Consider the following 71,768-nt stretch of genomic DNA (forward strand, 5'->3'; position numbering starts at 1 on the left):
GGGGTGGTGGCAGAGAAGGACATGATTAATGCAGGGAGGGTGTGGTCAGCTCTGGGCAATGATACTGTGTGTCTCTATCCCTATTACCTCAACTAGTCCTTTCGGAGGATGAATATAGCTGTAATAGCCATGTTTTCTAATTTCCGTGACACTTGACAATTTACAAATTAGTCCACGGATATTATCTGATTTTTTTTGAATTCTCAAACACCCTGTAAGGCAGGTATTGCTATTCTCATTTCCAGATAGGAGATTGTGGCTCAGATAGCAAATTTCCTGAGGATGGTAAACTGGTAGAATCAGGCTCAAACCTGCGTCTTTATCTGCGACTCCAGATAAACTATTGGTTTTGTTTTGGTCACATGAAGGGTGACTGAGGCCATCACATAACCAGAAACTCTTAAGGTAGAAGCAAGTGTTCAGATAGTGCTGGGGGCAAGGCACATAACAGGCATGAGTGAAAGTGGTTAGATACAGGACAATAGGAAGGGGTGGGGACTGTGGTTCAGGACTGGTGAGTGGGGAGGGGAGGGGGTGGTAATTACTATTTGCTCCAGGTGATTATTACCAGAAAGAAATGCCAGCCTGACTTTTTTGAGGGATGCTGGAAATTCAATTAGATATTTGAGTGCTTACTATGTATCAAGTACTAGGGATAAAGCAGTGGATAAAGGGATATAAATCTCCGGATTTTTATGTGAAATTGTTCAATTTTTAAGTGTTGGGAACTAATAGAAAATTTAGAAAACATTGTTCAGGCCAAACAAAACACATCTGTGGGCTACATTTGGCCTGTAGGCTGCCGGTTTGTGACTTCAGTTCAAAGACTTCAATGGACCAAATGTTCCCCAAAAAGGGGCCTGTGCCGATGGGCCCACTGGCTCCAGGGAAGAAACCCCTTGCACATTAATTCATATTGTTTTGTTATCTTGTCCTTTAAAAATTTCTATTTTTGTGAATGCTGTAGTGTATACATAGTGAACTCATATAGCACATCTATATTTTTATAAAATATTTAAATGTATATTATTTGTGTATATTAGGGATTTGTGATCATAGTACATTATTGATAGGAATGTGGATCAGAAAAGATTCAAGACCACTGGGATAGTCCTTAAAAGTAGATATTCATACTCTCCCTGCTTGAAATAAGGCCAAAGCTATAGTCTTTAGCTTAGTGCTCAGAGGGCTTCAGGGAATGAAGGGGTGGGCAGACTGAGTCAACCCAAACCTTCTGTTCCTTCTGCCAGAGCACATCCTGTGAGTGACAACTGCAGGCCCCACTGAATGATAGAAGAAACAAGTGCATGATGGGGCCAGTTCAGGCTAGAGCAGCATTTCAGCCACCTGAGCCAAGGGTATGGCTGTTGTGGTCATGATTGTTTTTATTTAGGAAAGAAGACATATTTGGAGGACTATAGCTGTGCTAGAAAAGTGGAGACTGAATGGTAGTCCAATACTCATCCTTCAGTGTCGGGAAGCTTATTATAGGAAGGCAGGTGATCAGGCACTCATCAGCTTCCCTGAGGACAGAACATAAACAGGGGGACAGAAACTGCTAAAAGGGAGATTCAGGTTACAAGTGCAGAAGACATTTCTGACAGTGAACTTTGTCTGAGTCCTGTTCTAAAGCCTGTCTTGGACACTGTACTTGACATCTGTCAGTCCGAGTGGTCAAGTGGCAACCTTGTGTCCTGAAAAGGAGCCAGGAAATGAATGCTCTAGTCCTGCAGAGCGCTTTTGGTCTCCATGACCTTAAACAATGCTGGATTTGTTCTTCTCCGGATCTCCTTTCCTCTCTTGGATTAAGAAGGGCACAGTCCATGATCTCTGAGCTTCTCCCTTCGACTATTAGTCTCATACTAAGAGCCTAAGTGTTGGAAAGTGTTTTCCTGGGTCAGAGCAAGTTGTCTCTAACCCAGGTCAATAGACTAGCTGCTGTAGCAAACAAATCCCCAAATGTATAATGGCTCATACATGGTAGAAGTCTGTTGTTCATAAAAAGTATAAAATGTGTTTTCCTGATTGGCAGGCCACTTTCCACTGCCTAGTGATCAGGGATCCAGTCATCTTGAGGCTGTCATCTTGAGTACATGCTCCAAGGCTGTCATGATCATTCACACCAAAGTGATAGAAGGGAAAAAGCATGGACAATGGAGCTTGGGATATTTTTATGGGCTGGACTTGGAAGGTGTGCATTAATTCTGCTCAAATTCTATTGACTAGAAATCAGTCACACGGCAATGCTTAACTACAAGGAAGACTGGGAAAAGTATTTTAGCTGTGTGTCTAGGAAAAAGAGGAAGTAGATGTGGTGAGTAGGAACCAGTCTGTGCCACAGAAAGGACAGCTAAAAAGAGAAAGCTTTGTGTGGAGTGGAAAAGAGTCAGGTGGGAGTGATGCCAATTAGCCTCCTATTTCTAAAGAACTTGGAACGGTCTGATGAAAAATGGCAGAGCCTAGGCTTAAAACAATTTCCTGGTCCACAGAGAAGAGCTCTGAGTAAGACTCAAGACACCCCAGGTTCCAGTTTTGGGAGTATCTTCACCTGAATAGAATTTACTTGACTATTATGCTTCAGTTTCTTCACATGTAAATGGCAACCAAAGTACTTAAACTAGTTACTGGACACGATGGTCTTAAGAGTCAGGTATAGCAACACCATGTACATTTTGAGAAAAAAAAAATACAAGAATGATAACAATAAAGAATGAGTCAGTAAAATGGCAGTTGTTCTGGGAGAGTTCTTGACCCCTTACTTTCAGTCACAACCCACATCCCACTGGCCAGCAGGTCCTATCACTCTACCTTCAAAGTCCACTCCATATCTCACCCTACCTGTCAACGCTTTAGTGAGCCACTATGACATCTCCCCTGACCAGGCCAGCTGCACTCCCTGCTCCCACTCATGCTTTCTTCCATATGGTTTTCACACAATAGGCAGGACAGTTTGTTTTTCTTCTCTCCACTGGAAATCTTCCAATGACTTCTCATCACCTTTGGGGAAAAAAAAAAATCAAACTTTTTGTTTTGGTCTGCTGAGATTTCTGACCTCATCTCCACCCTTTTCTTGCCCTCCTATCCACTTCCCAATTAGGCTGCCCCCATTTTAGCCCTTCTTCAAAAACCTGGGCTCATTTCTGTTCCAAGGCCATGGTGCTTGCTGTCCCTTCTGCGGGCACTCTCCTTCCACACCTTCTCTGGTTTCTTCCTAGGCTCCATGGAGGTCTTAGCTCAAACATCTCTTCTTTGAGGGGACCCGAGTATCCACCTTCTCCAACCTTTTTTAGCTCCCAGTCACTGAGTTCCCCTCACCCTATCATTTCTCCTTAAAGTACTTCATCCTCCCTGAAATTATTTTCTTACTAGCTTACTTGCGTATTTTCTGTCTCTCTCCACGAAAATGTTGACTCCATAAGTGCAGGGACTTTTACTGTCTTTCACACAACTCTGTGACCATTGGCAAATATAATCAGCCTTCAGTAAGTGTCAACTGAATGAACCAGTGAATGAAGAGAAACTGACCATAAGACCTCTGCAGATACCACAGTTGCCAGCGGCCAACATTCTTCAGCAAAGCAGATAGAGCTGGGCATTTGGGTTTGATGGCCTGGGGTAAACCCTGGCCAAACTCCCACAGCCCAGGATGGTGGCACTTGAGTAGGGCAGAAGTCTCTGACATTGGAGGCCAGCTGTCTCTGCCTCGTGGCCCTGATCAGATCTTGGTGCCTGGAGTTCTGCACTGCCCCTCCTTTTCTCTGTTTAGGAGGTACTTGGCTGGCCTCCCAAGGGGCATATTTGGCTTTCTCTTCAAGCCACTTGCTCTTGCTGTTGAGAAATGACTAAGCAGATTCTCCATCTCCCAGTGGCCAGTTGCCAGCCTGTGAGTTGACACTGCCAGCTCAGACCGGTTTGAGAGGACATGCCCTCCTTCTGACAGGGCCCCCTTCCTTCGCCTGTATTCAGAAAAAGCACAAAGCAGACACCACCATCACCATCTCCTTTAAAATGGCCTCACTTATCCCCTCTTGATGGGGTTGTTGGCTGACCCCCACATAGGAGAGGAAGGCAGAGATTAGTGTGATTCCTACTCCCAGGGCTCAACGTCCAAGTCATGCTGGGTGTTGCAAAATGACTGGTAGAGAATGTTCAGATGGTGGCATAATAATGACACCCTTTTCTGTGTCCTGAGTGCTTGTTCTGTGCCCAGCATGATGCTACATCTTTGGGTACATTAGTTCATCTGAGTCTCAATGACTTCAGAAGGCAAGTGCTGCAACTTTATAGACAAGGAGTTAGAGGGAAAGAGCTAAGGGACCTACCCAAGGCAACATGGCTGACAAGTGGAGGGATGCATTTAAGCATGGGTTTCTCTGTTTCCAAACATGGGTGCTTGGTCCTTAGGATGGTGCTCCTCCACACGACCACACAGATCATCCCTCGAGCTGTGCACAGTGGAAACACAAAGGAAAACCAAAGACAACGAAAAACACTTTTTCTAATTTTCTTAGCCACCATCCACTTCGTTCACACTGGAAACACCCTTGTCAAGTTCAGTGGGAGGCTAACAGGCTTAATGTGGAAAATTGGTTTAGAAGTAAACTAGATTTGGGAACTACTGGGTGTAAAGTTAGAAAAGACTTTGTAAAATCATTAATGTGTTGACATGAAATTGCAAATCTTTAAGAAAGGAATAGATAATGCTGCCATTTTAAAATTTAATTGATCAGGGAACACCCCCTCACCCCCTGGAATGTCTTGAGATTCTAGTGTTCCATGAATGCTTTGGAAATTGCTGAGCTCTACTAATATGCTCACTGACCTATAAAGGTGCTTGGGCATTCTTTTTTCCATCTATCCATCCATCCATGCATCCATCCACCCATCCATCCACCCATCCACCCATCCACCCATCCAATACCTACTATATTTCGGACACCATACAAGGTGTTTTCTCCTATGTCATCTTATCTTATCCATTCTCACCACAACTCCATTTTATAGATGAAGAAGCAGAGAGTCAACAAGACAACAAACCTGAGCAGTGTGAGGCAGTGAGAGGGCCGACATTAAAATCCAAATTTACTGATCTTCCTTCTATACTTCACGGTTTCTTCCTTCAGTTGCTTATTCAAATTCTGGGCATTTGTCAAAATCCCACCTCAAACCTTGCTTTCCTCAGAAGGTCATATATCCCTTCCTCCCTACTCACTGTGTGTGTAGAGATCTGTCTCTCTCAACTCCCGTCAAACTCACTGGAATATGGCACCCACTCTGTCAGATTATTGGTTAAGGTGTGAGAATGTGTGTGCGCATGTGTGTGTATGTGTTTCTGTCTTGGATCTCAAGAGAAGTTGAAGTCAAGCACTTGGCACATATTATCTCCTTAAATCGGCGCATCAACATTTTGAAGGAAGTATTATTCAAGGAAGACACAGTCTACAGGTAAAGAAATTGGTGCACAGTGAGGTTCAATCACTTGCCCAAAGTTTCAGAACAATTTCATGAGGGAGTCTGGCCACAAAACCCACATTCCTTCCACTACTCCATTCTGCCTCTACCTAGTTCAACTCCTTGTTTCACAGCTGGGGGAACTGAGATCTAGAGAAGGAAGTGACTAGCCCCAAATCACACTGCTTGTGAATATCAGTGCTGACATCACCTGTTAAGATTCAGCACAGGAGTCTTTTCTCCCCAGCGGGCTGTGTCTCCAGGTTTAAAACTGGTCCCAGCCATTGCTGCCAGTCAGCTCCACTTACCTGGATGCCGTGGAAATGGTGCCTTGTAGCTGCAGAGACAGCAGGAGCCTGCTAGCCTGCTCCCTGGAGAATAGCCAAGGAAGGTCAGCCTACTAGTCTGCAGATCCAGCACCCAAAATAAACCAGGCGGCAAGCCCAAAAGAAACCACACAACCTTGCAAGAGCCCAGGGCCAGATGCAGCTTCGAGCTCCCAGGTTCCCTTGGCATAGAGCCAAGCAGGGCACATAGTGGCTGCAGCTGCTTCTTTTCATGTTAAAGAAAATGAATTCTTGTCCCTCTAGAAATTCAGGCTGGCATCCACCTAGGGAACTAAGATCTAGGAGACCTTTGGGAATGTGGTGGGGAGGCAGAAAGGAATATTCTTCAGATTCTTGGCTCCCAAATATGAATGTTTATCGGAATCATTGGGAAGCTTTTAAAAATGATCCAGGTTTCATTCCAGACCGGGAGTATCAGAATCTTGAGGTGAGGGGAGAGAAAGAGAGGGGACAGGGCTGGAGACTCTTTATTGGTGCGCATGCCCCAGGTGAGTCTGTTCTGGTCTGGATTTGTAAACCATCATCCCCAACATGCTCCTTCCATTTGCTGGCCCACTTGATTTCCAGCTCCCGTTCTCAATTCTCACTTGGTCAGAACTTTTTTGACTTGTGAAACTTAAATTCTAAATGATCTATGTCCAGAACATTGAGGGTTGTGACATAAAACCACCTAGCGGGGTTTCTGTTCTTTTTGCCAATGGGGATTTCAAGTTTTCTCTTCTGGTAGAAGTTTAGGAGGGTTCTGCTCTGCAAGAGTTGTATAAATCCTTGGTGGAGTCAGTTCTGAGGAATTTGGTTGCTTAAGAAGTCTGTCACCAAGATTCCTTGGTATCCAAGGCCATCCGTTGAACTCAGAGGTTGCCAGGGTAATGGCAGCTGCCAGGAGACAAGCCATTGTATTTAAATTTCTTGAGATCCCCTTGCTGGGCACTGAAAGACCCGCTGAAAGAGGAGGGTTTCTTTTCTTAGTTGGGAAGAGGTTAGAAGTTACATTCTTCTGGCTTGGAAAGAGTCGGGACTTTGAGCGGTGTGTAGACGTGACCGTTACTTTCTCTTGTTGCCCAAGGTGAAGAAAGAGGGTTCAGATAGGTTGGGAGACCTTCCTAGCTCATCAGAATCAGAGAGGAAATATAAGCAAAGGCTCTTCCATCAGCAAGTTGAGCCCTGGGGACACACTCCAAGGTGACAAAAACCATACTAGCTGTGATTGACCCTGGATGGTTGTTGATATCAGGCTGATCTGAACTCCTGGGCTGAGGTTCTAGATGTGTGTTCTCACCTGGGAAGGACTTGCTTCCCTTACAGGGATTCTGGGGAGATGGGAGCAGCACTACAGAGGCAAGAGCATTGGTTTCCTTCCTGTGCCTTTTTGTGGTATAACAGGGCAGCAGAATGACAGGGGGAGAAGACTCATGTCAGTGGCACACCTCCCTTAACATCAACATTGTGTTAGTTGTGAGGAAATAAAAAAATCAGTAAGACAAAGTTTATACATGCAAGGAGTTGGTTGTCTAGAGGATCATGTTGTTGTGGGAAACAAGGGTAAGAGAAAAATTAAATTTCTTTACTACTTGCAGCCCATTGACAAGTCCCTGAAACTTCCTCTAGGGATTCAACTGCCTCAAAGTTAATACTTTGCTAAGGGCAAAAGGCAATCTTAGCCCAACCCCCAGGATCCTGTAAGCCTACTTCAACATACAAAAATTCCTTTGGAAACTTCCTTTATCTCCCCTAAAATACATGTTGGCAATCATCCCCCAAGCATATGACCCACTGATATACATCTGAAGGGTCTCATGACTCAGGTTTTATTAGATGGTAATAAACACATTTTCCCAACAGTAGCTAGTCCCCTCAAGGTCCTGGAAAGCTTGCTTCCAAAATTCCTTAGAGACTTACGCTATTCCTACCCCTCTCTCAACCTGAACATATATAATGGGCCTCTCCTCATGACCCCAGTGCAGCTCTTTCTGCCCATAGGTCCTGTCCTGTGCTTTGATAAAGCCACCTTTTTGCACCAAAGTTATCTTAAGAATTCTTTCTTGGCCATCAGCCCTGAACCCTAACATCTTTCCTACATCAATGTGACCAGAGATGGCAAGAAATTATAGTTTTATTTGCTGACTAGATTGTTGTGACTGACTGTGCCTTCCATGGCTTTGTGTGTCTGCGGGGAGGGAGGGACAGATGCCATTTGCTATGTCTGAATCAAGATAAACCATACCCATGATCCTGTTGCTCAAGGGAGCCATGTGTGCACTGTGGCCTGGCTTAGAGAAGACCTCCACAGGTAGGGCCATTCATGCTACCTCAAGATGGATGAAGAGTCCAGGGAGGCAAGATGGGTAAAGTAAGATCCGATAGAGGGCATGGCTGTTTCAGAGTAAGCCAATGGATCCTTATGTGAAATCAAAGAAGTTTCGCTTCTGTATCTTTCATGAGAGCACAGGGGGAAGTGCTGGCCCTGACAATACATAAAATGGACCAAGTTTTTCTTGGTTAGTCCCTGTTTTGAGCCTTCTAGGTCTCTTAGAAATTCCTTCCCTAGGGTGCTTTGTCTTTGAATAGCTCCCCTCATTTTTTTTCAAGAGAAAACCCTTCAGACAAATAAATTATACCACTAAAGGTAACTAAAAACACTTCTAGAATGATTTCTATTTAAAAAGAAGGGCAGAGAGAGAGAGAGATTGAGAGAGAGAGAGAGAGAGAGAGAGAGAGAGATGCTTAATCCAAACCATGAATGTTTGCTTTTTTAAACAACATTTATCTAATTGGGGAGACTCTTTAGGTCAGGGGTCAGCAAACTTCTTCTGTAAAGGTCCAGTTAGCACATCTTTTCAGCTCTGTGGGTCCTGTGGTCTCTGTCATATTTCCTCAGCTTCATTGTTTGTTGCTCTGTTAAAGCAGCCATGGAGAATATCAGTAAGTGAATGAGTGTGGCTATGCTCCAACAAGACTTTCCTTACAGACACTAAAATGTGGATTTTACATACATTTTGTGAGTAACAAAATATGTTTCTTTGCATTTTTTTCAAGCTTTTGGAAATGTAAAAGAAATTCTTGGCTCATGGATGGAACACAAATTAAATTTGGCCAACCAGCTATGGTTGGCTGACCCATCACTTCTATCACAACCTAAGAGGAGAGGCGCTGAGGTTGGAGGAAGTTACTTTCCTTGGAGATTCTCCCTGTATTCCTGCAAATTGTCCATTTATTCAGTCAAATGCTCATTGAGGACCTATGACGTGCTCAGGGATGTTGTGGGTACTAGGCTTTTAGAAGTGAATAAGGCAAAGTGACTGCTCTAGGTAGCTTACATTTCCCTAGCCATCAGGAGAAGAGTTACAGCCTGGAGACAAGGGTTTGAGTTTTGGACTCAGTTCTTACTTCCTGGCCTTGGATATCTCAGTCACAGTCTTGGGGACAAGGTACATTTGCAGTTCTGAGCTGAATAGCCTGACTATAGGTCCCCAAGTGATCGGCTTGGAACTAATGCCCTGGGAGAGCTTTAGTGTTCCAAATTTCCAACTAAAAAGTCCAGCCCCAAAATAAAAATGAATAAAATAGCTTAAAACCCAAGACCTTTCAGGCTCAGTGGACTCTGGCAAAGCATTCCAGTGGGATTCTGGGATGGTTTTCAAGAGCCGTGGCTTCTCATGGACTTTCCCATGGCCTATTCCAAGAGAACCACTGCTCTGCAGATGTTCCCTCAGGACTGGGTCATGCTGAAGGCTCATCATGACGGCAGCTACCTCTGCTGCCAGGGCTGCAAGGACAGTGCTCACGTGGGTTCGGGCAATGGCCCTTGTCCTATGGCTGCCATCTCAATCCCAGACAGGTGATTGAGAAACTCTACAAATTCCTTCTCTGAGATCAAGGGTCCCCTCTATGTTGTGGGGGAAATGATATGGCTGCTTTAAGACAGAGAGGGGCCATAGAGTGAGTAGAAACTTGCTCCCAGGCCATGGGCCCTCATGATTTACAAGCCATCTGCTCCACATCCAGGTGCTCTTGCTTCATGCTTTGAAGAAGGGACAGGGAATAGAGCCTGGAGAGAAGACAACAGAGAGATAGGGGAGGTGGTATGGTCCCTGCTTCCAAGGTCAATACAATCTGGCTAGGTGGGAACTCACAGGAGACAGTTAGAGAATCCCAGGCAGCACCACCTTTGTTCCCTCCTGAAACCCAAGCCGGCCTTGTCACCAATAAGCCATGTGACCTTGATGTCTTTCAGTTGCCTGGAGTAGTCAGTGAGTGACCTCATTATATGATTACATAATTGCAAAAGAGGTTTTCATGTTGTCAGAATTTAAAGTTTGAAATCTCCTGCCTTCTTCTCAGGGGTTCTCCATCTCCTGTCCATCCACCCGTCTGTCTTTTAATCTCCCTGCCTCTTCTACTCTAATCTGGTTTAGAGACATTCAGTTTTTGACCAAAGCTCATCTGTGAGTGCCACCCCAGGCCAGGTTCCCAAGAAACCAGGGCAGAGGATGTGGAGAGGAGGAGGGAGAAGAAGGATGTAGTCTCTGGCCCCTGGTTCCATTAGGGTCTTCCTTTATCTACTGCCCTGGCCCCCTTTTTCTTTTAGCATTCTGAATGGAGATGGATGACTATTTTCAAGGCTTGAAAATATGTACATATCACATATCACACATTCACCCATTCACCCATTCATCAATTATGTTAAAATTATGTAAAATGCCTGTGTAAACATGTAAAATTATGTTAAAAATGCCTATTACACACCACACACAATGCTGGAGATAGAAGATTGGGTGAAGTAGATGCATTATACAGGTCCCAGATGGTGCCTTCTATTCTAGAAGATCATCTACTCTGACTACCTCATTTTATGGTTGAGGATTTTGACACTTAAAGTGGTACCATAACTTATCTAAGATGACACAATGAATTAAGGGCAGAGCCAGGATGAGAACACAGAAATGCTTGGCCTAAGTGAGACCAGTCCTCCTTACAACCAGACAATAGAAACTATATTTTTATGCATTTGTTTAGCATTAGAAATGTACAGAGTATGTCCAATTTCCATCTCCATGTGGGAGGGGGCAGGCATAATAATTTTTATTTATATAATTATAAATAGACTCCACATGTTTATTCATTTTTTTTTCAGATGAATAAACTGAAGCTCTGGAGATTAAGTATTTGAATAAGTGTCATCTGGCTAGAGCTGGTAGGGTTGGGGGAAGAACTTGGGTCTTCTGACTTGCAGTCACTCACCCACAACACAGAAATTTCCACCTGTACCAGCCACCCATTCTTCTCTCTCCTCTGTGGCTCCCTGGTCACCACTGGTCCTGGAGGACTGACGAAACCCGAAGCCATCTCAGCAGTATGCCCAGTCCTATCAGAATGCAGGGAAGAGGCAAGAACTTGGAGACCATGAGGGGAGGGGCAAAGAAAATTTACGAAAGACCTGGAGCACTGAGAGAGGTGTGGGGTACTGGTGAGACTAGAGAAGGAAGAGACATGATATAGGGAGAATCAGATCAGGGAGAATGGCTCTTGACAATAATTGTGACAACCTTCAACATAAAAATTGAAATATGAATCCAAACAAGTCCTGTGGTAAGGAGGAGATGGGCACATACAATGTAGCTTGGATCACTAATAATCATGAGTGTTATAAACTCTGCCCAGGACTTTGTTCCCTAGGGTCCAGTGATCTGAAGTGCAAAACTACCTAACTTAACCCTTGAGTTCTGATCAGATTCCTTCTCACCAGCCCCTCTCCCTCTGGGAACTGGGAACTTCAAGCATGTGACAGACATACTTCTGGAATTCTGTTTGTGCAGGTGAAGTTCTACATCAAGGAGAGTTGGCAAAAGATGACAAAATCTTGAGCTTTCTTCATTGACCTCTCTCTCCCAGGCTTTTAGGGATCCTTGTGTCAGGAGTCATTTCCAGAACGACTCTACTAGTTACCCGTCCATTAAATCATCAATTTTAAAATCCAATTTCCTATCAACTAATCAGCAAACGTGAAATGACAGCTTCTCTGCAGCCATTCTTCAATCAGCTGATTTGGTGGATAAGGAAAAAACATGCTTCCAAGACTTTCAGCAAGAGTATGATCCCCTTGGATCAAGATTAATGCCAACACTATAGGTAATTATTCACTTATTTGCTTGATAGACAATGGAGGTTCTGGAAATATGTCCCCAACCCATTATTACCCTCCCAGTGGCTCTGTGTATGGACAGGTTATGACTTACCCATCCATTTGGTAAATATTTATTGAGCACCTACTATTTCCTAGATGTAGGGATGAAATAGTGGTCAAAGTATTCATGGCCTCTAACTTCTGAGAGCCCATGTTCAGTGAAAGGAGAGAGGCTACGACTAAGAACAGAATAACTCTATTATGAGAAATGCTGGAGAGGGAGCAAAGATAACTGTGACAATGAAACAATGTTCAGAGTGGTGCAGGACCCAGGATAATTGGATGGGGTGGGGAAGGAAGGCCCTGTAATGAGGGTGGGGCCTGAAGTTTGACAATGATCAACCATGAAGAACAAGAGGTAGGGTGGAGGAGAAAGAAGGAGGGTCTGAGAAAGACAATTAAAAACAATTATTTCTATTTTTTAAAAACATATAATGTATTATTAGCCCCAGGGGTACAGGTTTGTGAATCGCCAGGTTTACACACTTCACAGCACTCACCATAGCATGTACCCTCCCTAATGTCCATAACCCCACCACCCTCTCCCTACCCCCACCCCCTAGCAACCCTCAGTTTGTTTTGTGAGATTAAGAGTCTCTTATGGTTTGTCTCCCTCCCAATCCCATCTTGTTTCATTTGTTCTTTTCTTACCCCCCAACTCCCACCCCATTGCATCTCCACTTCCTCATATCAGAGACATCATATGATAGTTGTCTTTCTCCGATTGACTTATTTCGCTAAGCATAATACCCTCTAGTTCTATCCACGTCGTTGCAAATGGCAAGATTTCATTTCTTTTGATGGCTGCAAAGTATTCCATGTGTATATATATATATCATCTCTTCTTTATCCATTCATCTGTTGATGGACATCTAGGTTCTTTCCATAGTTTGGCTATTGTGAACATTGCTGCTATAAACATTTGGGAGCACATGCGCCTTCGGATCACTACGTTTGTATCTTTAGGGTAGATACCCAGTAGTGCAATTGCTGGGTCATAGGGTAGCTCTATTTTCAACTTTTTGAGGAAGCTCCATGCTGTTCTCCAGAGTGGTTGTACCAGCTTGCATTCCTACCAACAGTGTAGGAGGATTCCCCTTTCTCTGCATCCTCGCCAGCATTTGTCATTTCCTGACTTGTTAATTTTAGCTATGCTGACTGGTGTGAGGTGGTATCTCATTGTGGTTTTGATTTATATTTCCCTGATGCTGAGTGATGTGGAGCACTTTTTCATGTGTCTGTTGGCCATCTGGATGTCTTCTTTGCAGAAATGTCTGTTCAAGGACAATGAATCCTTCAGGTATCTATTGCTACATGACAAACTACTCCAAAACTTAGTGGCTTAAAAGGTATTATCTGTCACAGCTCTGTGGGTTGATTGGGCTTTGCTGGGTGTCAGTTCTCACTGGGGGTCTTCCTTGCAGTTGTAGTCAGATGGCAGTTGGGATTGGAGTCATTTGAAGTCTCAAATGGGCTGGCTACTCAATGTAGTTTCTTCACCTGTGTATCTGGTGCATGAGTTGAGCTGGCTAGAATAGTTGGAGGTTGGTCATCAATGCTCTCTCTTTATGTGACTTCTCCAATATGTCTAGGTCGGGCCTCCTCATCGCATGGAGGGATTAGGATAGTTGGACTTCTTATAAGGAAGCTGGCTTTCTCATGTAAGTGGGAAGGAGGAAACTGCTCATCTTGTTTAAGACTAGACTTGGATCTAGTCTAGAGTCACGTCTGTAATAACCCGTTGATCAAAGCTGTTATAGACCAGCCTAGAATCTAAGATGTGGAGGATTAGGCTCCATCAGTCAAAAGGAGAATGGCTGGCTTATTCAAAGAGGAAAGGGATTGATGGTGGCCATTTTGGAGAGTAGGTAAGGGTTTGAGACATAAAAAGCTTAGTGAGTTAGTGGACCAGAAAGACAGCCAATACTGCTAGAGTGTAGAGAGGAGTCATTCAAAATGAGGCAGGAATGAGAGGAAGAGCAGGATTCTTATAGCTAAACTATGTTGAAGAATTTAGATTAAAAAAAAAAGATTTTATCTATCATCTATCTATCATCTATCTATCTATCTATCTATCATCTATCTATCTATCTATCTATCATCTATCTATCTATCTGAGAGAGAGCAGGGGAGACAGAGAGCAGGGGCAAGGAGCAGAGGGAGAGGGAGAAGCAGGCTCCACACTGAGCAGGGAGTCTGACATGGGGTTTGACCCCAGAACATTGAATCATGACCTGATCTGAAGGCTGACACTTAACCAACTGAACCACCCAGGCATGCCAGAATTTAGATTTTTTTAAAAAAAATTTCACAATAGTCTTAATATCCTGCTTTCTAAGGGATAATGATCTCAAGGAGCCTCTTTTTTTTTTTTTTTCCTCTTGCCAATCCATCTCTACTCTTTACCATTAGGTTTTCCAAAAGCCAACTACTGGGTCATATGCTCCCACAGATCCCAAACTTTCAGGGAGTCCTTAGTACCTCTTGAAACAGGCACTGGTTTTCCATCCTGGCTTTTAAGGTCCTCTGCCAAGTTGGGCACTTATACATTTTTCTCACATATTTGCCCAGCCTGTCATATGGGACCCCTTCTTTCTTCTGAGAGGTGAATTTTGTCTCCTTGCTTCCAAGCCTGGTCGCATCAGTCACTTTGCCCATGATACTCTCCCATGACCCCATCTCCATCAAAATCCTACCTTTCCTTTAAAAATAACCTCCAATATCACTTCCACAAACTGAGTGGGACCCCTTGCCCTTGGAAACCTCCTAGTTCTTGATGTTTGGAAGGTGTAGTTACAACTGTATGTGTCTAGCCCTCATATTCGTGAGCCCATCCCCATTGACTGCAGGTCTCTGTCTATATGACTCCCTTGCTTCTTCTGCCCCATAGCCCTGTGCCTTGAGCACAGCATTGATCCAGCTGATGCCTGCTGAACAAACAGTGGTTTCTCTGGGACACCAACCTCCAATTGTCTCTTCCTTTCCCATGCAAATTTCAGCATTCATCTCCTGGCAACCTCTGGTCCATGGCCCCAAGGTTCCTGGCAGGCCTTTCCCGCAGGACCCTGGAACTTCTGTTTCCCAGACAGCCCGGCCTGCACTGACCAATGCTGGCTCCCAAGGAGATGGAGAACTTCTGATTCTGCAGGCCCCCTGGCTCCTCTCTTCCAGCTGCCTTGCACTTGTTTTCCTTGGCAAGAGGAAACCTTCAGTCACCACTTCATCTTCCATTTATAGGCATATATGAGTCTTTGTTGTTCTTTTCACAAAATGACAGTGTTCTCCGCTTAAAAAGAAGGAGAGAAAAAGAGTTAAGGGCTGTGAAAAGCAAAGAGACCATCTGATATAAAGCCTACAGGGCTTTCTGCAATATTTCTGTCCATATTGGAGAACAGAGGACACTCTTCCTGCCTCTACTGCTCTCTTGTCTATCTCAGCCAGTACCATTAGTTCCTCAGATATTGTTGGCAGGATATCATGGGTGAAAGGAGGACCAGGGCATGGGCAGTGGATATGGCAAAAACTAGTCAATGGAACAAGAAAATGGGCATGGCTTCCTGACTTGAGTTCATGTCTACAGGTCCTTGAGTCCTTCTGACACCGAAGTGCCACGTGGCCAAGAGTCAATCTCTGTGGGTTCCCGGTTTGTCAATCAGGCAGTCTAAACCTGCATGTGAAAAGGAGAAACGATAACAGAAACATTTATATAGTGCTTCTTCTAGGCCAGACACTGCTTTAGGCAGTCTTAAAATAGTAACTCCTGTAAACCTCTCAACAACCCTATAAAGTAGTGCTACTATTATTCCCATTTTACAGATGAGGGAACCAAGGCAGAGAGAAGTAAAGACACCTAACCTAAAGTTCTACTAATGATGAGTGGCACAGCTGGGATCTGATCCAGGAAGGCTGGTTCCAGACTGCATTTAACCATTCACAATGCTGCTTTCTTTTTTTTTTTTTAAGATTTTATTTATTTATGTGACAGAGAGAGAGATCACAAGTGGGCAGAGAGGCAGGCAGAAAGAGAGAGGGGGAAGCAGACTCCCCACTGAGCAGAGAGCCCGATGTGGGGCTCTATCCCAGGACCCTGAGATCATGACCTGAGCTGAAGGCAGAAGCTTAACCCACTGAGCCACCCAGGTGCCCCTAACTAGTAGTTTCTTAAGATTTAAGAGACTTCATTAATCAAAACTGAAATTATTTTTTTTTTGTTCTAAGTACAACTTTGCTTACCAATATTTATGTTTTTACATTACTTTTCAAGTTATCCAGGCTTGCAATGCTGCTTTAACAGCTCATCAAATGAGGATGTTTAAATAACCTAATAGAATTGCTTAGTCCTTATGTACCCAAATACACTGGAAACAAGTGTGTCCAAGGGTTGTGGGCAAGAACTTGGACAGGTCTGAATCAGTTCTCAGCACAGGCAATTCAATTTGGTCTAAATACTGACTTTCGCACAGATTTATGATTCTCAGGCTAGTGTTTTGCACCTATTTGGAAGGGTAGATTAGCAAAGGGATTTCTTGATATATCCAAGAACAGCCTGTTTCTTTTGGCTCAAACTCATGGCCTAGAAATTCATTAAATAACCAATTGATTCATTTCTTCTTTCCTTCATTCATTCATCAAACTTTGATATGTCTTGTGTTTAAGACACCATAGGGGCATAAGAAACACAAGTGGAAAAGAGAGAAAAGGAATGAAACAGAAGTAGTCTCTATTTTCAAGCTTTGGGTTTGTGTGCATATGTGGACCCTTACACGTGGACACCTAAGAGGCCAACTGTATCTGTCTACAGTCTTTTGGGTCATTTAGTACTCTATAAAGTGCTAAATGTGGCATATTTCTCTGGTTCCCTGGAGTCTATAATGCCTTGCATTATAGACTACCTAACTTCAAGACATATTATAAAACTACAATAATCAACAGTTGCATTGGTGAAAGTATAGAAAAATAGATCAATGGAACAAAATAGAGAGCCCAGAAATAGATCCACACAGGTATAGATGACTGCTTTTTGACAAAGGAGCAAAAGCAGTACTGGAGAGCAAAGATTTTTTTCCAACAAATTGTGCTGGAACAACTGGACATCCACATGGAAAAAAATGAATCTAGACAAAGACCTTACACCTTTCATAAAAATTGACTCAAAATAGATCATAGACCTAAATGTAAAACTCAAAACTATAAAACTCCTGTAAGATAGCATAGGAAAAAACTTACATGATCTTGGGTATGGTGATGACTTTTTAGGTATAACACCAAAGACATGGTCCATTAAAAATAATAATTAGGGGCACCTGGGTGGCTCAGTGGGTTAAAGCCTCTGCCTTCTGCTCAGGTCATAATCCCAGGGTCTTGGGATCGAGCCCCGCATCGGGCTCTCTGCTCAGCAGGGAGCCTGCTTCCTCCTCTCTCTCTCTGTCTGCCTCTCTGCCTACTTGTGATCTGTCAAATAAATAAATAAAATCTTAAAAAAATAATAATTATAATAATTATAATAATAATCTGGATTATAATCTGATTTCATTAAAATTAAAAACTTCTACTCTATAAAAAACAATGAAGATAAGCCATAGACTTGGAGAAAATGTTTGCAAAGGGTGCATCTGGTTAAAGACTATTATAAAATATGCAAAGAACACTTAAAGCTCAACAATAGGAAAACAGACAACTTGATTAAAAAAATGGGTCAACAGGGGCACCTGAGTGGCTCAGTGGGTTAAGCCGCTGCCTTCGGCTCAGGTCATGATCTCAGGGTCCTGGGATCGAGTCCTGCATCAGGCTCTCTGCTCAGCAGGGAGTCTCCTTCCCTCTCTCTCTCTCTGCCTGCCTCTCTGTCTACTTGTGATCTCTCTCTCTGTCAAATAAGTAAATAAATAAATCTTTAAAAAAAAATGGGTCAACAACCTTAACAGACACCTTGCCAAAGAAGATACACAGATGGCAAGTAAACATATGAAAAGGTGCTCTACATCACATGTTATCAGGTAAATGCAAAAACAGTGGTGTAATACCACTCCACCCTATTACAATGGCCAAAATCCAGAACACTGACAACACCAAGTGCTGACAAGGATGTGGAGCAACAGTAACTTCCATTCATTGCTGGTGGGAAAGCAAAAATGCTACAGTCACTTTGGAAGACAGTTTGACAGTTTCTTACAAAACTAAACCTACTTTACCATACAATCCAGCAAACATGCTTCTTGGTATTTTATTCAAAGAAGCTGAAAACTTAGTTTTATAAAAAACTTGCACATTTGTAGCAGCTTTATTTATAATTGCCACATGTTGAATGAAACCAAGATGACCTTCAGTAGGTGAATGGGTAAATAAATTGTGGTTCATTCAAACAATGGGATATTATTCAGTGCTAAAAAGAAATGAGCTATTAACAGACACCTGGTTGGCTCAGTCAGGTAAGTGTCTGACTCTTGATTTTGGCTCAAGTCATGACTTCAGGGTCACGAGATGGAGCCTTATGTCAGGCTCCACATGAGGGTGGAGGCTGCTTGAGATTCTGTATCTACCTCTCTCTCTGCCCCTCACCCTACTCTCTCTCTCTTTAGAAAGAAAGAAAGAGAGAACAAGAGAGAGAAAGAGAAAAAGAGAGAAAGAGAGAGAGAAAGCAAGCAAGCAAGCAAGCAAGCTATTAAGCCATAAGAAGATATGGAGGAACCTGAAATGTATGTTACAAAGTCAAAAAAGCCAACCTGAAAAGACTATACAAATGTTATTCCAATTATATGACTTTCTGGAAAAGGCAAGATTATGGAGACGGTAAAGAGATCAGCAGTTTCCAGTGTTTGGGGGATGGGGAAAGGGATTAATAGGCAGAACACAGAGGACTTAAAATTCAGTGAACATATTCTGTATAATACTACAATAAGGGGTATGAGTCATTATACATTTGTCCAAACCCACAAGATGTACAACACCAAGAGTGAATTGTAATATAAACTGTGGACTTGGGTTGTTACAATGTGTCAATGTAGGTTCATCAAGTGTAACAAATGTACCACCCTGGTGGGGGATATTGGTAAAGGGGGGAGGGCATTCAAGTGGAAGCAGGGGGTATATGAGAAATTTCTATATCTTCTTCTTAATTTTGCTGTTAACCTTTAAGTGTTCTTAAAAAAAAAATCAAAGCCTTGAAACCAACCAACCAACCAACTAATCCACCCTCTCTGGGGATTTGAACTTGAAAAAAACACTTTTTATCTATAACAGATACTAATTGATTATCTTCCTAGCATCCATTTTCCCTTCCTCTTTCACTAATCCTCCAATTTTATCTGGGAATTCAAGTGGTTCAGAGGATGTTACTTCTGCTATTGGCTCAGTGGGAGCTTAGTCAAATAGGCTATCCTACTTGCTGCCAATAATGATTTTTTTAAAAGATTTATTTATTTTTGAGAGAGAGAATGGAAGGGGAGCAGAGGGAGAGGGAGAGAGAGAGACTCTCAAGCAGACTCCCCACTGAGCATGGAGCCCAATGCAGGGCTTGATTTCATGACCCTGAGATCATGACTTGAGCCAAAATCAAGAGTCGGATGCTTAACTGACTGAGCCACTCCAGCACCCCAGTAATGATTATTTCTGAAGTGGCATGTGTCTTCAAGTAGTCAAGTCTGAGTGAGTTTCAGGACTTTTGTTGTGAATGCTGGGACAAAGATTTTCCTGCATTTCTTCTAGATGTGAATGAGAAAGCTCATGACTTTGGGAGCTCCTGGCAGCCACCTTATGAACAGTAGGGGAGCCAGCGTTAAGATGAAGTTGAGTGAAGTCAGAGAGATAGAAAGAGAATAGGTTCTAAGTGAAACTACTGAAACCAGTATACCTGTCATCTTTTTAGTTAGATGAGCAAATAAGTTCCCTTTAAAGTTTAAGCTATTTGAGTCAGGTTTTCTTTTACATGAAGTCAAAAGAGTCAGCAGATAGGTGCATTGGTTCTTCTGTACACACTGTTCTAAACATGAGCAAACAACTTAACCTCTTTAATTACTTTCATGGATGCAGGTGGAGTAAAAAAGAATTAAGATGTGTTTTTAAAAAGTTAATTCTTTTTCTGTATCTCATTTCCTCTTCTAGAGAACACAAATGCCACCACTATGGCTGCCAGGACCTATTGGTTATTATATTGAGTTGCATGGACAAGCGTTGTCAAAAGAATAGGATGGAAGGCAGTAGAAGTAGAGATTATGTATTTCATTTCACTAGCAGCTTTTCTTTCCATGCTTACTAACTTTAGGAAAGCACACACTCTCTCCCTCATACTTTTTCTTGGAGATTTAGAGCCCTCTAAGGTTTGTGGGGTGAAGTTTAAAGGGGGAAGGTGTGAGGAGAAGGGTTGTAGGGTCTAGGTAGGAGGAAAGACTTTAGTTTTATTCTATTTTTTAAGATGTTATTTATTATTTATTTTACAGAGAGAGAGAGAGAGAGAGAGAGTGAGTGAGAGCACATGAGTGTACAAGCAGGGGGAAGGGCAGGCAGAAGGACTGGAGAAGCTTGATCCTAGGGCTCCACCCAGGACCCTGGGATCATAACCTGAGCTAAAGGCTGACACTTAACTGACTGAGGCACCCAGGCACCCCAAGGAAAGACTAGTACAAATGCCAGGGATTTCTTCCTGTTTCATAAGAAGATAAACTGAGGCTTCATTTGGATCCTGTTCCTGTAATAATCCAGTAGCATGATAGAGGTTTGAGCTCCAGAGTCTGAACTCCCCAACCAGCCTTCTTCTTCCAGATGACCTCTTTGCCTCCTCTTAAGTTTTGTGCATTGCTTCCCCTGGAACCAAACCAGTTGTTCTAAAGAAAGCACTATGTCAGCATTCTAGGCAGAAGGGCCTGGTCCCCTGAGATGCCATTTCCTTAACTCACTGTTCTGGACTGATTCTGGGTCCAGGTGTTTTTAAAGTCAGGTGACAGGCTTTTAGGGTCTCTGGGAGTTGCCTTATAAGGAACACAGAAGCAGATTATCATAAAAGTTGAAAAGAGACTGAGGGCTGAGGCATGGCAGCATGTAGCAATTAGTAAGAGTCTAAAAAGTGGGAGCAATTAATAAGTGGTGTGTGGCAGCATTGTACCCTCTTGCTTCAGCTCTTGGAATTCAGTAAAGGTCTTGGCTACTTTATAGGGGCTGGGCTTTTTTGCCCTAGTACAATCTCCTGCCTTTCACTGCAGAATTGAAAAGAGCAGGGATAATAGAGCCCTTAGGAAGACCTGGGGGCTGCAAGGGAGTTGGGCATGATAAGAGTGTAGAGTGGTTGCAGTGGGGGGCATAGGAATAGATTTGGGAGATTGTGCCAGGAATAGTCACAGATGTATAAAGTTTGAGAGTTGAAAAGCACTTTTATGGATCATCTCTCCTAATTCCTCATTTCATGGAAGAGGAATCTAATTGATTTCCAGAGAGGAAAAAGTACTTGCCTAAGTACTTCCAGAGAGGAAAAAGTACTGATAGAGATAAGACAAAAACCCAGGGCTTTTTACTTCCAGACTGAGTGTATTATCTATTGCTATGTAAGGAATTACCCTAAAATTTAGCAACACAAAACACTTTATTTCATAATTTTTATGGGTCTTAGCTAGGTCCTGTGGCTCAGAATCTATCATAGGAGTGCAACCATGGTGTTAGGAAAGGCTACAACCTCATTTGAAGTCTTGCTTGGGCAGAATCTCCTTCCAAGCTCACTCAACAAGCTCACTTGTCAGGATTCTGTTTTTCATAGGTTGTGAAACCAAGAACTTCAGTTCTCCATTGACTATTGGCCAGAGGCCTCCTTAAGTTCCTTGCCATACATCATCCTCTGCATGAGAGCTGCCTTCCATCAGTCTGAATAAGTAAGAAAGCAAAAGAGGTGAGCAAGACAGTAGCCAAAGTCGTTTTCTAACCTGATCTTGGAAGTGACGTATATCCTTATTTTTGCTATATCTCATTCACTGAGACAAATCACTATGTGCAGACCGGGCTCCTGAATATCAGGAGGCAGAGATCCTCAGGCACCATCTTAGAAGCTGCCTAACATACTGAATACTTTCCACTATTATTTGCTACCTCCTTCACCAATATGGCAGAAAGGGTTGGCAAAGCAGAAATCTAGGAGGTGCGTGTTCCATTCTTCTCTGCTTTTGAGTTGGACAAAGCACCCTTCTCCTCAAGGAAGGGAGAAAAAGAGAAGCAGAAGGGGCACTTTAAACCCAGGAAGAAGTAATAATAATAATCGTTAATAAATACTTATTTTCTCCTAATATAAAGTTTTTTATTGTTGGTTAGTTGTTTGGTAGCTATGAAAGAAAAAACACAGGACTTGACTTAGGATCTGAAAACCTAGGTCTAATTATGCTCTATAACTCCAGACACAAGTCACTTATCCTAAAGGAAACTTATTGGCTCATCTAATCACTAGGATAACATGACAACTTCATAGAATTAATTGAATGAAATGTAATACCTCTAAAGTCAACAAGACTCTTTCAGATAGAATGACTTAACAAATATGTGTGTGTTAGAAAGTTGAATGTGAACCTACTTTCCTGAGAAAAGGTCTAAATGTGTATGGTATCCAATGCAATAGGGCAGGAAATAGAACTAAGTAGCAGAATTATGAGGGAAGAGCAGCCAAAATTCTTATTATTTTCTGATTATATGGTGATGCATTCATTTGCTAAGGCTGACATAAAATACCACAGACTGGGTAACTTGAATAACAAGAATTTGTTTTCCTACAGTTCCAGAGACTAAGAGTCCAAGATCAAGGTGTTGGCACATTTGGTTTCTTCTGAGTCTTCTCTCCTTGGCTCGCCAATGGCCACCCTCTTGCTGCCATTTTCACATGGTTGCCTTTCTATGCACTTCATCCTGTGTGTCCAAATTCCCTCTTCATATAAGGTTACCAATCAGATTGGGTTAGGGCCCAACCTGTACGTCTCACAGTAAATTAATCACCTTTTAAAAGGCTCTAACTCCAAATACAGTCACGTTCTGAAGTAAGGGGAGGTCAGGGCTTCAACATACGAATTTTGGGAGGAATACAATTCAACCCGTGATAGGTGGTATACCTAAAATTGAGAAAATGAACTAAAAACTTATGAGAACTAATAAGAGATCAATAAAGTAGCCAGATATGAAATAAATATACAAAAATTTAGAGCTTTATTGCATATCAGGAGTGACCTATTAAAAAATACAATTAAAAAAAGACTCGATTCATAGTTATTACACATCTTCAGTCCAGGAGTATTTTCACATAGAGAAGCAAGGAATTCAGGGTTTCACTTAGTCACCTGGGCATGGAAAGTACATAGCTTACAGCCAGGGTCTCATACAAGATCTTATAAAAATATTCCAAACTTCTTGTCCTCAAACTTCTAACCCAGAGTGCACTGCTGTTGGGTGAGACATAAATTCTCCACCATTCTTCTGGGTTCTCATTTCTTTTTTAGGTTGGACACATGTCCTCACAAATCTCCCAGTCCAATTAGCTCTGCTTCAACACAGGGAATATTACACAGGGACTATTACACCACCCCCACCCCTGCCAATAAACTTTTCTCCTGGCAACCACATTTTGAGTGCAGAAGCCAGTCTTTACTTTCCATTTATATTATTAAAACCCTCATTTGAACAATTTACTCAGAACAAAGAGACCCTCTATCCTAAAGGACTGTTGATGTTTCCATCTTGTGCCAGATAGAAATTGCTTGCAGCTTGAAGAAATTTTAAAAAAAAGTTAATTAGAGAAGTAATATGTAATAAAATTCAAACGATATAGGTAAATCAAAAGTCTTCTTTGTTCACCACTTAATTTCCTTCTTCTCCCCAGAGATAATCACTGTCAACAGCTTGGTACAAATATTTAAAAAATGTACCAGATTTTGTGTGTTTGTGTGTGTGTGTGTGTGTGTGTGCACTTGTAAATATATACACATGCATATGTGTATATATATGTGAACATACACACACACAATTCCTATTTTTACATATAAAAAATTCTATCCCCTTAAATTTAAAGGGGATCCTGCTATGGGTACTGTCTCACTCTTTGCTTCTTTTCCTATCTATGTCTTAGAGATCTCTCCATATCAATACAGATATGTATATGTGGATCTCTATACATATGCATATATGTCTACATTTTAACTGTTATGGAATGTATCATGGTGTAGATGTCATTTGCTTTATTTTACTAGTCCCCTAGAATACTTTAAGAGGTGAGACCCATATCAGACTTTATTTATTTATTTTTTTAAGATTTTATTTACTTATCTGACAGACAGAGATCAAGGTAGGCAGAGAGGCAGGCAGAGAGAGAGAGGAGGAAGCAGGCTTCCTGCTGAGCAGAGAGCCTGATGCGGGCCTCGATCCCAGACCCTGGGACCATGACCCGAGCTGAAGGCAGAGGCTTTAACCCACTGAGCCACCCAGGCACCCCCCATATCAGACTTTAAAATAGGCTCACTTTTATTAGTTAAGTCACTCTGCAAAAGAATCTTGTTAACTTTATTTATTTACTTATTTGTTGAGATCCTTAAAGGGTTTTATTTTCTAAGCACATGTTCAAATCTGTCTCTTAAATATTGGTATTAGTTACCTATACTAGAAATCAGATGAATCCAACTCAGAAAACAAGAAGCGAGGTTCTTGGGCTTTTCTCTGATTAAATACCTTCTTCAGCTCCTAGTACAAAAGTTTTCACATGTTATGTTTTCAATATTTAATTGCTGAATGAATAAATATATGAATAAAGAATAAGGATGATTCAGAAGAAAAAATAAGCAAAACCTGACTAACACATTTTAGTAAATATTTTGGCTGTTAAAATCGAAACCAAACCGTCTTAAGAATAGATGACTTAAAATTACAGAAAAAAAATCAAGTTGCTGGATTTAAATGTACCTTGCTATTTTTCATTTCTTTGCAGATTCGTTGTGTTCTCTAGTTACACTAGCACTGCTTTCAGGTTTAAACTTTCAATATTTCTTTTTTTTAAATTAAATTTAATTTTTTCAGTGTTCCAAGATTCATTGTTTATGCACCACACCCAGTACTCCATGCAATATGTGCCCTCCTTAATACCCACCAACAGGCTTACCCATCCCCAACAGCCCTCTAAACCCTCAGTTCGTTTCTCAAAAGTGAATTGGGGGAAGTAGGAGGGGGACATGAACCATGAGAGGCTGTGGACTCTTGTTAACTTTAAATGTTCCTGTGACTATTGAACACGTTTTGTGTAGAGAGGTAAAGATTTCTCTAGAATAGATGTCTATGGGTAGAATTTCTGGGTCTAAGAGTTTGGCCACTTGCATTTTTAAGGGATTGGCTTTTAGACTTATTTATTTATTTGTTTTTGGTTTCTACTTCTACCTTTCAGAGTTTAAAAAAATCTTAGGGACTGAGTTTATGCCTGGACACCCCAGATGCAGCCCTGTGTCTCCTCTCACAGTGTATGGATGCCTACATGACTTGGTTGCATTGTTTCATTGGTCACAATAGTTTTCTTCAGACTTGACCTTAGAACCAGGACCTGGCTCCTCACTCTTGTTCTAAATTGAAAGCTTTCCTTGACAGGAATTAGCCTCATGATCCTGATCTCAGTTTTCTGGTTAAAGCTCAAAATCTCAGTGTACACTCCGTATCCTGGAGGATGATTTATAGGGACACTGCTTGGTACAACTTAATGCAATCATAATAAAAATGTCAGGCTTATGTTTCACTGTCTGACCGACTCTGCCACCTCTCTTAGTCCTGAGTCTGGAGGATGCTAGGTGGTTGTCTTTCTAGTGGTGCTCTAGGTACGAACCTTCCCAAATTTGGGCCCAGACCTTTCTCCCAGCAGCCACTTGGCCAGTGCAGGCTGGTTGCTTACTCTTAGTTCCACTAGCAGAATCTTCTGCATTCCTGTCTTCCCCAGACCCACACTCTAGAGCAACTCCCCCATGTTTGCTCTCTCTGCTCAGATTAGTGTTAGTCTGAGCTTTGAAAGACACCCTTCTTCCACCCCATCTTCTAAGGCAGAATCTCTTTATTTTGCTCTGACAGCCATAGGGTTTTCTAGGTCCCATCAGCTCTCCAGTTCTCAACTCAATCCTCTTCAGATCAAATCTGTTTTCTCAAACTCTAATTTATGGTTATAAGGTGATTGCCTTTGCAATGAGAGCCCTCTTGCCTCTATGAAACATCTAACATGTAATTAAGAAGGAATGTATAGCTGATAGATTCATGGATTTAACAAATACTTTTTATGTGATTCAGGTGAAAGTAGGGGATACTATGGGCAGTGAGAAAGAAACAGGGGTTCCTGGGTGGCTCAGTTGGTTGAACATTCAACTCTTGATTTCAGCTCAGGTCATGATCTCGGGGTCAGGGAGTCTGCTTGGGATTCTTTCTCTCCCTCTCCCTTTGCCCCTCTCCTTCCTGATGCTCTCACTCTCTCTCTCAAATAAATAAATAAAATTGAAAAAAAAAAGAAAGAAACAAATTGAAACCATGACCTCCAGCTTCAGGAAACTTCCAGTCAAGAGAATCACCAAAGAATAAAATCATGAATGTGAAGAGGGATATGCACGTGTGCTGGGAGTATACAAGTAGATGTGACCTAGCCAGCGGTGCGAGAAGGAACGGCTAGGAAGCCTGCCCTAACAGCACCTGCTGCTTGCAGGTCTTTTCTCTTTTTGTCAGAACAAGGAGGTCCTGGGCTTCCAGACTGTTTCACTGCCCTTTTCCACCCCACCATGCGGCCTTGGCCCTCATGTTCTTATGGAAACACAGGAGGCTATTCTATAGTCCCTTCTAACTGTGATGTTTTCTTTCATTGTTTCCCTCTTATGAGATGAGGCTTGGCAGCATTGGCCTCATCTGTGTCCATCTATTCAACACAATTCTTCAGCAGCCATGACATGCCAGGCACTCTATGAGACTCAGGACACACAGTGACATCATGTGGCCTGCCCTCATGGCAGTGTCCAGGTCTCCACTACCAGTTTGGGGTCATGGAGCCCTCCCCTTTCCTCTTGAGCCAAATGGATACATTTAGCATTTAGATGTTGTGGACTCAACAAAATTGGGAACTCCTTGTGGGTATCCTGAAGGGCCCAGGACAGTAGTCTGCATCTTTCAGGTACTTGACACACTCTTGGTGAATCCCCACCTCTTCAGTATCAGTACCTTGCTCACCTTAGGGACACAGATATTGAAGAGCACGGATGGTACCTGGGACCACTCTTTCAGCCTAAGTACTGTCATAGCATAATGGCCTTTCACTCCATTGACGTTTGTGGAATGCTGGCTGCTGTCCTGGATGGATGTGGAAATGTATACAATTCTGGGTACAGAGTAGACATCCAATAAACTGCCCTTGATTTAGTGGGGACACATTATCCCTACCCGAGGGGCCCTGTAGTAAGCAACATGGATGAGATAGAGCTGATGCTTGTCTGTCTTCAGGGAAATTATGCTCCATGAGGGCCTTGAGACCCACCAATTCCCAGGAGTTATTTTATTACTGTATTCAGGGAGGACTGTTAGAAGGGCAAACACAGGGAGCTGGAAATGGAAGGTGATAGAGCCCATTCATTTCTAGCTGCTTGATTAGGAAAAAAATTCTGGGATCTGTGTTTTAAAATAGGGGAAGAATGTTAGAGAGGTAAGAGTGAGAAATGAAAGAGGTCTCCTTCTGGAAGAGAGGCTTCCCTTAGTCTCTGGCTTAATTAACTTGCGGTTGAAACTATGGAAAGTCAAGTAGACCTAGAAGATAAAGTGCCCTCTTGTCTCTAGGAGTCTTGGGGTCTTGCCCATTTGTTTTCTAGCTCTTTGGCAGAGGCGGGGTGCAGTCTGTGCTGTGGGCAGAGAGAAGGAGAACATGGTGCCAAGAAGAATTTCTGAGGGCTCTTGGACATTTTGAGAGTCTGAGTTTTAGTGAAAGAGATGGCATGCAAAGCAGGACCTCTTTAAGGCCAAAGCTTTAAAAAACAATTTTAATTAATGAAACTGTAAGCTGAGAGAAATGGGGAAAAGACATCTCTCTTTTTCCATCTTTGCTCTTTGTCTGCACCTGTCCCAGCTCACAGGGGCGCCTCTGCCAGCCCTTGCAACACCGGGGGCTGGGCATCAGGCCAGCCTTTCTTAGATGAAATCCAGGCTACGAGATCACCCCACCCACCACATTTCCCCCTGCCTGCCCACCCCTCACCCCCGTCCTGGGCCAGAGGCCCACCCCTCTCTTGGGAGACACAAAGGGCTTCTGTGACTCAAGCTAGAGCTCACAACCCTCCTCTGTCTTTCCAGCAACAGGGTGAGGCTATGGGGTGCATTTCGAGGAGGAGACCCTGGTGTGACTTGCTATGTTGCAAACAGCATAGAGGTTTCCATTCCTCAATCCCCGGGGCCACCGCTCCAGACCTACATGCCTATTTCACTCCCGTATAGACCTTACACAGAAGTGTCAGGGGTCCCTGTTTCTCTCCAGCTGAATTGGAGGGGAGGGGTGGTCTGGAGAAGGAAGGGTATTTATAGAGCACTTGCTCAGGATACACTGGGGATGGTGCAGGTTGTTTTGTATGTGGATCTTCTGGTGATCCCAGAAGGAGTTGTTCTTAACCCAATTTTACTTAGCAAGCGACAAAATCAGAGAAGTTGTGTAACTTGTTCACGATCCTCCGACTGTTCTGTGGTTGTAGAAAGACTTGAGTCTAGAACTGGCTGATGCCAAAACCTTTGTTTTTTCCTGTTAGTGTTCATTGCTTAGGGTGTGAATTGAACAGCCTGACTTTTACCAGGTCAAGAGAGATGAGAAATGTCTGCATCTACTTTTCCCTGTCTCTCACCCCCAAGTATCCTAGTCTACTCCCATCAAAATACCCCTAAGCCTTGGATTGACGAGGTCTGGTGGCAGGAGTCAGAGACTGGGGCTATGTGGGAGGCCTCATAGAGCAGAGGGCTAGTTCTGTCTCTGTCACTGTCTGGGTCATCATAAGTGTGTCTTTTCCCACCTGCAGGACTCAGTTCCTCCCGCTGTGAGAGAAAGGTGGTTGATTGGACAGATTGCTTGATCTTCCTGGGTCTGTTTCTTACCTCTAAAACAGAGGTCAAGGGATACTGCCTGCTTCACAAGGTTGCAGTAAGACTGAAGCTAATATGTCTAAATCTTTTAGGAGAGCATAAAAGTATTGCTATAATTATTAATAATAATATATTAATGTTATTAATATATTATTATGCAAAGCTTTCCAAAATTCTTAATTTAAAACAAACATACAGAAAGCAACATACTGAGAATTTAAGCTGAGTGCCACCACTCTGAATTTTTCTTTTCTAATTTTCGCCTTTGTGTGTGTGTGCATGCATGTGTGTGTGAGTGTGTGTGTGTGTGTGTGTGATAAAGAGTTGGGAAAGGTGAAGGTAGACAATGTTCATTTCTCTGTAGTGCTTGCTTGGAACAGGCCCTGGCTTAGCAGGGCTCTGCTCTAAATGAAAAGAGCAAAAAATATGGGGGAATGAGGAATGACAGATGTGAAAATCCAGGAGACTGAGGCTAGCTCTGTCCAATAAAAATATAATGCCAGTCACATTTATGACTTTCAATTTTTCTAGGAGCCACATTTTAGAAGCAAAAAAAAGTAAAATTAATCTTAGTTCTCTTTTTAAGTTGAAGATGTCTAAACTATTATTTCAATATGCAATCCATGTAAAAAGTATTGGGATATTTTACATTCTTTTGTTCATGGTAAAATGAACACTGGTGTGTATTACAGCCAGTGCGTCTCTCAGTTTGAATTAGCCACGTTTGCAGTGCTCAGGATCTACATGTATTCGTGGCTCCTAGACTGTGGACTGCATAGACCCAAGCCCTCAGGAGCTTCTGTCTGCTAAATCAGCCAAAACATGTCTTGCTGGGGCACCTGGGTGGCTCAGTGGGTTAAGCCTCTGCCTTCAGCTCATGTCATGATCTCAGGGTCCTGGGATTGAGTCCCACATTGGGCTCTCTTCTCAGCGGAGAGCCTGTTCCCACCCCACACTCCCCGCCTCTCTGCTTGCCTCTCTGCCTACTTGTGATCTCTCTCTCAAATAAATAAATAAATTCTTTAAAAAAATAAAGAACATGTCTTGCTGCCTGGATATCTGGGATGGAAGGATGGAAATCATTCTTCTTAGAAGTCAGGCAAGGGAAGAAGGACTTCCTTTGTTCCCCCAGTTTGCACCCTGTGTTCTTGACTCTCACAGTGAGCACAGACTCCCTCCTGACCCTTCCTTGCAATCCATGACACCCAGGCATGGTTACTTTTGCTGAGGCATGAATATCCCCCTAGCAGCAGCCCTGTCCATGGCTCTGTGATTCTGTCCTCACTCTCCCATTTGCTGCTCACTCTTTCAACATTATGAAAATGTTCTATGTGGAGGGAAAAATGGAGTTGAGACTAAAACCCACTCCTGGTTCTGGCCGCAAAAGTGAAATGTAATCTATAGGTTCTAAGCAAATTCTGTGCGCTAAGATGGAATTCCATAGGGGCTGAATAGGCTAGAAGTGATCACAGACGGCAGGATTCTAAAGGTGGCTGTTGTGTGCTCATATGCTCTTTTCCCCACGTGGCGGGCTCCCTGGAATTGCATTGTAGGGAAGTCATTGTCTGCACTCTGCAGAGGGCATCCCTGTACCCACCTGCCTGGCATCTTCCCTTCCTCAGTGACAGTCTTTCCGTTTGCCTTTCAGGACCAAACCTGCCCTGCTGCAACCCACATTTGACCATCATTTTCTGTCTCCTGGGCCCCTGACTTTTGCAGGGGAGTGATGTCAGAATGGAAAACAATCAGAGCCACTGCAGGGTGAAGCTGTTTGAGTTTCTTCAGCTTGCTGCCTGGCTCCCCTCATGAGGCCCAGTTGTCCACTGGGACCTTCAATTCTCTGAGTAATTCCACATTCTTCCAGGAGATTCCATTTCCCCCTCTTCAGACTGGCTGGGATCTGGTTCTGTTACTCTCAACCAAACGCAAATGGATGCCCACTTTGAGCCGCAGGAGGGCTGTGGTCTGGCCCCGGCTCTGCGGCCGAGGAGGGCAAATAAATAGAGAAGGACAAGAAGGGGGATTAATCGTCAAACCAGAAATTGTTTTTCTGGCCTCCCGTGGTGGCAAGGGTGGGAGAGGGCTCACTGTTTCCACAACTTTTTCTCATCCCCTCCCTCACTTCCTTCTCATGAGATCCCTGGGAAGTGCAATCCCCACATTCTGAAATGAGGCAGCCTGCTCATGGCTCCAAGGTGGCCGAGAAAGCACTTCATCCAGACTCTACCACGCTGCCACCGCTTTCTGTCCCTGGGAGAGAAGTCGGGGAGATGGCCACCCCTGGGAGACATTTCTTTAATCCTATCTTTTAGAGTCTTAGGACTTTTTGTTGTTTTAAGAGTTGGAAGGGACTCTCAGAGAGAGCCCCAGAGAGAGATCCTGACCGCCAGGCAAGTCTGGGTGAGGTGAGCTGGAACCTGCTCTTTGAGCTCGCAGTGGAATGTTCTGAGTCTCCTCACTGCTCACAGTGTGGGCCCTGGACCAGATACATGAGTGCCACCTGGGAGCTTCTTAGAAAAGCAGCCTTTCTGCCCCGCCCCGGCCCTGACCTACCAAATGCATTACAGAATACTAATCTGCATTTTATCTGATTCCAGGTGTTTCTATGCATGTGAAAGTTTCAGAAGCTTTGTGTATACCTGGTGTGATATTGTCCTTCTGTGGTCCTGAAGGAAACAGTAAGCCAATACATCAAGGTCTGGTTTCTAGTCCTGTGAGGAGCTCTCTCTTCTCGAAAGCTTCCATTTCGAGTCACTTTTGAGGAGGATCCCTGTGAATTGTGAAATTCAATCTCTTTGTCTTTTCAATAAAAGCCACCTGTGTGTTAGGCCTGAGGACTTTTATAGCTAATTAATTACAGAGATACTTGCCTGTTGCAAATGGAAATACTTAACATGATCCTAATCAGTGAGTTTATTAATCTATCCTTGGTCCTTTTGACTGACATCCATTCTCAGATTTTATTTTTCACAGCATATTAGGTTAAGAAGTGGATTCATTGATTTGTTTCCCAAGAAACAATGGTTGTTTGTGTGTCCTGATGTGATCCCTCGCTCGTGGACAGCTTGGCCCTTGTTCCCAGGAGTTCATGGTCTGTTTGGAGTTTATGGTTTACAGTTCTGGTTGGAGAGACAAGATTGTGCTCAACTCCTATATTTCATGGGTGAGCCAAACTAGGCACAGAGCTGTGGGAGACTGAGAGGCTCCAGGTCCCAGTGGGAGCCTGGAGCTCTCTGAAGAGCAAGTAGGTTCCCCCAAGGAAGACTGTCCACAGGTGCAGGGCACGGCCTCTGCTGGTGAGGCACCCTGAGGCTAAGGTGGGTCCTGAGTCAGGGTCAGACGGGCACAAGGATACTGAAAAGCACAGTCCGACTTACTCAGGAGTAAGTCCAACTTACTCTGGACCGTAAGTCACAGCAGTTTATATTCTAACAAGTCCCTGTGAGGTAGACATTGTGACTGATGTTTTATAGATTTCAGGACGATGAGGCTAACGGAGGTTAAAAAATTCAGTGAAGATCCCATGCCTGGTGGAACCAGGGTCCATGTGTGTTGCCTTCCTCTGCTGCCTGCCCAGAGGTGGGTCGTTCATCCTTCTGCCCCAGTCAGGCTGGGCTGCAGTCCCAGCAGTGCTGGGCTGGAGCGAGAGATGAAAGGGCCCCAGCTTCAGAAGAGGAGGTGTGCCAGGCTTGGCCTGAAGCAGAACTAATAGATCGATCAAGGTCACAAAGCAGCGTTGGCTCTGATGGGATCCAGACGCCGGTCCTTCTTCCCTGGTGTAATGCTGCATGGAGACAACTGTTACCTGTCCCAATTCTGGGACACTGAGCTAAAGGGCTAGAATGGCTGGCTGCAGGGCTCAGCGGAGAGCGAGCTCTTCCGGTTGGGCTGATGGAAGAGGAAGAATGGCTGAGGGGTGGTCCAGAAGTGAGAAGAGACTCTCTTGAAGGGAAGTAGCCTGCTTTCCTGCTCATTAGCCTGGTGAGGTGACCAAGACCTTTCTCCTGGGAGTTGGCGATTAAGACCCTGCTCAGCTGGGTTCTTGCCCCAGGATGTGCCTGGCCAGCGAGGGCTTGGAGTACAGAGCCAGGCTGCTGCTCTCCTCTGGTCTTCAAGACCAGAACCTCTGGGTGACCCTGACAGCTGAGCCCCAGACCATGTCTGACTTGCTCTGACTCCCCATCCCCCCCACCCTGGGGCACACAGAGTCCCCTCCCAGCTACCGATTCCTGGCCTTTACCTCTCCAGCACAGCCCTGAGGCTGCACAGTCACACAGGTCCCACCCGGGGTCATCTAGTGAGGCCCTGAGCAAGAGGTGGGGGTCAGCTGCTTTCTTCCCGCCACTATTCTGGGTCTGTCCACCCACACACCCGAGTCCTCTGGGACAACTCCCTTTGCACCCTGAGGCCAGTAGAGCTGAGGCCCTGTATCCAAGTTCAGCTCACAAGAAGGTCAAGGTGACCCAGAAGGGCTTATGGCCAAATCCTTAACATTTTTTTTTTTACTTTCCACAAAGGCCAAGTCAGTGATGACTTCAGGACGTGGCGTTCCAGAAAAAACTGAGGAACATAAGTCTCTCTTGGTTGGGGCAATGTAGCAAAAGCCCCTAGAGGGTGAGATCTCTGAGTATCACATGGTCAGAAGACCCCTGTGCTGGTTAGCCTCAGTGGGCCTGCCTGGTGGGTGCTGAGTTTTCAAGGAGCTGTCAAGAGGGAGACAGAATGAATGTTTCTGGAGGGCAGGGACTAAATCAACACTAGTGTTGGAAAATCTCCAGCATGTGAGCCTGGAAAATGTTCCTGCTGCAAAACAGAGTTTTCTGGGCGGCTGCTAGTCCTTCCACAACCTGACTGAAGTCACCAGGCAAGGGTCTGGCAGCTCTGACTAGCCGGAGGCTGTTCACCAATTAGATTGTTTCAATGCTGAGAGAATTACTGAAATACAACATTATATTTGGACATTCTGTCTGGGGAGAGCACTGTCTTGCAAATAAATGATGGGCAGATGGGCTTTTGAAGCAGAGGGTCAGGGAGCCCTGAGGAACTTGGTCTGGGGCCTCTCTCCAATGACTTTGGTCTGTGACAACAAGTAAAACCAAAGAGTTTCCCTCCAAGTTGTGTTAGCTACCGTTCCTGATGTCCTGAGAGGCTGGCCCTTGGGCTCTGTATCACCTGAGATCCCTGCCCGGCTGGCTTCCAGTTGAGTTTGGCCAGGGGAGAGAAATGTTGGGGTTTTTCCACTCTGCTCCCGCTCTGGCAGGAGCTGTGGCCTTCCCCAGCCCTTCCATAGAGGTCCATCTGCTTCCCCATGTTCCTTCATCACACACACAATTTGGGCTCTCCTGGGGCTCCTGTGACACTGTTTTGTTCTTCTGCTCCTTCAGAGCCACTGCTGCTAGGCTTGAGGCATCTTGCCTCTGTGAGCAGTGTCTTCAGGAAAGGCTCTCCATCGAGCCCTCTGCAGGGCCTGCACTCCTGCAGGATCCTGACAGACAGAGGCCAACCTCCTGGTTATAACAAGCATATTCCACACTGTCTGCATTATTGCTGTTCTTGCTGGGTCCTGAGTCTTGACTTCTCCCTATGAGAGCAATAATGTGGAGCAGTGGGCAGGAGCAGGGGTGAGCTGTGTGGTGGTGGAGGGGGGCGGGACACTAGAAGGCTCTGATTTGCCGTGGCAGCTGGGAGTGGCAGGGCTGGGAGCTGGGCACTGGCAGGGACAAAAGGGAAAAGGAGCCTGGGGAAGAAAGGAGGGGTATGTGACCCAGCAAGCAGCCTCTCCAGCAGACATTAGCTTCCAGGTCTGCCTGAGTGGGTGGGGATAGAAGGCCTTCGATCCCATGTGGTCCCATGGATGGTGTCTTGTTCCCCTCCTTTCTGAGCACAGTCCTGTCCTGCACTGCTCTTCCTCATGAGAATTGATCTCTCCTCAACATCTGGCACCCAAATGCCAGCTTACTGTGTCCTCAGAACCCAATTAAATCCTATTTCTATTCCGACCAGCAAAAGCTTGACATGTTGCAAGGATCGCTCAGGCTCTCTTTACATGGAGACAGAGGGCACAAGAGAATGTGAGAGCCAGTCATTTCGGATCAGGGAGGGCAGGACTTGGTACACACCCAGAGGTTTAGGAAAGAAAAAAGGAGGTAAAACTGTGGGAGATGAGGGAATGAGGGAAATACGAATTAAAAGTGTGTGTGCCTAATGGAAAAAGACAGGAAAAATCTTTATTCTGTGACCTGCAGTCTTTGTTCTCTTTGCCATCAACTGACCACCTCAGACCTAGGGAGCAGGTGGCAAAACTTGTTGGTGGGGGTGAAAACTTCATGCCCAACCTCACGCTCCTCTCATAGCCTCTTATCCCTAGTTGCTTCCCCTTTCAGGATCCCAAGTGGGTGGCTTGGTTTAAATAAGATCTTGTTTCTGTTCCATCCTGAGCTACCCTGGTCACTCCTCAAGCAAAATATCCCGATGGGGTGGCTGCTGAGAAGAGGTGTCGGACCCCTGGCTCCTTGGCCAGAGATACATACCAGGTAGAGCAAGGTAGAGCAAGGTAGAGTGTTGTAGTGTGTGAGGGATATAAGGATATATCCTTATTTGCAGACACACCTAAGGTTCATTTATGACATCAGATTCTCACCAGCTGGATTGCCTGGCCAATATCCCTGCTGACACAAGGTAAGGGTCTCCCCTAACAGTCTGCTAGTCCTGCTCATAATCAGATAAATTAGCATGGAGACTTCTGTAGCTTTACTTTAGCCCATGGTTCGGGGTTCCATTAACCCCTTAGATTTTATGGCTCCTAACTGCATTTCTTCCAGGTCTCTCCTCTCTGGTCCCTTTCCATAGTGCGGAGGGTGAGGAGGGAGATCGCACATGGAGACCAAGACCAGAGTATGGTGATGGTGGCCAGCCCGTGCTGGCCACACATCACTGATATTTTCCAAGATCATGTTAAGAATTGACAGGTATGAAGCCATTTAACAGGATTCTTTCCCAAGTCTGCCCAAGCCCATTTTCCAGCCAAAAGATGAAAAGGAGACATTCGGTTCTCAAAAATTTTATTGAGATGTTGAGGAGAAACAGCCAACATATACATTCCTCATTTCGTCACAATTGGCATTTTACCCACACGATAGGTTCTTCTCTGGCTGTCATCCTCTCATTGCTGCCTGGTGCTGTATGAAGTCCACCAGGACAGAGCCCATGGGTGGCATCACAAGTGGGAGCGGTAATTGCGATTGGCTGTAGGGGAAGGACATGGTTGCAACAGGGACACAGGTTAGAACATCCCCATTCTCTTCCTGCCCCAGTGGGAACTGAACTGGAAATTAAATTCTCAGGCCGAGATTCTGGGTCTGGGAGAAGCCAACTCCAAGAGGGCGGGCCCCTGGGGTGAGTCCCCCATGTTTGACTGCTCGCCTGCTTGTCCCTACTCACCATCATCGCCCCGTTTCCTACTCTTCAAGCTTCCTTTCCGGTATTTTCTTTTGCTGCCACATCTCTTCACTCCCTTGTGAGGAGCTCGGTTCTTGCCCCTCCTCATGCCATGGCTCTTTAATTTGCGGCTGGTCGACATTGTAATTTCTGCCAAAATGAGGGGCTTTGCAGGGCCTGGAGGCCAGGAGTCTGGGTATTTAAGGCCTTAGCCATTGTGACTGTGAAGGGGTGTGGCTTAGCAGATGGGTGGGGCTCCACTGTGATGTCAGTGGCCTTTGTTACACTTGGGTCATATATGAGAAATAAGGTGGCCCCTCTAATGCAACTCAAGGCTACCCTCAATTTTGAGGCCCTTTTTATGTTAAATGAGGATTTCCAGACAGGTGTTATTGAGCAATTCAATTTCAGTTCTGTCCCAGGCATCTGGGGAGTACAAGATACCATTAGAATAGGTATCTCCTGCCTGTAGGAAATTTAATGGCTTCGTTGAGTGTGGGTATGTGTGTGTGTTTCAATCTCTTACAGCACTGGGAGATCACAAATGTATTTCTGTAAGGATGTGACTCTATGAAATCCAATCCAATATGAGCAAAATAAAAATATTCCTTCTCTTTCCTCTAACTATGACACTATGGGGTGAATAATTTCCTGGGACTGTCCTGTTCATCAGAGGATGTTAGAAAGCATCCCTGACTTCTACCAGTAGATGCCAGTAGCTGTGACAACCAAAAATGTTTCCGAACATTGACTTGGGGGAGGGGTACAATCACCCTCTATTGAGAACCGTTGGCTTTACCATTTAAAAAAATTCGGTCATCAAATATTTATTGATCATCTAATATATGCAATGCACTTAGGTGCTAGAAAAATAGTTATGGATAAAACCAGACATAGACCTGTTTTCATGGTGGCTTTCAGCCTCGTCAGGGAGAAAGCCATCAGAAATCTGCACAAATCAGTAAATAATCACTTCCCAACAGGCTTCAGGATAATTACATCTTGACATGGTGCAGGATGAGGTTGGAGAGAGAAGCAGAAACCAGACTAGGCTCACGTGCATTGGGAAACCCTGGAAAAATGTTTATGAGAGTAATGTGACAAGATTATGTGGAAGGTAGATTGATGGGGATGTAGAGTGAATAAAGGGAGATTTTAGCACTGATAGTGGTGGTTCAGGAGAGAGAAATATTTGATAATGGCTCAGGCCTGGGCCAGAAAAGGTGTTGATCAAGATGTAGAGATGTGGACAGGAGATACAGACTTGGTGACAGATGGACTGGCTTTGGTTGGTGACAGGAGAAGGTGCAGAAGGTGTGGCTTTATTTTGTGTAATACAGCTATCTGGATGCTGGTGCCACTCCCTGGGATAAAGTCTAGGCATGGGAACAGGGGTCATCATGCATTTTGGTTTAAAACATTTCAGGTTTGAGCTGCCTTTGAGATTTCCAAATAAAGATATTGTATGATTGCTGGGTTCATGGGTGTGGAGCTCCAAGTAGAAGCATGAGCTGGAGATATCCACCCTCTCCAACTTCCCCAGCAATGGATTCAATAGCCAAGCTTTTCTTCTCCCTCCTTCATACCTTATATTCAGTCCTTTGAAAAACATTTCAATGGAACTGGGTCATTACTTCCTCTTTCTGTCCTTTCTCTCTCCCCTGCCATCATCCTCATTCAAGAACCAAGCACCTTTCATGCATCATGTTCTTAGCAAAAGTTGGTTGACTTTTCTAGAGAAGAGAACTAGTTCAAGTTCCACTCTCAGCATTTCTGATGTCTATAGGTAAAAGGACAAGTCATGTTTTGAAACCCAGATTCCTTGAAAGCCACCATAATGGACATTTTCCATTATCCTGTTTCCAGGTGGGTTCTGTTGGAGACTTTGATTCCCTCAAAGAGGGAGGACCTCTAGAAATAGGCTGTGGGTTTGCCTTGTATCTTGGGACTTTCTTGTACACTCCAGTCTTGTTTCTCCTATAAGCAAGATCCATGAAAGCAGAAGTTTAAAACTTATGTTTTGCTGCTCTGTGTTCTTGAGGCCTTGAACAATCCTTCCACAGAGCAGGACCCCAATAAGGACCCAATAAGGGTTGAATAAATAACAAATCCTTCAATTTTTCTGACTATCTAAATCCTCCCCATTTTGTCCCACCTCTCCAGGGAAGGCTTCCTTGACTTTTCAAATTCTCATTGTTCTTTGTAATTTGTCCAGTGTTCATGGTCCTTAATAGGGTTCTCAAAGTCAACCAAACCTAAGTGTGTGACAATCTGTTCCATGCCCATATTGCTGTGTAGTATCATGAGTCTGATCTCAAGAGGAGGCATTGTGTCTTGGTTCTTGTTCCAACTGTGCCCTAAGTATCACGTCTTTGGACTTCATTCTCTTTATTTTGTAAATAAACTGGTTGGGTTAGGTGATCTCTGACATTATCTGACTTTTGCGGTAGGCACCTTATAGTTAGAGGTTGTATTTTTTATTTCTACTGCATTTTCCATGGGTACTGACATAGTCCACGGTAGGTGGTCAATAAACATTTGTTCATTCTCACTTCTTGGGTATTATGAGGATAGAGAGTAAGACACAGAATGACTCTGGATACCACATAGGAGTATTTCTAGACAGGGAAGGGTCAAAAAGACATTGTCTCCATCATAGGCCCCCTTGCTCCTGTGCCTGCTGACTAAAGCATTTGCAGAGGAACTAGCCTCATTAGTTGGAAAGACATTTTCTGGATGGTCCTGGAGACTGGATAACATTTCTCTCCCCACTGCCCTGAGTCCATTCCATCCCCAAAGACCCACTCTGCCCGGGGGAAGTTGAGATCACAGGGAATAAGGCAGCCAGACTTGAGAACTGATGAACAAACAAGAAGAGTTCCCTTTTGCCTACGGTTAAGGAATGTGGTTTCAGACACCCATGCTGAGAAAGTCCAGCAGCAGAGAGCCCATTGTGGGGGGAGGCACTTGCAGGCCAGTTGGGGCTGGGGCTGTGGGTGTTTGGGTTGGCTTCTGGCTCAGGCCTCCTGGACTGAGGACAAAGCAGGGTTGAGCATTGGGCACTGCTGCCCGTCTCTGTTTCTCTTTCCATTTCTGCCCCAGTGTTGCTTGAGCCAAGGGCAATTTAGATAGAGCACAATGAGTTCACTCCTGACCTTTAGTGGACCTGAAGCCATTTTTTTTTTTTTTGAAAACTGTTTGTGAATCCAGTCTGCTGGCTGTCTTCTTATCTCTAATTCTGTTCTTTTTATTTCCTCCTCCTCTTCTTTTTTGGATGAAGAAACTGAGGCACAGAGTGTTTACATGAGCTCCTTCAAATAATCCAGCACAGGAATAACAGAGATGCCCAATAGAACAATTTCCTCCATGCTTTGGCTTCTCTGGTGGGTCTTCGCTTTATTTCTCTTGATGCAAGGAAATGGATATTTTCTGATATTGCTAAGGGGACATGGAGAGAGAACTGAAGTCCTTGTCTTTTTGAAAGGGGAACTATCAGCCCTCTCTGTCTTGGCGCAGAGTGTTATCTTGCTTGAAAACAGGTGGATAAACAGAATAGTAGTCTTTATCTCCCAGAAGGATGACCAAAGTGGTGTTGCAGGGAAGAGTTTGGAAGCCAGCACTCCCAATGGCCCCTCTCTTAGGTTAGGAAGGGGCAGAGGCTTTGGGCGTCACTGTTTTAGAAGTCAGATATCTAGAGGGGTCCCATCTCACCTCTTCAATTCAAACTCACTCTATTAATTTTCCTGGTTAGTCCAATAGATGTCTTCTTCAGGGCTGGATCTCCCCAGCAGGCCAGGAATTGGGGTTTACTAAGAAGGAAAATGGAAAAGTTGCTGACAGTCCTTATACATGTTGATGACTCAGTCTGAATCCCTTTCTGAAACCTAAGTCTCTCCAGATGTTGACCTCAGCTGAGAAGTGGGGACCTTCTACCTTGTTCACATGCATGCTCTGTCTTCTTTGCTCTTTTTCTTGCTGTTGCCGCTGCTGTTTGGGCAGGTGAAGGGGGCTCAGGGAAAGGCTATGGGATGAGAAAGCTGCTGAGAGAGGGGTCTCAACAGGGGCAGCAGTCTCTGAGCTCAGGACTCATCTGATGTCTCCAGTAGGGAATGAAGAGAAACCAGAGCCCAAAGCCAAGGAAGGAGGGACCTCGACTCCATTTGCCTCTTTCCATCCAGTCTGGGAAAAAAGGAAGGATCTTGTTTCTGAGGATGTCTAGGTTCTGCCTGAAAATTTGTTGAGATTCTTTCCTCATTTGTCCTCCAGGCTCCTTTCCCATCCTTGTTGACTGCTTTCCTAAACTGTTTTTCCATAAACAATTTCTGTTTTCCAGGAAGAGAGAGTTTGGGCTGCTAAAAGGCAGGTGACATATCACAAGACCAGTGGTCCTGCTAGGTTCCTCAGGAGTCACCTCAACCCCCTCCTTTTGGAGGTCAAGAGGCTTGTCTAAGGGCTGCACCCTGGCAGTGCAAAAGACATGGCTCGACCCGCAATTGCTGATTCCTATGCCAGAGACTACCCACTGCTCTTTACTGCCTTCACTCTCCATCTTTTGCCTTCTCTGCCTTACATGTGCTGCTAGGGTCACGGTGAAGGAATCTAATACTGAAGGAAGACAGAGTACTGGGTGGGGGGCATAGTGAGTTCTTAAAGGTAGGGTGTGACTTTGGAGGTCTTCTGTACAAATTTGAAATTCTAACTTGGAGAGAATTCAAAGTTTTATTTTTGGACTTACAATAAGTTATTTGAATATGTCCATTCCTTTTGTAACTATTAACAATAAGACCACATTATGTAATAGTACACAAAGTAAATCCAAATTTTATGCTTCTGAAGCTTCCAAATAAAGTTTCCACATTAACTACTCCCCTGACCCCACTGACCATATGACCTGTCTATACCACAGTGAAGGAGAAGCTCTCCCTTGCTGGAATGCACTGGGGATATAGTTCCCTGCAGCCATAAGGCAAAAACAGGGTTGTGGCCTGAAAATAGAAAGGGGGTATTACCATATGAAACTATCACACATATTCCATTATTTGGCTTCATGTGGTCTTTAGGAACAAATGTGTTTTATCCATCCACAAACTGGAGTAAAGAACTTTGAGTTGGTAGGGTTGCTAGAAAACAGTTTCATAATAAATTGGTCTGGGGATGAAGGGTAACTTGGCCAAAGTCACAAATTATAGGCAAACTTAGATCTCAGGCCCGGATCTCTCCATCTCCAGTCCAGGTTTCTTGCCAATCTGCCATCAGGCACTACTGTTAAAATTTATGATCTTTCCTCTCTTTCTTCCTTTCTGTGCTCTCTCTCTGGTTTTCCCTTCAGCCTTCATGTTCTGGGAGCCACATGCCAGGAACCTTTGCCCTTGAAATCATCCCACCCACCAACCACCATCATGTCACTGAGTTTGAGGATGGCTGCCCTGTGAAAGGAAGAGGAGTTGTCATCAAAAATAGCCAAGGATCAGAGTGACAGACTGTTGCCACAGTCAAGGGTCAATGCCTTTATACTTTCATTGTAAGGCATTGTGACCAATATGTTGGTAGGGTACATTGGCCAGAGGAAACTCTCAGTATTTCTGGATTATTTTTAATATAATTGCCTATTATAACTCTACTGACCAAAGTTAGGTCAAGGGAGAACATCATAATCCAATGATATCTCTTTGGTCTGTTAAGAAGAAGCTCCACTTCCTACTCTTAGTGGTGAGCAATGAGGGTGAAAGAGAGAAGAAATGTTGGTAGAACAATTTTAATTGCCTTTCAAGGATCTCAAGAATTAAAGCTGACAAAGAAAGCTTGTCTGACCGAATTGTTGCCTATTTGGTTTCTGCATTGTTCTTTTGAGCAGAATTCTCATATTTTAAAAAGTAGGTTTAGCTGTATTTATACTAAAGAATGGGAACAAAGTAAATCTTTCATAAATCCTGCAACTCTGTGGTCCAAAACACAAAGATCTGGTGACACTTTGCCCTTCACACACCCTATGCTGGGACAGCAGGTATGACTGTCTAGTGAAATCTTCAAACCAAAGCCTTCGCTTTCAATGTTGACCCTCTTCCCCCACCGATGCCCGCCCCCGCCCCCCACCAAAAGACGCAGATTCTTTGAGTGTTGCAGTGATCAGATTTTATTGATCAAGAATTCTCAGTGATGGGCAGTTTCATTTTTGTTCTGGGAGGAAATCTGGAGGGTAATGCCACAGAGGTGCTCTGGAGTTCTGGTAAGTACTGGTAATCACCATGTGGAAATATTTGTATCCCCTATAGAGCTTCGTCCTGCAATAGTTCTGGACACTTTTTCCATGCTGTAAGGAAGCAAAGACAAAATAGAAGTTATAAAATTCCCTGGTTAGGGTGAGAGTGTCTCAGAAGGTTCTTCAAATGGGCATACAAGGCCACCTTTGCATTTTCCAGATTTTTCCTTATGGTTTTGTTATCCTTTTAGCTATGGTTTGGCCTGGCTTCCTTGAAACTCCCTGCAATGCCTGTTCCTCATAAGCCATGTCTCCCTGGAATAAGCTACATTTTTTGTGGGACCCAGGGCAAGATGATTACACTGGCCTCTTGTTAGAAGATATGATCTGGATCGTGATAACAGAGCATAAACCAAGGCTCAAGTCCCCCAAGTACAGGGCTGTTTCTCTTCTAATGTAAACATCCAGATCGAGACATTGCTATCTAAGTCATCTTTATAATCCAGGAGAGCTGGTTAAGATCTTATTCATAATGGGGGCTTGATGAATACTTGTAAATGGCTTGCTTCTCAATGAGGACATGCCATGTACCTGAGAATGAATGAAGCCTCTTTAGTAATGCCTTCATCAACACCTCCTCTCTCCCCTCCAATTACACATTCCCCAAATGCTCCCTTTATTCCTCCTACACTCCCCCAGGACCACATAGTCAAGAACTCACCAGTTGCTTTCCTCTTCCTCCCCCATGTTCTCCTTTGTGGTACATTTTTCTAAGCTCCTGAACAAAGTCCTCTGAGTCCTAAGGGATGGGCAACATTGCTGTATCGGTCATGGTAGGCTGGCTGACTGGGTGGCTGCACTCAGTCATGGTAGATGTTATAATCCCAACATGGGTTTTCTGGTTATTTACCAGAAAATGGTTTTCTGAGCCTTAAGATGGGGCAGGGGGAGCATCTGAAACTAGGCCACTATGGCCTGAGACTTCCCCACTCTGGGATGTCACAAAGTCTGTATGAGATCAGCGACCAAACTACAGGAGAAGGGCTGAGCAGTAGGACCTCAGATGATTTCCTTCAACATTTAGTCAGACTGATTTTTCTGGATCCAAGCCTCTTGACCTACCAAACTTGGATATATTATTTCATTTCTCTGGTCTTAAAGATCTTCTTTTAGTTAAAGCCAGAAGGACAGGGACTCAATGGCAATCCTATTACTTTACTAATGAGGAAACTAAATGCCCAGTTGGAAATTACGTCCTTATAGGCTTTGGGAAATTGCTCAAGGACACATAAATACTAAATGACAGAGGAGGGAATTAAATATGCATCTACATAATTTTAGTGCTTTTGTACAGTGTCGTCTCATGTATTTGCTGCCATGGCAGATAGAGGCAGGAAGTTTAATCACCTAGGGGGTGACATATACTTAATGTTCACCAAGAAGATAAATATGGACAAAAGGCTTGAATATTAAAACCCAGAGGACACTGGCCCAAGTCAGTGATGGGGATGGAGAAGAAGAGGTGGATTATAAAATGCTGAGGTGACTGAGGAGAGGAAGGGAAAGAACTATGAAGGGAAAGTTTGAATCCTAGACTTCTGTCCTGAGTGAATAAGCACCACAACCTCCAGCAGATACTAGAGCAGCACCTACATTTGGACAGAAAATACTGGTTTTGGTTTTACACAGATGGAGATGTCTACTGGACAGACCTAATATACACTACTATGTGCTCAGTGGACAAATGAGATATAGGTATCTAGGTTGATGAGGTAGAGCTGAGTATTGGCAAAATAGAGTTTTGTATAGTTGAACCTACAGGAGGTGAAGAGGTGGTCTAGGGACAAAATTATGGGATTTGTCATCAACATTTAGGCATTTCAGGGGAGGCAGCTGAGGGAGGAGACAGCAAAATAAAACTCAGGAAAGAGTGAGTTTGCAAAGGAACATGAAAGCGCCAGATGTGGGGTGCCTCTGGCACTCGCTGGAGTGCCAGGTGCTGTGTAGACACTGGAGGAACCTCATCTCATTTTTCAGTCCTACCTTATTTGACTTTGTAGAGCATGTGACATTTAGGGTCCTGCAGAGACAGAGTAGGGGGTGTGGTCAAGAGGGCAGTGGGTAGAGGAGAGACAGGAGGTGAGGTAGTGGAGATTAGAGGGTTTTTTTTTTAAATTTTATTTCTTTTCAGCGTAACAGAATTCATTGTTTTTGCACCACACCCAGTGATCCATGCAATACATGTCCTCCTTAATACCCACCATTAGGCTCCCCCAACCTCCCACCCCCTGCCCCTTCAAAACCCTCAGATTGTTTTTCAGAGTCCATAGTTAGAGGTTGTTTTTGAGCAAAAGAAGGTAAGCCTTCTATTTAACCACTATTCTCTGACATAGAAAGTTCTTGCAGACTCACTTTACCCATATTTCCTTCACCCCTACCTGACCTTAACTTCCTCCTTTAGAGATAGATAAGTCTGCAGTTTGGGATGTACATCCAGTCCTGACTGGTCCTTATTATTTCACATTTGTATCTTCCTTCAGGCACCTTACACTCTGGGAGTACAGAGCCAAGATAATAGTTTGTGCTTGGAACAGTGCCAGGAATGTGGTAAGTAATCTAGAGATATTAACTTATTTATGTAATCCTTACATCAACTCTGTGAGGTTGATATTATTATTGCAGTGTTCCAGGACCAGCGGTGTTGGGTAATTTGTCCAAGACCCTGCAGCTAATAAATGGAGGAGCTGAGATGTTCTTGAGTGAGAAACTAGATTGATTTTTCATGTAAGACATATTTTACAATTTTTAAAAAACATTGAGCACAAAGATAGGCACTTAAGAAATTGTCAATAAATCCTTGCCAACTGAGAGGTGGATTACTATTATTTATCAACACAAAGTTCTTGAATAAAGATATCTTGTTCACAAAGTATAGATTTATTCACGCATTTGATGTGTGTGAGATGGGGGAATCCATGTTGATATGTACCTAGGTTGGTGAGTTCTCAGGCATGTGTTAGTCATAATTTCAGATCTCACAAACACGGCTCTATTACTTCTTTTCTGTCCATTCCCCACTCTGACCCATGCCACCATGAACGCATAGGAAAGAGCACAGAAACACACAGGCCCAGAGGCAACCACAGATCCTCAATACAAATTTGGATGAATAAATCAGTAGTTCTATCAAACCATCTCAGGACATAATATCATGATCATGATCAATCCTTTTAGTTTAAAGATCTGAATTCTTTGGATGTGGAAACAGCTGGATTGTTAGTAACTTATGGTGAAAGAGGACATAGAATAAATTAAACTCAACTTCACAAATGAGTATATAGGTTGTTTAAATACAACTCTATGTCCCTCTTTTTCTTCTCTCTCTTTCTCTCTTTCCAATCTTTGTTACATTCCCTGGGACTAAAACCTTAGGTCTTATGTTAAAAGAAAAAGAGTATTGTAGAACTTCTTGTCTCCTAGAGTGTGCAAGAGGCAGAAAATTAGAGGGACTGTGGGAGGTGCTTGAATCATAACCTCCCTTGTCCCCACATGAGCTGGATCCTCTTGGAGGGGGAGAACCATTGTTCAGGAAGTGTGCTTGAAAACCAAGCTTTGAAGGAAAAGAGAAGATGACTTATGTCTTGGGGGTCTCCCTGCCAGTTTTTGCCTTCTGGCACCACCCAACAACCATCCAGGTGTGTTCCTGCAGTCTTCCCTCTCCTTACTTGTCCATGTTGAGTCGTCCTTCATGATGCTGATGTTTTCATGTGCTGGGGTGGCAGCCCTTGACCAATCCCTGTTACTTAAGGATTAAATGATTATTGAAGCTACTTGAATCTCTATTTTCATGCCAACTGTTTTCCAAATAAATTTCCTAAAGCAAAACTAATCATGTCACTCTTGTTCAAAACATTTGGGAAACTCTTTACTGCCTTTGAAGTTTTCATATTGGCCCTCTCAACCTCAACCTTGCTTTCTAGCCATGTCTTCTGTTCTCACCCTCAGGGAACCTCTGCTATTTCAGCTAAGTTGGGTTATTTGAAATGCAGAAATGTACAGGTGTTGATGGGAAATTCAGTGTCTTACTTCAACTATTAAATTTTAGCACCTTTACTTATTAAATATTTATATGTCCTTCAAGACTCAAAATAAGGTTCCAAATTCTATAATTACTTCTTCAATGAACTCTTCACATTTTGGATACATTTTATACCATTTACCAGATTCTGTCTAGAATTTTTTTGTATGCATATCTTCTCTTCCCAGATATTGAACTTCTTGAGGTTGAAGGTATATCTCTGTGAGGTTCTGGGGGATGGGGCAAGGGTAGTACATAACCAAGATAAGTTGGACTAGAGTTTTGAACTCCACATTGTTGTGGATTGGAGTTGCAAAGGGTTACAGGGAAACTTTTGGGAGTGGAAGATATATTTATTATCTTGATTTGTGTAGATATATTTATGGGTGTTCAAATCCTTGCTACAAAAGTTCTTTCTAGAAATAAGATAATGGGACCGGGAATGCATACCTAAATGTGCCAGCTGATAAAGGCTCTGAAGATACTGGGTCTGAAAGGCCAGAACAATTTTACTTTGTTCGTATCTTTCAGGGTTGTTCGTATGGGCTATACTGATGGGCAGTCAGCTGATGCTAGCAGTCCTAATAGGTACTTTCTTGATTTTATCCAATTGTGTCACTACTCGCCAACCACGCAACCAAGCTCTTCTGTTGACTTTCAGCCATTGTGACAAGGCATCACCAATCATCAGGTCCTTTTACCAGGAGCTCCCATGTCATGGCCACTTGTCTTGTATATAAAGGGAGTGATGGGGGTGCTGCTTTGGACGAATGGACCTGGGGTGGGGGAAAGGGGCAGCAGACAGAGGCTGCCTTGGCAAGAAGATCTCTGCTGTTGGCCAGAAATCAGAAATGTAAGAAGATGGTGAAGTACTGTAGATGTAAGTGTTCAGTATGCCGTGTGAAGGATTCACTACAGAGAAAAAAATCAAAGAAATTATGCCAGAAAAAGAACAGGAAGACAAGGTATTGATGACATTTTCTTATTACAAAAGGGGGCTCTCAAACCTGAGGAATTGTCATCCTGGCTTACAGGCATTCCAAAATGTCATGCTTTTGGCAAAGCAAAGTTCTCCATTTGCCTTCTGGAGACTGTCTTCAATTCTTTCCTGACCTCCCTGCTCCCTGCAAAACCCCAGCTCTACCCTACTCTCCAGCAGTCCTGCCAAAAAACAGACTTTCTGCATTCATTACTTGCCTTCTTTATGCTAGAGCCTCCCTTGAATCTTCCCATTCAGTAGAGAGGTTGACATAACCCCTGGACCCACCTTTTTAAAGGTGAGTTTCTCAAACTCCCTGGTCTTATGTCTCATGAAATCTGAGAAACTGAGCTTAGAAGCTCCCTATATTAAAAAAAAAAAAACACATGGGTTTCCTGAATACAAATCTTAAGTTTTTTTTCATTCTTGTTTCCTTAGTCAGCAGCATAAGGCAATGCCCTGGTTGAAGACACTGCTTGACATCTTGTTTTTCCATGTCGTGTTTTCTCCCATGGACAGGAAAAAGAAAAGCCTCTCTTGGTGCAGGCCCAAGACCACCATGATCATCGTTGATTTTACATCTCCACCCCAGGGTGTCTAAGTAAAATCTCTCTCCTTTCACTGAAGAATGTGTTTTGTGTGTTTTTGCTCAGCTGAAAGGTAACCTGTGGCAACCTAGTGTACCCCTGCCTTTTCTCATGTCAACAGGAGAAGTGGGGTGCATAGGTAAAGGGATAATCAAGTGAGTCAGAGGAAAATACAGAGTTCCTGTTTAAGAAGCTCACTAATGAAATATATGGTTGGGTTTTGGCTTGATAGGTTGAGATGCTTTCTGGATATAAAAAGAACTTAACTTGGTTTGATAGACTGGTAGACCTTTTCGAGCTGGCTGGGCTGGGGTACAACAACTAGAAAACCCATAGCCAGATCATTAGTTTATACTTCTAGCTTCATTTGTTGGTAATTAGTAATGAAGGTGCCCATTTTTCTAGAAAAAAGTTCAGGTCACATCAATGTGGAGCCCAGGAATTGTAAACACGAAGAAGGGCCTAGAATGGCCTATGTGTATTTGGAATATTTATTTATTTATTTATTTATTTATTTATTTATTTATTTATATAAAAATATTTATTTGAGAGAGAGAGATATCACAAGTAGGAAGAGAGGCAGGCAGAGAGAGGGGGGTGGAAGCAGGCTCTCTACCACATCATCTCTGACTCCCAACACATTACCCTTAAGTTGCACAATCTTTAAAATCATGTGCCAGCCAGACCAAAACTGATCTATAAGCTTGAGGCCTCAACCCAATTCTCCTATCTTCTTTGCAACCTGAAAGATGCAGGAACTATTGTTTAGCGGATGGGTTTTGTCGTATTGTCTAGATATTGATGAGCTTTTTGTTCCTGATGGAACATGGGTTTCTCTGATGGTCAGTTTTCTCTTGGTGGGCACATTTGGTCTTAGCATGGGGTGGGGAGAGATTGTCCCTGGGCCCAGGAAAAGAGGCTCCTGCAATAATGTTATAGCACTGGATATAACATGTGGTATCATTAGATAGAACATGAGGTAACATGTTAGCTACAGCATTAAATAGAAGTATACCTTGCAATGGTACCCCACAGAAACAGGTTAGTTATAACATTATAACTAAGTCTATTTTGTTGTGGTGCCCTGTAGTAATATGTCATTGCTCTGTCTTAGGGTGGCACCCTGTCATAATGCTCCACTATATCTTGTAAATCATGTGTTGGCATACACTGGTGTAGTCTTGGAGAGAAGGCAAAAACAAAGGAGGCCAGTAGCCTTTCCTGATTCATCCTGGTGCCAGTTATCTATACCACACTCACCATTTTTGCCAGATTTACATAGAATGTGATGTTGTTCACATACATGTATTATTGAAGAGCTTATAGTCTAGAGTAAAAGTAGCAGCACAAGGAGACCTGCTTACCAGTTGCCCCAAGATTGAAATTAAGGGCAAGACCTTTGAATCTTAGTGTCTAAGGTATTAAATATTTATTGATGATTAAGCCCTGTATGATGTAAAAAAATCATGACCCTAGTTACACCTCACAGCCACTTTTGTGGGGAACCTTGAAAGTAAAGGGCCAGATAGTACACATTGAGTTTTGCAGGCAAAAGCAGCCACAGTAAATGAGTGCCCATATGGCCATGTTCCAACAAGATCTTATATGGAGTTTGTGCTAACTATTATTTCACTTATCTTGTTAACAATGATCTCAATTTTACAGCTGAAACACACTGAATAAACATACTGAATGACTAACTTGAAAAATCACTGAAAGGCGGAGGTAATGGAGTGTTCTTTCTACTCTCACAGTCCCCTGGACTAAAGCCCCCCAGGGTCTCATCCGGGCTCTGCCTGGGCCAGGAACTTCTTTCTTTGGGTCTTGCCTAAGTGTTAAACTTCATTCCTTTTCTAAACTCTTTGTGATCGTTTATCCTTTCTATTCATGGGCCGTCATCTCTTTCTGGATGTCTTCATGCAATGTGCCATCTTTCTACTTGTCTTGTTGGTAGTCTCAGGCTTCTTGTAAAAGAGAAAATTTTGAGGGTTGAGGGTAGGAGTAGGGGAGTGGGGCTAGAGCACAGAACCTACTAGTCCTAAACCAGATGTTCCTCAGGCAGGTAAGCCGGTGATAGGAAGAAGAAAGATAACTGGCTATTCCCTGGGTCAGGATATTGTGTGATGAAATGGGATCATAATGCTACATAAAGTCACCATTATCCTTATACCTCATAAGGGCAGATGTTGAAACTGGCCCCAAATAGAAATTTGTAAGTTTATGAGTTTGAGTGCAGTCCCTTTTGCCTGTCTATAACTCAGTTCCTAATGTCTTTCTCCATTCTTTCTGCTTTTTCAAACTTTTAAAGTTGTCTGTTACTATGCTACCTGATGTCTGTTTTAATACATTCTCCAACTACAGTAGATTATCTCACTCCCCTGATGTATGTCTACCTTATGGTTTAGAAGCCAACGATAGTCCACAGATGTGTTTTGACCATGCAGGCCAACATGGGGTGAGCAAAAAACATTTGAACTGGTTGCTACCAATGAAGTCAGCGACTTTCATGTACAAATGGATTTTTGACTTCTTTGTTGTTCTTAAAAATTAGTCTAGCAACAGCATCCCAATTGACTAGCGCTCAAAAGTTCCTTTTAGATGGGTATGCACTCTTCACCCTTGTCTCTGAAAATCTCTGCTTGTTTCACTTATATTAATATTACTGGCCTGAACTCTGAAGACATTGACTTTGTAACCTCTATCCTAAACCTTGGGAATCTACCACTACTGACCCTGTTGGTTCCACTTCTCTCTTGCCCACCTTTATCAAATAGTCCAGGGGCTCAGTTGGTATTTTAGGCCTGGGAGTCAAGGATAAGAATCAGGGATTGAACCAGGACCTCTTGCTCCCCTTTGGCTTCCTTTTCAGACCCAAGGAACCACATGTTATTGGGGCCACTTTGTTCCTGGCCTCAGAACCCCTACTTATTCTAAAGCACAGTTTGAAATCCATGAGGAGAAAGGAGAAGAGAGCCAGCTGTCTGTCTAGGTGGGGCTCAGGTTCCATACTGGGAATGAGAGACTCATAACAAGACAGAGTCTTCCCATTACTGATACTCAGGACTACATTTTTGTGGGTACAACACTGTGGTCTCTAAAACACAGGCCCCTTCCAAACAGCTGGAGCATCCAGCTAATTGTGTTAGGCAGAGGAACTGCCTGAAACCGGACCTGCCCTCAGGAATCTTTTCCAGTTCCTGAATGCCTGCCCAGCAGGGCCTCTGACTTCAGCATCTTTAGCAGGGCCTCTGACTTCAGCATCTTTAGCATTTGACAGTAATAATGACAGCACTGATGATGATGTTGTGACAGGATAGTTCATTGAATTATTAGTTCATGTGTATCCTCTGAGCATTTCCTCTCCCTTGCTTGAGTTGGAGAGCTACATTTTCCTTTTGTTTCCTTGCTTTGGCTGGGGGATGAAGCCAAAGCTCTTTGAAGATAGATTCCTTCCTGAGTTTTAAAGATCTAAAAACCTGTGCTTAAGAAATTATTGCATTTTGGGAGTGACTAAACTTTACTCAGCCTCCAGTAGAGCCTGAGGTAAGGACCTGAGTACAGGTTTTATATTATGAAATACATTCTGGGAAGCAGGAATGGGGGAAGAGGGTGTGTGGGCCTAGGAACGGGGAGTATAGAGTGTGTGTTACTGAACTGGTGATTGTCCTGGGCAATTGAGTGAGGAACTATGTGAAATTTACCTTAGAATTGTCCCTCCCAATGCTGGGAGCCTGGGGCATCCATCCATTGATTTTCACCCCCTACTAGCTGAAGGCTTCCTTTGGGGAATGTTAACTGCTCCCTTCCTGGGCTGCCTACGTTCTTTGGTATGTGGGAATACTTGCTCCCTCTTCTTCTGTTCTCTGATCTTTAGGTCTTTAGCCAAAAATGAGCCAGAGAATGCATCATTTTAACATTTAACATTGTGTGTATCTATCTATCTATATTTATCTATCTCTGCATTTTATATACACGTATATATAATTCCTGCATTACATTCTGCAATACAGGATCGGCATAATATTCTGTTATTTGGATTTACATAAACTTAAATTAACAAACATCCTATTTTTAGCACATTTCTAATTACTTGCTTTTATGCGAAAACGCATACAAAATGTACATGGTTTTTCAGTATTGTATTTTTTGTATTTTCTTAAGACACAGCTATAGAAGTGAAGTTACAGAGTCAAAGAGGATGACATTCTTAAGATTCTTAATACATTTTTTTTTCCAAATCATTTTTCTGAGAGGTTTTATTGACCCACCCTCCCATCAGCAGTGTCAGAGAGCATTTAGGGTGAACTTTGGCAATGATCAGGAGTGGGTAACCAAAAGAGTTTGTAAAATTTTATTGGTTAGAGAACTTTCAGTACAGTGGAGATGTCTACTTATTTAGGATATGTTAGGATAGGTTAGGGGGTTATTCTACTTAAATAGAGAAGGCATAGATGATACTCATTCTGTATTCCCTGACTTCTCTATTCTGAAAATGCTTTTTTTAAATTATACAGGCTGAAAAGAGCACATGCCCACCCATGGGCACACATTAAACACACAGAACAGATTCTTAGCAAAGAGCCCCAGTCTGGGAATATTTGAGTTTTCAAAGGTGCCATCTTATTTTCTGTTGATCCATATAGCAAGTCAATTTCCAGATATTCTGTGTTCAAATTTCCATGACTATATAGAAAAGGAGAAACCAGATACATGTTAGGATTCTTGGAATTTCAATATATATTACCAAACTTTTTGAGGAAAGTCTGACAAGGATAAGTCTCAGGCTATTAATCATCAGGATTGGGAAGGACTTGATTTTCTTTTGTGTCTTCTGTTTCCCATGAGTGGACTGGTAATCAAAGAAAGAAGAAAAAATAGGGTTCAAGGAAAGAGGGAAAACAAAGATCTGGATCAATTGGATTTCAGTTCAGCCCTTGGATAAGGGGCCACAGTTCTCCATCAGAACTCAGGTGAACAATGAACTGCAGCCATATCTATGTTTTTTTCCAGCACCTCTGTCTTCATGTTTGACCTCCTTGCCTTTTTTATCTTACAGGCTCAGTGCACATTCACATCTGTCACCAGCAAGAATGGGCTTGGGTGTTGCTGGAAACAAGGAGAACAGAATCTAAGGATTCTTAAGCCCAGAGAAAGCTCTGACTTCCCCATTTTCTCTGAGACTTCACACTAGATCTTTTAACTTGGTAAACTTTGAACTTGGTAAACAGCTGATTTTCAACCCTTGAGGGTTCCCCGCCCCCCCCCCAGTGTCAAGGCCATTCCTCCAGAACACCAGGGGGAGCTGTTGTGCTGCCCAGTTCCAGCACCAAGATGGTTCCTAAGCCAAGGGTGGCTATGGACATATGTATATGCAAAACATCAGGACCCAAGTACCTAGGATGTGCCAGTCATAGAGATAGAATATTTGAAACTGGTCAGTCCTAGAGTTTCCAGAACTATGGTGGCCAATATCCATGGAGGGAAATGTAGTTTCTATCACATCTGTAAGCTGCTGCCTCCCCAGACTTCCCCCTTTCACTCTAATCCCCTGCTGTAAGTGTTTTGATTCTTGATGAGGTCTGCAGATAAAATAAGTGAAAAATGAATCCATCCTGAAGTATTAAAAGGAGAGCATCTCAGAAGGAAGAGATGAAGAGAGAAACATCGCTACCACCATATGGCTTACATTCCATGCCTGCCACTTCCTAAAATGTCTGATTAATAGATATTTTCCAAGGGCCTTAGACCTGGGGCTGAGACAGCAGGTGCTCAATAAATACTTGCTGAATGGAGGAATGACTCCAGTTTCGGGGCTGGTCTTGCCACTCTCTGACCACTTGATCCCTCTGGGTACTAGTGGGTGGGAGGAGAAAGTGAGATTCCACTACCTACTCAGTGGACTCTGCCTTATTTGGGATGTTCCATAGTTTCCATATTCAAGGACCTGGTTAGTTAAGCTTCTTAAGTAGGGGGTCTTTATTGTCTCCCAGAATAAACTGACCCATACATGAAAGAGAAACAGTTCCCTTCTTGAGCACAACATCAGAATATGACCATGTTGAAACAAACAAAAGCTTTCTTCTTCAGTTCTGGCTCTGCCTCTATTGATTTCCAGTTGCCCCTGGAACTCATACACACTGCAGGTAAAGTGATTCTAATGTCTATAGGGGGATATACTGAATCCTCTCTCCAAGGCAGCCTGCAGTTTGGTGTGGCCAGTACTCCTCCCTGTTTGCTTTCTGTTGCTCTATACTCGCTGCTCCTGTGGGGATCCCATAGTAGTGTTCTCCACAAGGACCACCCTTCCAGAACCAGCTGGTGTTCCAGTTTCCAGTTTTTCCAATACTCGCAGAAATAGGCCCATTGTTCCCCCTCAGAAATGCCATCATCAGTTGGCTGACACTCCCTTCTCAGGGCTCTAGGTCCCAGAGCCACCAGACCCTTCCTCCAGCAGAGCAGCAGCCCCTTTGAGAGGGCTAAATTTTAGCCCTGGGGGTGTCTCCTTCCAGACCTCCTAGTTTTCTTCATTCTAGTACTCCCTTTTGTTCCTTCCTACTGAGAGACTTAGCTGCTTCTAATAATTGCTACCTCTTTGCTACTTAAATATTCCCCTTGGCCTTTTCTGTTCTTAGTACTAGGTTAATAATTCTTTAAATTCTCTCTGTGAAGATAATACATGTGTTTTCTGTCTGCCAAGCCTAGATCCTGACTGATAGATGTCCTATAACAGGGAAGACAGATGTCATTCCAAGAACCCATAAAATTCCAGTAATGTAAATCTACTTGTGTGCAGGTAGAGTGGCTCCATCAGGCCAAAGGTGGTCCCCCAGAGGAGAATGGAGGCCAGTACAAAGCACTGGGGAAGAAAAATCACACCAGAACTGGAAAGCACGTGATGAACCAGTGAAGGGGATCTGAAGGGACCTGCGCAGAGCAGGTTTTCACTATGTGGACCTAGAAAAATCCAGCTTATCGCACACAGAGGCTCAGGGGCCTCAGATGTGTGATTTAGGCAGCTAGTGTCTGGGGAGCTTGGGGAAGGGAAACATCAGTCAAGTCAGGGAGGATCAGATCATCTCTTGGAGAGGTAAACATAGAGGTGGGGGACAGTGCTTTCCAGGCTGGAGAACCAGTGACAAGAATGGTCAAGGCAAATCCAAGGACATGGACTCTACTTCAGGGAAGCCTCATACATGAGGCCAAGGAACTTGCTGGAGTCTGTACTTTGCTTCTGTGTATTAGCATCATGCCATAATGTCATCCTCAAAAATCATACATGACTCAGGCACGGTACCTACCACCCAGTAGGTTCTGGGAGTAAGCTGGGCTGAAACCAAAGATGTGCTTGCTGAAGGAAGGGACCAGTCTTCCCTGTCCTAGCTTTAGGTGGATCTGGGATGGCACCCTGTCTGCTGGCTCCTCCTAGAAGGGACATCAGACTTGGTTTGTTTTTTTAGGTAAATCTGCAACTGACGAAAGGATGTCAGACAGGAGGAGGCTGGTGATGTATGGTCTGGGGGATAGGTCCCTTCAGGTTTCCACTGTATGTCGTCTTCATCTCCTTAGCTAAACAACGGAGCCATTGGACACACCTTGTCCAAATGACTCCAGATCCTTCCCAGGCCTGTTTGGGGGCAGTGTACTTAATTTCCACATGTAACAGATTTTCCAGGATGGTCCCAAGTGCAATGCATTGGTTTGGGAGTGGGGTCACAGTGGCCTTCTAACACACTGTCAAAAGGCACAGGTCCTCCTCTCAAGAAGCCTGTGGTTAGTGGGTGAAGCCACCTTGCCTTATCACTCCGTGCTTTCATCCGGATGCACACAGCTACCACAGAGGTCCAGGCACTGGGAGTGGTCCCAACACCCTCCCTTGGTCTTGGTGGGTGACAGGGAAAGAAGGAAAAAGGCAAATGAAGTGTGTATGGTGGTGGGGGGTGGCTTGGAGAAATGGGGTTGTTCGGCTGCCCATGAGTCATGACGGGGCCCAGCAGCCGTGCTGCCTTGGGAGGAAGCAGGCTTTGAGAACCAGCCTTTACTCTGTAATCACCTTCTCCAGCGCTTCCTGATTTCCTGTCTGGCTGGAGAGAGAGCACATCAGGGAGTCTGCAGCACCACCGTGGAGAAGTGAGGCGCCCCCAGTTATTGTGTTCCAACCCCCACTGGAAGTTTTGTCCTTGACTGCTTAGCTATGAAGTGTGGAACCACAGTGAGGGGGGGGGTCAGGTGGAGGAAGAGAAGTTCCAAGGAGGGAGCAGAAGAGCACAAGGACCAGGGCAGAAGAAAAGGAGGAGGAGGAAAGAAAAGCTAGCGGAGGACAGAAGCAAAGTGGTGGGGACACTTGGAAGGAAGGAGAGAGAAAGGCATTGGGGGTGGGGGTGCATCTCTACCTCCTGGGGGCAAAGGAGGCTGGGGTGGGCCAGGAACTGCGGGGGCGGTGGGGGGTGAGGAGGAGGTCCGAGAAGGGAGAGGTTCCCCATGGGAGGCCTGGGATGCCCCCGGGGCCCCGGAATCCTTCCAGTTCCAGGCTGGGGAAAGAGCATGAGCTGCCAGCCCTCCCGGCCGCACCAGGCGCAGTGTCCCTTTCCCAGTGCGCACACTTACAAGCCAGCTGTTGGCCTTTTTTTGTTTCTTGCCCGCTTAGCTACCCCCACCCCCGCCCCCCTGCTTCCAGTTCTCAGAACTCACTCCCATTGGATTCCAGGAAGTGGCTGGTGCAACTCTGTAATCAAATCCCCTTGAATCCCTTTGTATATTGTGTATGCCCCTCTGCCCCTCCGCGTTGTCCTTCACGGCTGGGCCTGGGTCAGGTTACAGAGAACTCGGGATCAGCGGGCGGCGGCCCTGGGATGTCCCTGGATCTCAGAGCCTTCAGGAGCAATCCCCGCCCACCGCCAGCAGGCAGCCCTCCCAGACTGGCCCGGCCCTGCAGACCTAAGCCCACCTGTTGCACCAGCCTCCCAGATGCTGGTGGGACGCTGTGCCTCCAGCCGATTCGCCCCAGAGGTGGGGGTGGCACCAGGCCTGTCGCTGATCCTTCCCTCCCTCCTTTGGTCCTAGGTCAAGGCATAGCTCATTTCCCCCAACAAATCCTTTTCTAGGGGTTGCAGGCACTGGAGGAAATGGTCAGAGGACATGTTTTCACGGTCCTCAGCTGAAGTCCACCCCAGGCTGAGGCCTGGTTTCCTTTTCCTGCATCTTTGTGGTCCAGCTCCTTCCTCCTCTCTGTAGAGGGTTTTTTTGGACCACATCTTATGTGAGAGGTGGGGCAGCCGGTCAGGGGTTGGCAAGGATTTTCTGTAAAGGAAAATTCAGTAAATATTTTAGGCTTTGCAGGGCCACATATGTTCCTGGTGCATATGCCTTTCCTGTCCTCTCCCCACCACCCAGCTCTTTAAAAATGAAAAAAAAAAAAAAAAAAAAAAAAAAAAGGAAAGAAAGAAAAAGAAAAGAAATTCCTAGCTAAAAGGCTGTACAAAATAGGCAATGTAGGTGATGGCCAGACTTGGCCATAGTTTGTTGACCCCTGGGTTAGATGTTCTCTCAGGCTGTTACCTGTTTAAAGTGTCTTAAAAATTAATTCTGGGCCTAGATTGAGCTTTGCTGAGCCCTAATTCCATAGGGGGTCATCCTGGGAGTATTGACAGAGTGCTACAATCTAATAAATTTGAGAAGCAGATCCCTTCCTACAAGGACTTCACAGAGCCTTGACTCTGTCAGTGGGAACCACGTCTCTCCCAAACCAGACTTCAGGAGATTCCAGCACGTTTATCTGTAGTGCTCTGGCTTTAAGGAAAACTGCCGGTGTTCTGTGAAATACCCTTGGGAAAACCAAAACACTTTTCTATATGGATCGTCTCCCAGCTCTGCTTTTGACTTTGAAGAATCTACTTTTCATCTGGAGTTCGAAGCTTCTTTCCAGCAGCAAGTAGCATGAACACTGGGGGGGGGGCACCCCTGTTTGCTGAGCAGCCTCTGTTGGCCAGGAAGAAGGGGCAGCAGGTGATCGGGCAGTGGGAAGAGCTTTGGGACCTTGTGCTTTGGAGGTGAGGAGAGGCCCAAGAGCCTGAGATGGGGCAGCAGGCCCCTTGAGAGTGGGATTTAAGGTGTTTCCTATCCCCTGGCTGGGGGGCTTGGAGAGCTCATTCATAATAGCCGATGGAACAGTGAGATTTTCCCCAGCCCCAGCATCACCCGTGTGGGCACATGTGTTTAGATCACTCAGATGACACCCTCAGGGGCCAACTTGCTATGAGGGAAAGTGCATGTTCAAGTCTCAGAGACCTGGGCTCTGTTCTCAGTTCTACTAAGAATTAGTTATGCAACGTCTGGCAAGTCTTTTCCTTTTGGAATCTCTGCTGTGGTCACTACCCATTTCTGCCCTGTGGGGACTGAAGCTCGAAATTATAGCCCACATTCCCTGAGTTTGCTTCCAGATTTCATGCAGGAGGTCCAGTGGGAGTAGCATTAGAGAGAGAGGAGAAAATATGGTTTGATGAGGAAGAGCAAGTAGTCTTCTGCCCTGTGCAGGTCATCTGAAAGCAAGAATGGGAATGGGATGGAGAGTGTCTGGCTGCAGAAACTTCACTCCTCTGGGCAGTCTGTGGAGATTTGCAAGGTCTTGGTGTGAGTGCCAGAGATCCTGCTAGTGGTCTGGAGGGCAGGACTTGGGTTGCCAGGGTTCCCCTCTGTGATTCAGATCAAGGTTGGGACCAGGGAAGCAGGTGGCTTCTGGGATAGCCTGGGTGACAGTGGCTGGGACAGTATCTGTCAGCACCCTGGGGAAGATGACTACAGACAAGGTCCTATCATGCTTGGGTACCAAAGCGAGGAGAGGGCCCCAGGTAGAAGGTGGTGAGATGAGATGTTAAAAAGTTGATCAAATGCCTTCATCATCAGAATGAATATTTTGCTCAAACCTTAAATCCAAGGAAGAAGAATGCGGCGAGGTAGCAAGTATGGGGAAAGCTGAAAACAACATCTTCAGATGGGCACCTGGCAGTTTGGTTGTGAGTGGACAAGTGGTCTGGGAGCTGAGTGCAGAAAACACCACAAACCTAGAATTCTGTATCCAGCAAAATTATCCTTCAAAACGAAAAAGGAAAATAAAGACTAGACATTTGTGGACAAATAAGAATGGAAAGAGTTTGTCACCAGGTGGCCTGCCTTGAAAGAAATATTGAAAGATTTTGGAGGGAAGGAAAACTATATAGAGCAGAAATCCAGAGCTACATAAAAGAAGCCAAAAATTTAAAAAATAATAATAAAGAAAAGAGTCATTAAAGCATTAGAGAAGTAAATGAAGACAAAATAAATCTTTTATTTTTATTATTCTTAATTGATCTACCAGAGAGTAGTTGGCTCAAAATTATGGTACCCACAATGTATTCAGTAATTATGGTTTATGAATAAGCAAAATGAGTGGCAGGAATGTCATAAGGGAGTAATTGGGAAAATTCTGTTATTGTTATGAGGCATCCCACCCATTTCTTTCCATGTCCAGATGAATGGAGAGAAGGAGGTTCACCCTTGACAAACATGCAGGTGAAGCTAGGCTTTCCTTTCTCTTTCCAGACCCTTGAACACTCTAGTGCGGGAAGAAGCTTGCCTGAATGTGTGTTAGTCCCATTACTAATGGGGAAGGTGAGGCCCTCCACAGCTCATTTACGGCAACACCTTAGTGCTTAGATCACCATGGATTATGGGGAGCTAGATGGCCATCCTTCCTCATTAGGGACTTTCTTAGGTGCAGGGTGTCCTGTGGTCTTTGTCTCCTAAGAGTCGTGAGGGAGGTGGGTGAGGGAGACAGACCTGAGGATGTATGCCAATATTGCCAGTATCACCAACAGTATTGCCAATATGCCAGTATCACCAACAGTTCTTCAAGTGTGGTCCTTGGACAAGCAACATCAGTCACCTGGAAACTTGGACATTCAAGTTCCCAGTTACCCCCAGCCTACTGAATGAAGATCTCCCCAGCCACCTGTGTTTAGGTTATGGCCCTCTAGGTGACTCTGATACTTCCTGGAGATGGAGAGCCACTGGCCTAGCATGTTCAGGTGGTGCATGGAGGGAAGACCAGCATTGCCATCTTGACTGGGAACCGCTGGAGACCCGCACAGGGGCTGCAATAGAGGAGCTTGAGAGGCTCTCTGTGTTCTTCCCTGCTCTCCCCATCAACTACAGTGTTCCTTAGGTCTCCTTCCCACTGGGCACATCCCGTGGTCACCCTCTGGGCTTGAAGCCTTATCTGCTGGTCTCAGATAAAGACTGAATAGGTGTAATCAGTCTGACTCGACTGACTGGCTCCAGGGAGGTCTGCCAGTGGTGCCACTGCCAGAAATGGAGCAGCTCACGTGGCTGACCTCCCTCTCTGCACACAGTGGGCCCTCTCACCATCGCCATCTCTCATCCAGGAAACACCAGGCCTAGGCTGGGCTCTCCCACCTTCCTAAACAGCCCCCAGCAACTTCATTCCCCAGAGAGATAAGGGTGACTATCTAGGGTTTCTGTGAAAATCGAAGTGGCAAAAGCCTCTCTGTCAAGGTCAGGCTGTCCTGTCCTAGCAGGTGACTGCTGGGGGGAAGAGAGAGCAACTGGGCTGAATTTATCTCAGCCTGCCACAGAGCAAAACAATGTGTCTTTGTAGTTCTCATCAGTATTGCAAGATAACTGACATTTTGAATTATGGCTAATTCTCTGCCTTTATTGTGGAAATGGACCATCTTTGAAGACACTGCTTTGCTTATTATAATGCGTGGTTAAGTAAATTGATAGGGCAGTTTCTCCCTAGATCGCAAAGACGTGGAAATTTGTTGACTCTCCTCAGGCACTGAGTAAGTCCTTGGCCGGAGCAAGGACCCAAAGCCCCATTCCTGGTATTGTGGTAGGAACCAGGGCTAATGCCCATGAAGGCCCCATCTGCGAGGGAGGTCGGCTCATGGACCAGATGTCTTCCCAGATGTTCCTCCCAGGCTCAGCCTGTGTGGCATGATGGCTCAACTAAAGGGATTTTTAATCCTGGGGAAAATGGTTGTCATTCAGGGCTGGCTTAACATTTGGCAAAGTCTGCTGTGAGTGAAACCAAGAAGTAGGGCCAAAAGCAAAGAGGGGTTTCCATGAGATCTTGGGTTGCAGGCCCAGAGTGAGGTGGGGCTGTAGCTGGGAGTGAGGGGTTGGGGAGGGGATGTCAGATTGCATAGAGGCTGACTGCGTTCATCTGGGGCATCCTTGCCCTGCTGATCCCTCTTCCTGGACCTGAGCTTTCTGCTCTGTTCTCCTTCTTGCTCCAGAACTGGAAGGTAGATGGACCCAAGTGTGTGAGAAGGAACATCTGGTCAACTGCCAAATTCATGTCAAAGTCTGTTGAATATTATTACTTAATTGTTACATTACTATTTACTCACTGTTACTGAGGGAGATGAGTTTAGGAGGTGGCTGGATGTCTTGAGGGAACAGCAGCAAATCCTGGAGTCCTGGGTGTGTTGGAAATGTGTTTTTGTTTCTAGCTTTTAGATCAGTCTTCTTACGAAGAGGCTCAGCAGAGCGGAAAGGTCTTTAGTGGTTGAGATAGGAAGGGGCTTGAAGCCCTGTCCCCTCAGCTTCTCCACTGCTTCTCCCAGTGACTTCTAAGGCAACTTGGAGGATTCTGGGGTTCCATGGAACACTGTTTAGAAACCCCTGGGGAAGCCTAATTAATTCCACATGTTATTAGGTAAGTTGAAAGCCTGTGTCTCAACGTGAGCACTCAGATGGCTCCAACTGCTTCCTCAAGAGTCTGGCCAAGAACAAGGAGTCGAGAAGCCTATTTATTTGCCAAGTGAGGCCTGCTGCTCCACAGCCCAGGGGTGGGCCTTGCTGCTAGGACAGAGGTGAGAGCACCTCCATTAGGCAGGCCCCACCAGTGGCTGTGGATCCATTTCCAGTGGGGATGGGCAAGGGGAGGTGAGGGTTGACAGGGCAAAGAAGCAGGAGCTAAGCCAAGAAGAGCAGCTATTCTTCTGGACCATTCTTTCCACTCCTCTGATTTTCTCCACTTGCTTATCTCCATAGCGAGACTTTGAGGTAGTATTCCCACAGCTGCTTGACAGAACATCAGACCCTTTGGATCTTTACCCTAGGACTCCCACCCACTTTTTTACCCTTTCATCCATAAAACAAGTTTGGCAAATGCTGCCACAATAACTCCTGACTGGTGGCTCATAACCCTAAGAACATAGCCAAGGTCCTGAGAAGTCCTGCACAAAAGAGACCTCTTCTGCATTGCATAACCATGCGTTGCAATTCATTAGGAAGCACCTGTTTAGTATCCCTAGGGATTAGCTTCTGTGTCAAACTCTGTCTTATATTGAGGTCAAGTTTGTTTACTCACAATATCCTCCACCCCTGGGGTTCTTTGCTGTGAATTGAGTCTCTCCCTCAATGAAATTTAATCTCACAAAACCAGGGACTTTAATGGAGGACAGTGCTTAACACATAGCGGACAATTAATGTTTGTCAAATGGAAGGGTTAGTGAATGGTTTGGGTGCTGGGAAAGGGAGCTGTTTTTACTATGCCTTTACCTGTGCTGTCCCTCCCCCTGGGGACACCCTCCCCAAGCTCTGCTCTCCCCCATTCCATGCTTATCACTTCTCTCTGGTCTGACTCACCCTGTCTATGGAGTCTTCTTGGCTATCCACCACCTGCCGCCATCCTTTCCTGGCCACACTCCCGTAGGACACCTATTCCTACTTTATCAGACTCTGCTTACTTGGCTTTCCTCTTTGGGTAAACTAAGGAGAGCAGGTTCAATGCAGGGAGCAGGCTGAAGGCTGAACTGTGATGACTGCTTGGCTGGGCTGGGATCTGTGTTCCAGAGAGAGGTGATCACAGGCTCTCCTCTTAAGGGCCTGCTATCCAGTGGGGAGTCAGCTCCTACTGGATCTCGAGAGCGAAGTGTTAAATTGCCAGGGATTTTCCAAGCTGATTGTCAAACACAGCTCTTAACTAAATCCTGGTTGAACAGCAACCCCTGGCTGGCCACAGATATAGGAGTCTGGCAACAATCTACTAAAGCATTGTATGAGAATCAATGCACTATGTGGAATTTACAATAATGACTATTATATGTTTTATTATTTGTCAATTATCTGCTTGGGTCAGGGTACCCTGCCTGAATTAGGGTACAGGGCTCTGCTTTGAGACTGTTCTGTGTTTAAGTACTTTATTAGGGGAGAGCAGGCAGCATGTGATCAGGGGAAAAGAGATTTGCTTGTCTCCGTGGGATCAGAAAATTCTTCCCAGACTTGGGAAACTGAGTCTCTGAACTAGAAATTATCTTAGAGGATGGGCACTGGGAGGCCCACAAACTTGCTCACCATCACAGATGTTGCCGGTGGCAAAATAAAGTGTAGCTCCCCATGCCTTGGCCCATGTCACACTAGCAGGCTGGCCTCCTTAGTGCTCCCCTCCCTGGTCCCTGGGCTACCCTGCTCTCTTTCCTGGTTCTCATGGGCTGTGCAGATGTTCTTAGCTTCTTTGAGGGCCTTTCCCAGGAGGGGGAAGGGAGAAAAGACGGGAAGGGGCGGGCAAAATCCCCGTGAGCCTCGCTCAGAGTGCTTCCTGAGTCACCATCTACCACAGCTGGGCTCCTGGCTGTCCAGACACCCTTCAGTCACGCTCTGACAGATGCGTCCAAATAAATCAGCTCCCAGCAGGAAAGGGCTTAAAGAGTTCTAGGCCTGGTGAAACAAGATCTGGTCTGAAGGGACAGACAGAAGCCATGTCTGAGCCAGGAGGGGCAGGCCCCAGGCCGGACCTGGGTGCTGGAGCTCTGAAGGGAGCCTAAGAGGAAGCTAGCCCCCTGACAGTGGGTGTCTTTCTGTGTCTTCCCCCAGGGACCTGCCTTGTCCTCTCCTCTGTCAACTGGACTTGGGTTGTAGGCTCCATGTGTGAGAGCTTGCCACTGTGTGGTGCCTGCCTGGTTACTAGTCCCACAGGGCTCTGAGTCAGCATGGCCGCCCCCCAGGGCCTGCAGGGCAGGGTGAGTCAGTGGGTCAGGGTGGATGAGTTTGACAGGCCTGGCTAAATCTTACCTGTTGACTGGATGATCAGATTTGAAGACCATGGTTTTCCAATCACCAGAGCTGGGCATGAGAAGACCCATTGTGTTTGAAGTTGTCCTGGTGGGTGTTGTGAGTTATAAGCACTGAGACAAGCTGCGGCTTATTTTCATGGCACAAAGAATCAAACATATTCCCTTCTCAGGAACTTTCCTTCTGGGCCATTGTATTTCCTTTCCTTCTGGGTCATGAGGTACAAGGGTGCTTTGGACCTCCTGTAGCGACGTATCCCAGTATCTGTATCCCATGTCCCCATGTCATGAGGGCAGAGTATAGGGTTCTTCCTGTGGTCTCAGGCAAACCTCTTCAGCTGTGACTCTATCACATTCCTACTTATTGTGGACCAAAGAGACCTTGAGCCTGGGGTGGCTTGTTCTTGCTCATGTGAGTTTTATTTCTCAAATTTGGAGGAAAACATCAGCTTTATTTCCTCTTTGTATGGAGTCTGCCACTTATGTTGGTGGGAGTGACAGCAGAGGAGATGTGGGTCATTCAGGCTCATGGGACATCTAAGGTGGGGCAGCCAAGCCTTGGATTGAAAGGCAGGGCCCAGGGTCCAGGAGTCTAGGAGTCCAGAGACATGGCTAGAGCCCTGCTGGAGAGCCGCGTTGGGAGTGCTCATTCAGGGGCAGAGCCAGCTCTCCGTCTGCCCTCTCACCGATGTATGGAATCCAGGCCACCACTCTCTAGCCAGGAGCTACATGAAACAAACCTGTCTTGTTACTCACACCCTAGCCAGCTTGCTGGGAGGTGATTGCCGCCAGAGGGAGGCCAGAAGCCAGCAGGTGAATGGTGCCCCCAACGGAGGCTTACCTCACCCAGCTGGCATCAGGGCTGACTCAGAGGACAGGGTCTCGTATCACTCTACCTCCTGTGCTCCCCTTGGCAGTTACCTCTCCAAGGATAGACCAGGCCAAGCTCTGCCGCACTTACGTAACGAGGCCTGATTACGCCTGGTATGTGCGTGCTGGCAAAGGCCAAAAATAAATGCTATTGACTGATAAGGATTTGAAATGCAGTGGGGGGTGGAAAACGGGTAGGTCGGGTGGCAGCAGGTATTGCTAATGCCAGGGAGGGGCAAGAACTATGCTAAGGCCATCTGAGGCCTTTTCTTCCCTGATCCAGTGTGCCCCTCCTGACAGCTTCCTCCCATCTCTTCCCGTAAGTAATAGTAAATCCACCACCTGATTCCTGTACCTTCCCATATGGTTCCCACATAATGTCCCACAGAAGGATGTGCTGAAAAGAACCATCTGAGAAGGTGAGAGGTGGCTGGGTGGGGATTGTCACTGACATTTTATACTCTGGGAAGCTAAGGCACAGGGTTTAATGATGGGCCCAGCATATAAAAGACAGATCTGGTTCTAGAATAGGGTTTTCTGATTCCAAATTTGGAGCATCCCCTGTAGTGTTTTCTCGCTCCACTTCTCTGACTTATGCCCCATGCTTCGTAAAACATCCACTGCTTGGGTGAATACCTGGGAGGCCTAATAAACCGATTTCTGACGAGGCCTTATTAGATATAAGGAATGTGCATGGAAAGAGGACACCTTCAAGTGGGTTACATGGTGGATTTTAATATAGAGTTGCCAGATTTATATGGATGCCAGATTCAATTTGAATTTCAGATAAACAATTAATGGCTTTTTTAGATTAAATATTGTGTAAGACATATCTTATACTAAAAATCCAAAACCCAGATGGAACTGGGTACTCTGTATTTTATCTGACAACCCTATTTTATTGGTCCCTAAGCCATGAGAACATGATTTTCTTTGCTATGAAGACCAGCTCTATATTAGGATACTATAACTTGTTAGCTAAGGAAGAAGTCTTAGAAAAAAGGTTGAGAGCTGACTTTCTGGGTAGATATGAAGTTAATTCTGTGGAACTAACTAGGGGATAGGTGGAGGGGGCTTTGAACAATAAACCCCAGGATCTGCTAAGTTTACATAGCCACCATATTGCCCTCCATTGGTGTTTATTTTCTCACAGCTCTTGGATCTTCTGTTCTGCTTTTGTTTCATTTTATTTCATTTTCCATTTTCTTTTCTGCCTTTGTGTTTCAATTTATTTAATTTCCATTGAGCTATCTTCTGGTTCACTGATTCTTTCTTTAACTGTGTCTAGACTGTGTTAAGTCTATGAATGGGTCCACTATTGGCTTTTGGAATTAAGAACTATCTCTCCAGAAATGGACTGAGGCTCTGGCAGGGAGGGACCGGCCATAAGACAGAAGAACTTCTAGTCATGGAGGATACAAAGTCGTAGAAAGGAAGACTGGGGGAGGGGAAGGCAAGGCTACAAGTGGGTTGAGTCTTCTCTATCCCAAGCATTTAATATACTGTGTCTTTGAAGCAAAGGGACTTTCCCTGTGATGCCAAGACAAATCCAAAAGGCAGGCAAAGCCTTGAGCCCAAGGAGAGTTAAGTGGGAAATAACAAGCATTAAAAAGAGAATCATTGTGAGCAGATTTTTACCCTGAGACAAGAGTCAAATAGGAAGAAGCTCTAGAGCTTCTGGCTGGAGGCCTCTAAGGACCTGTATTGTGATTCGCCAAGTTTCCCAAACCAGCTCTGTTGTGATTGCAGGGCTGGTTTGGGAAACTTGGCGAAGTGAGAAGATGCTAGTTAGGTCCTGAAGATAATTGTTTATATTCTAAAGACCACCAGCCCTTTTTGTGGAAGCACAGCAGATGCACTTTGCTCACATTTATGGAGAGCCTCCGTTTATTGAGGTAAAGTTCTGGTGGTAGTCATTCTGGGGACTCTAAGGTTAAACAGGACTCAGTTGTGGCTTTATGGAGCTTGTAGTTGAGAAATACCCAGAATGCTTCTCCTGGTTTGCATGAAGAGATTTGGGGTTTTTGTCATTCAACTTTCAGCTTACATGTTAACTATGATGATAGGCCCTCCTTTAAAGTCTCACCTAACAAACCCACTCCATCATTTCACATAGTTTTAGTGCAACCATTGAGACCTAGTATGTTCTTGTTTATTAATTGGCTTATTTGCTGACTGACCATCTTTCCCTTCTAGAATAAGGTCCAGCAAGGACCTGTAGTAGGTTTCCTCCTCCTGTTCCTGGCTGTATTTGCCTCGTGTGGCAAATAATAGGTATTCAATAAAATGTATTTAATAAATAAAAGAAAGTTCTTTGGTTAGTTTGGCTGCTCTACAATGAGTTGTTTGACCTAAAGAGGATCCCAGTGCTCCTTTTAACATGCTGCTGTGTTTTTGTCCAATTTCTTGTTTAACGATCTAACATGTGTCACACAAAAACAGGAGGCAGAACAATCTCAAAGCTTTTACCGTTTCTGTCTTTTTCTCCATTTATTCTTATTTATTTATTTTTTATTTACAGTGCCTAATACAGCAGGGCTTAATGGATGCTTTCCTGACTGATGAATTAAGATTTGAACTCGAAGAGGTTCTGATACAGTGGCACATTCCTTTGTGAGCAGCGGTTCCTTCTCTCCTCCAATTGTTCTGAACCCCCATTCCATGTGGTAGACGAGTGTTTAGTTTCTGGAAATCTCAACAAACAAAGAACATACATTCACAAAATAAATATACATAGGAATGTATTTATCTGATTGAAAAAGCACAACTTCCTATTGAAGCAAATAAATTTATGGCAATACTTTGTGAAGCATATGTCTTACAGGAAATCACTATGATTTTAGACACCCAAACAAATAGTAAAATCCAGCAATGGTTGTCAGTTCTGGTAAGTTTCCCTCTTGAGCACCTGGCTGAGCTGCGGGAGAAAGCCGAATCATTTGTGGCTTTAGGGTCAAAGGTCCTGTGTCTACAGGTGCTGAGGTCACAACAGAATTTGACCTCAGATCTTTCTAAGCTAAATAGACTTGACTTTATCCAGAAGTAACAGGACAAAGGAGTGTGTGTGGGGTGGGGAGCAGGAGAGAAGGACTCTGTGTGTGTGTGTGTGTGAGAGAGAGAGAGAGAGAGAGAGAGAGAAACAGAGAAACAGAGAGAAAGAGAGATAATTGATTAATTCATTCAGTGATTACTTCTACCACATTTATTAACCTCTTCCAAGGGCCAGACACATTTCTAAGTCTTGTGGGGCCTGGCAAGGGGAATCAGTTAAGGCCGCTGACCCTGCATGGTGGTGTTCACTGGGAAGGGATGCCGGTGTTGGGTTGGTCTGGGGGAGATAATCGTTGGGCTAAGCTATGCTAGTGTTGAGAAGCCAGTAGGACATCGAGTTGGAGGCATCCAGACATCAGTTTACCAACTATAAACCAGGCTTTTCCTCTGGGCTCTAGAGTCACGAATCCAACTGCCTAGTGGTGTTGCCTCCTGGAGAGCTTACTTTTGGTGCATCTGAAGCTGATTGGCAGCCTCCACATACTCCTTCTCCATTGTCCCCATTTTGTGTGAATGGCACTGCTATTGGCCTGGGCCTGGAGCCCCAGGGACTCTCCCTCATTTTCCATTTTGTATTCACCCAACCCCAAGTTCGCTGCATCTCCAGATTGTGTCTTGAATCTTCACATTCCTTCCTCTGTGTGTCTAGGCCCCTGTCTGGATTTCTGCCACTTCCCCTGACCTCCAACAGCAGTGCCTCCTCTCACTGGGCTACCACCTACCCCCACTTTGCCTCCTTCCCGACTCTCTCCCTATGGCACAGCTGCCAGAGTGGCCTTTCAAAATGCCCATCCGGGGCCACCTGGGTTGCTCAGTCGGTTAAACATCTGCCTGCGGCTCAGGTTATGATTCCAGAGTCCTGGGATTGAGCCCCACATCTGTCTCTCTGCTCAGAAGAGAGTCTGCTTCTCTCTATCCCTCTGCCTCCCCACCCACCTTGCGCATATACTCTCTCTCTCTCTCAAATAAATAAATAAAATATATTTTTTTAAAATGTCCATCCAATCACTCCAGTGTCGCCTTATGCCCCAGGGACTGTGCTTCAGGGGCTCCCCCTTGCCCTCAGAAAATGACACAATTTCTAACACAGTTTCCAAGGCACCCCAGATGTCACCATGCCAGCCAGGCCTCTTATTTGCTTCTCCATTTTCTCTATTTTGACCACATGGACCTTCTTCAGCCCTGTACTTGCCCTTTTTCTTTTTCTGAAGGACTTTTGCATATGTTACCTGTAATAGGAAGAATAATGACTCCCCGAGGATGTCTGTATCTTAGTCCCCAGAACCTGTGAATATGTTACATTACATGGCAAAGGGGAGGTAAGGTTGCAGATGGAATTAAGATTATTCATGAGCTGAACTTAACACAGGGAGATCATCCTGGATTATCTGCATGGGCCCAGTAGAATGATAAAGGTCCTGCAATGTGGAAGAGGGAGATAGAAATGAAGATTGGAGTGACTGGATCTGAGAAGGACTCAACTCATCATTGCAGCTTTGAAGATAGAAGGGAGCCACAAGTCAGAGACTGTAGGAAGCTTCTAGAGGCTAGGACAGGCAAGGAGCTTTCAGAAAGAAATGCAGCTCTGCCAACACTTTGATTTGAGCTCAGTAAGGCCTATGTCACTCTTTTAACCTATGGAAGTGTATGACATTATATGTGTGCTATTTTGAGCCACTTGAATTTTTGGTGATTTGTTACAGCAGCTATAGGAAACTAATTCACATACTGTCCCTTTGCCTGAAATTCCCTTCTTTTCCTTTGTTGTCTAGTTATCTCTTCAGATTTTAGCCTAACTGACATTTCCCCAAGATCTGTAGCTGCCCCCCCCCACTAGGTTACAGCCCCCTTTTATAATTGACGCTCATAGCTTCGTCTTTGTTGTTTTAAAAAACAATTTGCTATAATTTCAGTTTTGTGTGTTTATATGAGATGCAGCATAGTGTGCTGGTTAAAATCATAGGCGGCCCCTGGAGCCCAGTGGTCTGGGTTTGAATTCCGCCTCCACACTTGTTATCCGTGTGACCTTGTGCAAGTCTCTGTACCTCTCTATGTATGCCGTGGCTATCTCGCTGATTGAACAGGAAGAATAGTATTTGTCTCATAGGACTATTGTAAGAACTAAGTGAGTTCCTAAGTGTTTAGAGCAGTGTCTGCCCCATAGTGAGACACTTTGAGTACAGTTAACTGTTTTTTTTTTTAATTTTTTTTATTTGATACAGATAGAGGGAACACAAGCAGGGGGATTGGGAGAGGGAGACACATACCTTCTTCTGAGCAGGGAGCCTGATGAAGGGCTGGATCCCAGGACTCCGGGATCATGACCTGAGCCAAGGGCAGATGCTTAATGACTGAGCCACCCAGGCGCCCTCTGGTTGACCCTTGAACAATATGGGGGTTGAGGTGTCAACCTCCTGCACAGTCAAAAATCCACATATAAATTCTGACTCCCCCAAAACTGAGCAACTAGTAGCCTACTGTTGACTGAAAGCCTTACTGATAACAAGACTATTAACACATATTTTGTATGTTATATTAATCGTGTATTGTACTCTTCCAACAATGCAAGCTAGGGAAAAGAAAAGAAAATTACATTAAGAAAAACATAAGGAAAAGAAAATACATTTATAATACTGCACATTTATTTATTGAAAAAATCTGCATATGTGTGGACCTTAACAGTTCAAACCCACGTTGGGCAAGAGACAACTGTATATACTCTTAGATGTCGATCCCTCCCCCTGACCTGTATTCCCTTTGAAGGTGGGGCCCAAGCCTCTTCTGCTTGCCCTTTTATGTGGCACCTTCACAGAGCCTGGCATATTATAGTATGTCAAGGGGCTCGCAATTTATCTAGAATGAATGAATACATTAATGAAAGGGTGAATTCAGAATCAAAATTTGGGAGACTCACGCGAGTCTGAAAATACATTATCAGAAAGGACTCTTTTCCTAAATGGACTATGTTATGGCAGGATTTCTCCTCATTGGCATTATTGACATCCTGAGCTGGATAATTCTTTGGTGTGGGGGCTGCCCTGTGTGTTAAAGCCTATTTAACAGTGTCCGTAGTAATCAGTTCACTAGATGCTAATAGCATGCCTCCCCAACCCATGCTACTTGTGATAAGTAAAAACGTATCCAGGCATTGACACATGTGCCCTGTGAAAATGCCTACTCTAAGGGGTGCAACCACCACACCAGGTTGCAAATGCAAGGGGTGAGTGCGGTGCCCTCCTTGGCCATCTTGGCCTCTGACAGGACTCCCTCGGGCACTGGCTGCCCAGCATCCCCAGCCCCTTATCTGCAGCTGCTCAGCGGCCCAAGGTCTCCAAAGGCGAAAGTGTGATTTGATGGGAGGAGGGTGGGACTGCCCTTCTTAGAACCACAACCTCATCATTTGCGGAAAACAGGAAGGCTTTATCTCAAAGCAGATAGTTCTTGA

The 71,768-nt window shown here is 44.5% G+C and overlaps 1 protein-coding gene and 1 long non-coding RNA gene across 2 annotated transcripts; one reads left to right on the forward strand and one right to left on the reverse strand.

Annotated features, from left to right (window-relative positions):
• Positions 1 to 35,692: 35,692 nt before the first annotated feature.
• On the forward strand, positions 35,693 to 45,293 carry LOC116861022. The gene is made up of 2 exons (XR_004381396.1): positions 35,693 to 35,727; positions 45,226 to 45,293. It is a non-coding gene; the product is annotated as an uncharacterized LOC116861022 (long non-coding RNA).
• Positions 36,094 to 36,668, reverse strand: TNP1 (transition protein 1). Its single transcript, XM_032847454.1, has 2 exons — positions 36,490 to 36,668; positions 36,094 to 36,294 (listed from the first exon to the last, which is right to left on the reverse strand). The coding sequence occupies exons 1-2, from the start codon at positions 36,626 to 36,628 to the stop codon at positions 36,266 to 36,268; spliced, it is 168 nt and encodes a 55-aa protein (XP_032703345.1). The 5' UTR covers positions 36,629 to 36,668; the 3' UTR covers positions 36,094 to 36,265.
• Positions 45,294 to 71,768: the final 26,475 nt, after the last annotated feature.

Source organism: Lontra canadensis, unplaced genomic scaffold, assembly GCF_010015895.1.
Source record: "Lontra canadensis isolate GAN:19392208 unplaced genomic scaffold, GSC_riverotter_1.0 scaffold188, whole genome shotgun sequence".
In the NCBI taxonomy this organism is placed as follows: Eukaryota; Metazoa; Chordata; class Mammalia; order Carnivora; family Mustelidae; genus Lontra; species Lontra canadensis.

What these genes read in the sequence shown, in the direction of transcription:
- TNP1 (XM_032847454.1), bottom strand. Translation starts at nt 36,628, where the DNA reads ATGTCGACCAGCCGCAAATTAAAGAGCCATGGCATGAGGAGGGGCAAG. An exon ending in TAGGAAACGGGGCGATGATG is followed by an intron (nt 36,295 to 36,489) that starts GTGAGTAGGGAC and finishes CTTCCCCTACAG; the next exon opens with CCAATCGCAATTACCGCTCC.